This window comes from Polistes canadensis, unplaced genomic scaffold, assembly GCF_001313835.1.
Source record: "Polistes canadensis isolate GaletaPanama2010 unplaced genomic scaffold, ASM131383v1 scaffold_9, whole genome shotgun sequence".
Classification (NCBI taxonomy): Eukaryota; Metazoa; Arthropoda; class Insecta; order Hymenoptera; family Vespidae; genus Polistes; species Polistes canadensis.
This window is the reverse complement of record NW_014569556.1, coordinates 329,526-401,614: the sequence shown is the minus strand read 5'-3', so window position 1 is coordinate 401,614 and position 72,089 is coordinate 329,526. Positions and strand designations below refer to the sequence as shown.

At 35.7% G+C, this 72,089-nt stretch overlaps 2 protein-coding genes and 1 long non-coding RNA gene across 4 annotated transcripts; all 3 read left to right on the top strand.

Moving 5' to 3' along the window:
* Positions 1–32,543: 32,543 nt before the first annotated feature.
* On the top strand, positions 32,544–35,099 carry LOC106792541 (endothelial lipase-like). Its single transcript, XM_014759005.1, has 4 exons — positions 32,544–32,604; positions 33,049–33,402; positions 33,550–33,792; positions 33,925–35,099. Exons 1-4 carry the CDS (start codon positions 32,556–32,558, stop codon positions 34,344–34,346), a joined length of 1,068 nt encoding a protein of 355 aa, XP_014614491.1. The 5' UTR covers positions 32,544–32,555; the 3' UTR covers positions 34,347–35,099.
* A 17,476-nt stretch (positions 35,100–52,575) lies between these two features.
* LOC106792118 lies at positions 52,576–53,276 on the top strand. Its single transcript, XR_001382260.1, has 3 exons — positions 52,576–52,613; positions 52,744–52,844; positions 53,022–53,276. It is a non-coding gene; the product is annotated as an uncharacterized LOC106792118 (long non-coding RNA).
* Positions 53,277–55,730: 2,454 nt separating this feature from the next.
* LOC106792521 (omega-conotoxin-like protein 1) lies at positions 55,731–57,708 on the top strand. 2 transcript variants are annotated; one of them, XR_001382308.1, is made up of 3 exons: positions 55,731–55,839; positions 56,492–56,611; positions 57,353–57,582. XR_001382308.1 is itself a non-coding variant. In XM_014758980.1 (3 exons), the coding sequence occupies exons 2-3, from the start codon at positions 56,513–56,515 to the stop codon at positions 57,485–57,487; spliced, it is 234 nt and encodes a 77-aa protein (XP_014614466.1). In that variant the 5' UTR covers positions 56,175–56,193; positions 56,492–56,512; the 3' UTR covers positions 57,488–57,708. The 2 variants fall into 2 exon arrangements, 1 of the variants encoding a protein (XP_014614466.1); XM_014758980.1 differs by lacking the exon at positions 55,731–55,839 and adding an exon at positions 56,175–56,193 and having other exon boundaries at positions 57,353–57,708.
* Positions 57,709–72,089: the final 14,381 nt, after the last annotated feature.

Below are 72,089 nucleotides of genomic sequence, written 5' to 3'. Positions count from 1 at the left end.
CTTTCGTTTTTGATGCTTCCATAGAAAAGAGAAATGCGTTTTACCTGAAAACGACGAGAACGACAAGGACGCAGATGACGCTGACGACGACGCTGACGACGACGACGACGACGACGACGGTACCTGCGAATACGATGACGGGTGCAACGAATGAGTTTGAATCAGCCTGCGAACGCGAACGTCCATGTAAAAGCGGCGTACCAGCTAGCGGAAAATCTGATTTTCTTTTGGCTTGTCGCGATAAAAACGTGCGTCGACTCCGGTTTGTTTCGTCCCAACGTTCGTCCTAACTCTCTATCGCACTCTCTTTCACTAGTCTCACTGTCTTCCCTTACTGTGCGCTTCCTCTTTATGCAAATTCTATGGTTTTGATATATACTTTGTTTACAGGTGAGATCGCAAATTGAGAATGAGATATATGCGAGAAGTTCATCTTATCTTTCAAAATCTTTTTTACTTTACATCTCGCAGCGTCAATATAAGCTTCCCGATTCTCCGTGGTTTTTCTTTTATATTTTTCAGATCGTTGGATTTTTCGGATGGACCTTTCCTTGATTACGAGATAACACGGCCACGTTGATATATTTATAAATTTAACATTTATAAATAAATAACAATGGAGTTTATTCGCTGATTCGATGAAATATCGGTAAGTATATTTTCATTAGTTTTTTTTTTTTTTTACATTTACTACCTTTTTATGTTATGAATGAATTCAATAGAAACGAACTTTCCCTAGTTACCCAAGAGAAAATCGTCCAATGAAGAATTTTACAATGAATAATAAAGTCTTGTCTCTATGGAGTTCAGATAACTTCATATAAATCTCATTGGAAAGCGGACTCAGGGCTGTAATATTTTTATCTAACTCTCTTTCTTCTTAATTATTTCATTACTCCATCCACCATGGTTCAATTCCGATTTAGTTCTTTGAGATTGCAAAAACAGTAGTATCCTATTGATCTCTTTTAGTTGTACGGTTATTTTGCTTTGTCAGTCTCATATAAATGTCCAAAATGAACAATGTTTACTATTTTTTTGTTTTCATTTTACGGGGAATATGTATTTGCCATAAGCAGATTAATTATGTTATAGATTACTGATATTTTATTTGCATACGTATAGAAAAATGTTCGATTTATCGTGATTTCAATGAAGACGAGCAGTAACTAATTACTTATGAACGATAAATTGATTCACATTACTGTGCTGTAAATAAAAATGAGAGATAACACGTTAGAGTTATTCCGAAAAAGAAGAATTTACAGCGAGGAAAGATATCTCTAATAAGCCGCATTTATGCTGACTATTTTCAGGAAGGAGTGAAGGAGTAGAAAGTACGTAAAAAGTTCGACAGGTTGGCCGGTAGGAAACCACAGTGATCGGTGTTAGTTGGGTTTCCAAGAGTTGCTACGGTCGAATTTGGAAAGAGGACTACGATGAAAATGGAACGCAACTTTACAACATGGACAGACACGTACAGGCGTGACAGGGTGCTGCCCTCTGCGGGCTAAAATTAGAGGGTGCTGTCCGAAGTTCTCCGCTACACGTTTGCATTTCCTATGCACTATTTCCCACGTGTGGGTGCGTACAGTCCAGTGTGAAAGCTGGATACCTCACCGCAAACGAGATACACACGTTGCGGATTCACGGACTCGCTGATGCAATATTTCTATCAGTTTACCGTGCCGGAATATGAAACAAAAAAAAAACGGGAAGACCGGATCGCGTGGTTGAGTGACGAAAGAGCGAGAGAAAGAGAGAAAGAGAAAAAGCGATAGGGTGGGTAAGAGACGGCCGATAGAGAGGGAGAAAAAAAATGCTTTCGGCTTTCTACGCTCGCCCAAATATTTTCGTTTTGTTCTACGCGCTTCTGGCGCTTTTCAAAATCGATCTTCCATTATCGTTTGATTCTCTTGTGTAGCTCCGCTGTAACCGAAATTGAAAGTTTACGTTCTATGTCCTTTTTTTTTTTCGCTCGCGTTTATTCCTCCATATATAAACTCATTTTGTGGTCTATTACTTTTTTCCTCTTATTATTGGTAAGCTGTTTAGAAATAGCTCGATCGATCATGCACGAAATGTACGCGTGACAAATATTTATTATTGTCAATGATAAAAACAAACATCAAAGAATAATAGATTGAATTAATTGATTGTGAAAATAATCTTTACAAGGGGAATAAAACTTTGTATAAATCTCAATGAAGATTCTTCAACTCCCGTAACGATTGATCGTCACGTTAGGGAGAAATTTTGACTAACAAGATCATTCTTTTTTTTGACGACGGATAAGAAAAAGAGGATCTCGATCTACTATAAAATGACTATTAGAAGAAAAAGGAATCTCTGCTTTCTGGAGACTTTTGCGAAGGACTGTATCTCGCGTATCCGGTGTACTCTCTCCAGAGGCATTAGACGCAGTGTATCGGCGGCCGTGCTCGTGCGCGAGTATTAGACACCATGCCCACAGCTCATTTGCCAACTCCGGCAAATTTACCAAATTTAAATGCAAAATCGGCCAGTGCTCCGTCGCTTCGTGAGCGCCTGGCTGAGAGCGAGATAGAAAGAGAACGAGATAGAGATGGCGAAGGAGAAAGAGGGGAATGTAGAAGAGGTGGATGGATTGAGCAAGAGAGAAAGAGGGAATGGGAGAGTGTAGAGAAAGAGATGAAAATAGAGAGAAGAAGAGGGAGAGGGAATAGGAGCGGTAGACCGAGAGGGTAGTGGCCGCTGTTGGAATAGGATGGACGGATAGCGAACGAGCGTGAGTTTGTAAGAGAGAAAGAGAGAAATAGGAGAAAGGGTGGACAGAATATAGATGGATAGAGGCGCGATAGTGGAGCGTGCGCGGGAGAGTGAGAGGCAGAAACTCGTTGGTAGTAGGAAACTCAAATGGTCGCAATGGTGCAGTATAGTAGTCGGCTGGTTGTCAGGCGCAGCATGCGATTGGTTCACCGGGTATGCCTAGCCTTTCTGCCTTTCCTACGTCCTTCCTACCTCCTTCGTCTCACTTCCGTTTCCCTTTTTTCATTTCAGATAACTCACGCGAGTCTTTTTGGCTATTCGCTTTCCCTTCTTACTTCTCTAGATGGCTTTCTTTAATCAATTGCTTTTTCTATTTCTATTTAGAATTCTCCTGAGTACTCTCAAATCCTCAATAAAGTTTAATGAATATCGATTGTAAGATCTATATCTAGATTATGTACTTACATAGAGAGTACAATATCGTTATAGCAACTGTATAGCGAGTTTGTTAGGTTATTAAATTACGTAATATGTAAAGGGTTTAATTGAATTTTTTCTTAGTGAAAGTTAATATGCTGTTTGTATCATATTTACGTAAATTGTATCTTTTTAAAAGAAGAAGATAAATTAAGAAGACAATATTCCGATGGTGTTTATTTAAAAGATACAAAAACTAAAAGTGATTATTTATTGTTTTAGTTAATGTAATTTTGAGTATGAACAAAATGTTAGATCTGTAAAATGTAATCAGTTCTAGTTGAAGCTATCTTTTCGAAAAATGTCTCGTATCGTTTCTCCTTTTGTATAAACCACAAGCACACACTGCCAAAGGGTTAGCAATTAATATTCTCCATGCACTTCGCGCCGTTTTGTTGTTCATTGGCTCAACCGTTTATTATTCATCGCTCGTCATATAGAGGTGGATGTTACATACTGTGCGACGTAACGACGTGGCCCGGGATAGGTATATGTCGTGTGCCCCGCGTTGTTTTACACAATGTTACAACCGACTGACGTACTACCGGTACGGGGCACAGAGGCATAGAAGAGAAGGACAGAACAACGACCAGACATTCAGGGCTGCGTTAAAACGACAAACTTGCATTAGTTAATGTAGAATCGTATTACATTTCTTTTACATGTTTAATAAAAAAAAAAAAGAGTCTTAAGAGAAACGCACTGTTTCTTGTCAATTTCATGTTAGTGCACCTTTATCGTGATGTTTTAATTATATAATAGAAAAGTGTTTTAAGTAATAGAATAAGGAAAAGATATTTACGTAACGTTAAATTTAAGATGCAAAAGCTAATGAAAATGTATCTTGATAATGTGTGTAACAAGAGAGAAAAAGTCTTAAACAGGTAAAGTTTGATATTAATAGAGGAAATCCGGCGTGCCGTGTTGCGGTAAATATATCTCGGTTCTTCCTTCGTGCTTTCTCGTTCCACCGCGGTAATTTTTAATCCTAGAGAAATTTATGAAACAGTCCGTATTTTATTATACGCCGTAATAAAGATGTAGATAGATAATCGTGGAAGTCCTTAACTAAAATCATTACTTTCGCTTGGCAAAAGTTTGCGACGCGTGGGACTCTTTTGGCAATGTCACTGTTCACGTGTTTTATGATATAAATATGATATTTTTGTTCTAAATAATCATTTAAAAAAAAAAATTGATGAGAAGATAATAACAAACTATTAACGATCTTAACAAGATATATATATGTAACTATGAAGTATTATAAACACACAGTTTACAAAGAATCTCATTTTACATAATGAATTCACATTTGGTAATAGCCCTAAGCGAGAATGAAATATGTATGATTAAACGCATTTCAATATAATTATAATACATTATAATATTTGTTATAGTCTTCAATTATTCTATGCAAATTCCAAATATGTATATCTAAGAAACTTTTAAAATCGAATTAATTTCAATGTATTTCTAGATAATGTATGAAAGATTTAAAAAAAAAAACGTGTATTTAGAATATACATACGTATAAAGATATACGATCGAACGTGTAAGAATAGGGAGTGCGTTAAAGAATAGAATAGATAGAATAATACGAAAATCGAAATTGTTTACGCTTTCATAACATTGAATATTTTCGAAATTGTCAAAGCTTTTTTAATTCCCTGATAATTTTGACCGATCCGTAAGGATTCTACGTTTTATATTTCGCACGTGAAATTTCCCTTTACTGTTAACATCTAACAAAAGACTCATGATTGCATGTGACCACGTACGTTTCCATAAAATAATCGACAAAATAATGGATTGGATACGTCGATTTTATTGCATAAAGAATGTTATTATCCTTTACAATATTCATTGTGTTTTTCAGACACATACGAATTGCGTTTTTATAATTATCGCGAATGGAACCGTGCGTTAACGCGAGGTATCCGAGTGCGCGCACCCACAAACACTAATGAAACCGATGAAATATTACAATTTTAAATGCGTCGAATTCGAGTTGATGCAAAGAACACGAAATATTTTGTTTATTTGGTAGTATGGATTATTTTTAAGATTTAGATGTGTGTGAAGCATATTCGAATGCTAGTGAAAAGAAGGAATCTGCGTATCGATCGATTATGAGTGTAAGCTTATCTTAATTATAAATGACTTTTTCGTTGTTGATTTTTTTTTATATTAAAGAATGAAACTTCTGTGCATATAAAAAATGTTTGCGCTTGTATGCTTTTTATTGAATTTTCTCACTCGCTTATTTATTTAAATATATACTCGAAAGTAATGTTTAATATTCTTTAAGATGCTGTAAAAACATTGGTATAACCATTTTTGTGTTTTTAATTTCTTATTAAAAAATAATAAAAAAAAAAAATAATTAACAAATAAAAATTTGTTATTGATCCTTCGACCGACATATCGTCTACTGAAAATGACAAAGGACACGTGTCACGAAGTAACATATGCCTTTCTTCGCTAGATATACATTTCGAAAGAGCTTGAAGAATGGTGGAAAAGAGGAATTTTGTGAAAAAGGGAGACCAAGAGAGACTTGAACCATTTATATTCGACCCTCTTAAAATGCGCGGGAATGCGGGCATCATTAACGTTACCCCTTAACCGTTCCTCCCTATTCCTTTTTTCACTCTCTCTTTCTCTTTGTGTCTTATGGCTGATGCTCGCTCTCCTCGAGCTTTATTAACCAGTTGCGGTAGCCGAGCTCGCGCTATCCAATAAGCTTGTGGTTCGTCTATCGTATCTTTTTTAGTATTGTATGTAAGTAAAACAAACACACGTTCCGTGTTTTTACCTCGGTTTGAGAAAAATGTTTGTAAAGCGATAATTTTCTCACTTAGAAAATTAAGATGAACGAACGAGATACGTTGAATTTGTTAGAATAATGTAATAAATCGATTTTTATTGTACTTAAAATAAAATATAAAACGTATTATCATATCATATCTTCGTTCATTTCTTTTGTGTATTATTTTGCTATGAGTAACGGCGGAAAGAATCTTGTAACGATCTTAAAGTAAGAAACTTGTTTGAACAAACGGTTTTAAAACGAATCGACAGAGAAGATAGATATACCGGAATGATTTTATATTTTCTATTCAAACGGATGTTTCGTACAAAACGAGTTTCTTGATGGACCACCACGAAGGGGGGGTAAGACTTGTTTCGAAATAAGAAAACGGGTTTCTCGCATGAAGAAGTGAGACTGGACCACCAGGGGGGATGCTGCGTTTCGCGTTGATGCATGATAATACAGATAGAGTAAAAAGAGAGAAGAGAAAATAGAGAAACAGAGAGGGGAATGATCGTGGTGGTCCAGTTTTTCGGAAGGAGCCAGAGATGAACCAGAAGGACCGGTGCAGACCCCACCTGGACCAAAGGACCCCCAGCCGTCATTCAGGTTTCCATTCGTTACCGTTTGGATCTCTTTGATATTCAGATTCGTTCTTGTTTCATGAGATCGCAAGGATCTCCTAGTGGTATCGCCTTTGGTATGTTTTTTGAAACGTCAGTTCCGTCGCTGTCGTTTTCGCGTCTGTTTCGTCGTGTCGTGAGATAAAAGGACGAAACGATACGACTTCTGTGATAAAAGCGCGTGAAAAGCACGATATCTATACGTTCCCTTTTGACTAAACCAATGTTACATCATACTGATTCACAAAATATATTTTTAAACGCACAAAATAAAATATATAAGTCGAACGAGACTTTACTTTATTTTTATTTTTTTTTTATTTATTATTCAAATGTGATCGATATATATATCATGATATTTTTGTCTATAATATATTTTGTTAATATCATATAAGGATTAAGTTTAATATTCCATAACATCCAAGTGTCAATAAATTTTTGTATAAATATTATTCATCCATATAATTAGTATTTTGAATATGGGTTTGCTTTAATCGAAAAGATGTCTCATAAGATAAAAGTTAACGACTTGTAGTTCATATGCTCGTTAATCTCATCACTTTACGAATCTGATTATTCGGTCGTGAAAATGTTGTCTACAACTTGTATGTTATATACACGATCACATATAACGTAGGTTACCTTCGGGGAAAATCGATAGATGTTGGTCGTCAGTATCAATGCGTATAAAAAAAAGAAAACAGAAAAAAGAAAAAAGAAGAAAAAAAAAGAAAAATGATGACAAGCTCTTAGAGAACGATGGACGGGCAGCATCCCGCTAATAATCGGTAAATCGCAAGTTAATTCTATTACGTCGTTGGTGAGAGTGTCCGAACGATTCGCAGGAATAAAAAAGAAAGTAGAGGAAGAAAGGATGAAGAGGATGAGGTGAGAAAGGAAAAGCGCTCGCGCTCTACCACGTAGCACCGATGCGAGAGGAAAAAAAGAAAAGAAGATTGGAAAAAGAGGAAAACGTCACTGTTGTGCGACGGTGAAAGCAGCTTTAAAAGCGATCGCGATGAGCGGAAAAACGAAGGCAGCTGGGTTACGCGTGAAACGAAATAAAATCAAAATAAAAAGAAAAAAGGGGGATGAAATCGAAGAATTCGATAAACCTCGAAACCACCTGTCAGGCTTAAATTCGGAATGGAGACGGTCTTTCCTTTGCTCTCATCCTCCCCTCACTTCTTGTGGTTTTATCTCAACGGCATGAGTTTTTCCTTAACCTAAGTGGGAGAGTGCGATACATTGTTCTTCTGCTATAAAAAGGTGAGAATTAAGAGGATGCAAGATTTTTCTAAACTGTCATTTTTTCTTTCTTTCTTTATTTTTCTTCGTACATCGATTAAAATTAATTAAGAAGGATACTTAATAATAATAATAATCTGTAATCATTCAAACCTCTTTTATCGTTCTATTTTGCATAAATAAAAAAGATCGAGAACCATTGTTACGATAAAAAGAAAGCGTAAGTCTGGTACGACAAGTCGGTGACGATTAATAAGGTTTTTTTTCTTGTCAAAGGGTGGTAGCTAACTAGCGTGATGAAAACCGCAACAACAAAAAAATCGTGCCGAATCTCGAACGTCCGTGGTGTGATCAAATGGATGAGACGTCGGTGTATCATCGTGGTGCGTTTTTAAAACGCAGAGCAAATTCGTTGCTCGCTAGTACTCGTTCGTGCCTTTGGTGTGAATTGCAACTAAACTAAACCGCGTTTCATCTATCCCATCTACTTCCGTAGTTGACCACCCTCCTCTTCTTCCTTCACCCTCCCACTCCTCACTTTGACTCACCCCCTCAACGCTTGAAACACGTATACATTCTCTCTCGCTCCCTCTCTCTCTCTCTCTCTCTCCAGTTTTCTCTATCTTTCTCTTTCCTTTTCTCTCATTCCCTCTCACTTTCCCGCGAGAGAGCGGTTAAAACAAATGAGCGGCCTGTGTCGGCCTTAAATTAGCGCAGGCAGGGGTGGTTTTCACTTCTACCCTTAAATTAGGACTAGGCCTGGTGCCTCTAAGTTTTACGGTTGCGATCGGATGAGTTACCATTGTTAAAAGTTACACCGACAAAGATTAACGCACGATCTTATCCGATCAAAAGTAAGAAGTAGTTTAAATGACTTCGATCGTAAGTTTTTATAAAACTTTCTTATGTTTATAAACATTTAACTCGTTGCACAAGCTTGTGCCAGTGAAAGCGAAAAGAATGTTATCTTAAGCTTAAGGTTTTTTCTGAGAAATCGACTTAAGTTTTTCTACCACCGGAAGGATAAAGTTTTAACGAGCACGTAAACAACTAGATGACATTCTGTGCTGAGCTACTTTTTCCAGGGTGGAAACATTTTATGACTTTATTAAATATATATACGTGTACATTACAGAACCCGAAAGGCGTGGATAAGGAGTTTATGTTAATATCCATATGGGTTAAATATTATGAAAAAGTTTTTAATATTTAAATATGAGAAGAGATTAAAACGAAGAGAAAGTGAAATAAGAAAAAAAAAAAAAAAAGAAACATTAAATTACGCGAATATTCTTCGCAAGAGTTAATTGACTGTTTTTATTGGACAATTATTAGACGATTTGAACGATATGAGTATTTCTTTTTTTTTTTTTTGTGGTATCCTTGATAATAAATATTCATATAAATTCATAAATATCATAGTTTCTCCAAATAATTAAAACTGCTGTGACATTTCATTAGGTCGGAATATTTTACATATCTGTATATTTTTCGATATGCATCGCTGTATGGTATTTAAATCATTAACCTGGATTGACCGCGAAAAAGTGAAGTGTCTTAAATAAATAAAACCATTTGTTGATAACAATTAAATGTTTGTTTGAATCTTTCAATAATATTTTATTGAATTAACACGTTGATATTTATTTATAATAACAATCCGAAAGAATAAAAACTTTTACGATGTTATCGAAAGAAGGAGATTGTTTCTATCTCCTTGTGAAATGTTGGTTGAGCTGAGGAAAGGGAACGAGGAAAAATAAGCCGGTACTTTTCCTCTGCACCATCGCGCACGTGGTAAAGAAAGAACTCTCACACACAAACACACGTTTGCATTTCCCGCGGCGTTTTTCCTTTCTACGTTAATCCGACATCTCGAGCGAGAAATCTACGAAGGAAAGAGATAACGTTACGCACGCCCGATTTCACGCATTTCACCGCTAATCACGGACCTAATTGCCTTTCCAAAGCCTTTTCCTTTCTTTCTCTTTCTTTCTTTTTTTTTTCTCTCTCTTTCTTTTCCTTTCTCTTTCTCACCTTTTCTCCCCTTTTCGCATTTTCCGTAGAGAAAAGTTATACGCATGGATATCGGGACCGATCACGGTCGGGTCACTAAGAGAAGGGGCTGATTTTCGTGAGACCATCACGAACGAAGACATATATTCGAAAGCTTATAAGGGCAAAATAGGAGGGGGTTGAAAATCGAGGGAAATCGAGGATGGCCGAGAGGGTGGTAAAGTTGAACGTAGGTGGAGTTTGAAATCAGTCGCGGAGGTGCGCGGAATCGCGCTTAATCCAATAGTGGTCCTTAATAATCGAATAAAGCCTGCACGGAGAATCGTGTCTAAGCAGACCGGTCGGGTGGTTCCGGGGGATATGCTCGACGCTTGGAGGGTGGTAAGAGGGTGGTAGTGTGCCCGAGGAAATCCAGCTATTCCTCTCTCTCTCTCTCTTTCTCTCTCTCTCACCGTCTTTCTCTCTCTCTCTCTCTCTTTCTATCTATCTCTACTTGCTTTACTCGCGGTAACCCTTTCTCTCTCATTTCCTATCCACTCAACGTGTGCGTGTATGTACGTCGTCGCGCGGCTCGGTCGCGGCCATGTTGCCAGAATTGCCACCACCCACCCAACACCCCTTTTCTCCCTCTTAATACCCCACCGCCTAGTCATCTAGTCCTGCTGGGTCCGCTATGTAAATGCGAACCAACCAACCCTCCCTCTTCATCGCGAGCTCGCCATCTCCACCCTTTTCCTAACCACCCTAACCACCCTGGTTCTCTCTCTTGAACTCCACCAAGCTTTACCATACCACCTCCTCCTCCACCTCTGCTTCCTTTGCCACCCCTCTCCCCAGCGAACTGCTTCCAACTAGCAGCCCCTAAATCTAAGTCCACCGGGGTGGTACACTCGTTCTAGAAAGCACTATTCCTACATTATTCGATATTATCTATTCTCCCTATGGATCGTTATTTGTCTATTTATATGAAACTTATACGCAAATGGCAATATTTGTAAAATCGAGTAATCGCATATATAGCAAGACTGTTTAATTAGTAAACTCTAATAACAAGATCGTACGATTTCATGATTTTTAAATATTCCTAATATATGTTAGATATGATATAGATGTTTTATTAGAACGTAAAACAGAAATCAATTAATGTTATGGTACTCAAACAAAATTTCGTAATAATGTTCTAACGTTCTACGATTCTATTTCTATTTTAAACGAAGAAGAAAGATAACTAGAAAGGATAGAAACTATTCCCTTATTAATTCGAAGAGCATTCCCTGATGAAACTGTAGTCCGACTAATGTCCTCCGAGCGAGAAACTTTGCTCGATGGCGGAAGTCGGAGAATGGACGAGTTCGCTTTTCAGGCACGCCGTGCAGAAGGTCCTTTTTCCGTAATTTCATCATGGAGGAGGGAAAATGAAGGAGCGGCGGGGKGGGGRGGGGATGAACGACTCATTACGGGCAAAGAACTAACAGGAATTCCCAGATTACTGGGAGTTCGGGCCTCACGAGTGAGCAAGCATGCAAGCAAGCAAGCAAGCAAGTAAGCAAGCAAGCAAGCATGCAAGCAAGTACAAGCAAGCAAGTACAAGCAAGCAAGCACAAGCAAGGTAGCAAGCAAGCTGAAGGATTCGACTAAGTTCTCTCCTTCTTCGTCGTTCTGTTCTTGTCCTTTCGAGCTGGACAATTCGTCCGGTTTATGCTTCGCTTATACAGAGCTACGTAACGTAACGTAACGTAACGTAACGTATGTATGTATGTATGTTCCGTTGGCGGACGGAAGGGCGCCATTACCCCAACGGGAGCTAGTTCTAAGCACGCTAAATAATGGCCGTTAGAAATTCGCCGCGGGGGTTGAAACGGCTGTATGGGCTAACCATGGCGAAGGTACGCATACATATTTACATGTATGTACACGATTACGTGTGCCCTTTAACGTGTATCTACACCTAACTATGCGCCCATATCTGTGTAAGCTTTCCAACGTTCTTTACGACGAAGACAAGGATACGAGAGGGATGGAGTATTAATTTAGGTACGCAGTCCTTTCCTCGGTGAGCTAAGAAAAATGCCTCTACGTTTAAAGGGAGGCAACCCGTTAGAATTTAATCTCACGTCATACATGAGCCACTATGTTTAACGGTGTGCGTAAGGCTAGGACGCCTTTGTTCGTACTCTCCCTGCGTGGGTGGTGCGAGCAACGCGTGTTCTACCCTTTAGAGAAGGGTGGAAGGTCGAGAGAACGAGAATGGAGGAAAGGACCTAGACGGGGAAAGAGGAAAGTAAGAAAAATGCGGGAGAGAAGGGGCAAGACGAAAGAGAGAGAGAAACCGAGTAGGAGGATGGTGTTATATGTCCGAGGGTAGATCGAAACTCGGGGTAGGAGAGAATGGAATAGAAATGCTCTACATCCCCTTCGTCGTAAGTTTCAACGTCTCTAATAAAAGGTTTTAAGGAAATGTAAAAGTCAAGATTAGAGATTATATGGAGCTCGTTAATTAAGCTTTAGTTTTTTTTTCGATTTCTTCATTGCTTACATAATTAATGATATATAAAGAAGATGTGTATGATGTAAATAAAAAGAACGGAAAGTGATTTGCTTTTTAAGGGTTTAAACACGTCGATGTTGATAATGTTTTTATTCAAATCAATTAATTACGGTTTATGTTTAATGCTTAAAAATGTTCACATACGTACACACACACACACACATATTAAGTTTGATTAAAAGTTAATTAATCTATCTCTTGACAGATTAGAAACGTTCGATGTGAATAAAAGAGAAAGTAATGCTAGTTATATTAGGAGAAAATAACATAATGAGATTATATAAAATTGTCGGAGGTTCTAAGAGTCAAGTCATTCTCCGTTGTCTGGTAAAACAAAAGAGAAACTTTTTGAGATTCCACTATTCATCCTCCAACTCAGCTCTCGTCTTCCATTCACACCACAGAAAAGAAGAGTGGTTAAGTGGAAAAAGAGAGAAAAGAAAAGAAAAAAAAATACTATCGTTGGTTCGTGAAGAAGTAGAGAAATGTGAGGTAAAAGAAGTTTCGTCGAGATGAGCCACCGTGAAAGTTACGGCGAACGTGCATTGTCGGTGCGGCCTTTGGTCGTTACACAAACATACAATAAGTGAAAGAGTGAGAGAGAGATAGATAGATAGATAGATAGACAGAAAGGTAGATAGATAGATAGATAAAGAGATAGAGAGAGAGATAGAGATAGATAGATAGATAGATAGGTAGATAGAGAGAGAGAGACTCGGTTGAAGCTTGGGTTTAAGCAACTTGCGTGTTGGTTAGCTGCTCGTGAATCCGGTTGAACCGAGTTGCTCCAGGAGAAGGTGGTAGAGGTGTAGTAGGAAGAGAAGGCATCAGAGACGGTTAGAGGATGAGGAGGATGAAGAGGAGGGATTGAAAGAGGAAATGGTCGGGGGTTTGTCCCTTCCTAAGCCAGCGTTAAGGGTGGCCGGAGTAGCTATGTGAAGCTTACCGGACGGTAGGATAGAGACGGTTAGAGAAGAGAAGAGGAACAAGTAGGAAGAGTGAGAGAGTGACAATATGCGCGCGCGTGCTCTCTCTTCATCTCGTGTCTCAAATGTATTCGCACCTACACATCTTCCTATGAAGAGAGAAGGCGCTGATGGAGAATGTAGAGATCGAAAAGAGAGAGAGAGAGTTCGTAGCTTGGCAGTCTTACAGATCAATAATGCTAACCACCCTCGTCACCCCCTCTGACCACCTTTTCGAGCTATCCACCTGTCCGCTCGGGGGTGAACCCTCCTCCTACTAGGACCGCCTCAAGAACAAACCCCAATATGTCTGACAACAATGCCCACCCGATGGATTAGACGCTTCCGCGAGCTTACTGCTATCCCTTCTTTTATATCCACATGTACGTATGTGAGAGTCTTTTGTCGTTGTCGTTGTCGTTGTCTTCGTCGTCGTCGTTGTTTTTTTTAGTCATATCTTTTCACTTTCTTTTCCCTACTTTTAAGAATGATTGACCACCAAGCGAACGATAACATACATGCTTGGCGACAAGCCCCGTTTCGGTCCATCTATTAAATTTTCTGAATCAGATGAATATTCATGCTGGATTTTCTCCACCCATACGCTTCTCAAGCCTTTGCTTTCATCGTTGTTAATTGACACTGATTCCTTGATATGCTTTTATGGCGGACTCCGTAGCAGTTACGCTCAACATAGTCTTGCCAAATATTCTTATACGAAACGGATTGAATATGTGTTGTCATTAATAATTAAATATTTCGGCTATTTTCAACAAGGAGAAGAAATGGTCAATTCTTCAACAAACGGACAACAAAATATATTAGGTATTTTAAATGAGAAAACGATACAAGAAAAAGAGGTTTCTTATTCTTCTAAAAAAAGAAGTAAAGAGAAGAAGAAGAAGAAGAAAAAAAAAAATACGGGAAAGATCGAAAAGTACGAAAGGGAAAAGAGCAGCGGCGTTTAACAGAGAACGGTGAGCACGAAAACTCCAAAAGAAATCGTGTTTATCGACTAAAGGGTCGGAAGAGTAATTGCTCGTACAACTTTTTACCGCTCTCGGGCCTTTTTTTGTCGGAATTTTCTAAGCTCTCAGGGTCGCAGTAAAGAAAGAAAGAAAGAGAGAAAGAGAGAGAGAGTGTAAGAGAACCTTGGAATTCTCGTTGTACGCGAGTAGGATCGAATGGGAGGCGTGCTAGGGTTATGTGTGCGAATTGGAGAGTTGGGGAGAGAGACAGAGAGAAGAGATGGATAGAAGGGTGGGGAGGTAAAGTTCACGGAAACGAGGGAACACAGGGCGAAGGCGCGCGCACGGCCAGTGAGCGACCCCTTTCAGAATACTTTCTCGGTTCTTTCTTGCGGAGCCTCACCCTAAGCAGTACGACGTAGAGGGATAGAGCCTGAGGTCCTGGTAAGACCCCCCACCAACGTTGCTCCTTATTGATCGTCCACCGACCTACCTCCCAAAGGGGCGAAGAGAAAGCACACACCATAGCGGTTTGTGCTTTCTCCTTCTCCTTTATCCTCGCTTAGGTCCACCCTCGCGGGCCACCCTCCAGCCTTTGTGGCCCACCTACCAAAAAGCACTCTCTCCCTTTCGCTCCCTCTATCTATCCGCCTATCTGTCCTCTCTCTCTCTTTCTCTCTCTCTCTCTCTCTTCCTCTTTTCCTCTCACTCGCTTACTCGCTAGATCGTTCTAGCTCGTTCCTCGTCTACTACTTGCTCGTTCACCGAGTTTCATCCCCTCTACTTTACTCAATAGTAACCCTTGGAGTACAAAGGGACTGACGTGATCCCTAAGCGTCGTCTGGGCACCATCAGTTGCTGCTTCCGTTGACGACGACGACGACGACGAGGACGACGAGGACTACTTCTACGGTTGCGATATTCTGCAAACGATTCTACCTTCACTATAGCTAGTACCTTTGCTGGTGACACTACTACGGACTAACCTACTCGGACACTCGCAGCCCGAGAGCCGTCAATTTACCGGCAATTTCGTTCCGGGGGAAAATTAATTGCGGTCCACGGAAATTTATAATTAGTTGCTCGAACTTATCCCCTACTACTACTACTACTACTACTCCTAATATGCTATACCCCTTCCATACCACGAGTATAGCTCCTCGGAATCGAGTTAGCCGTACTGACGTTATGTACGGCGATTACTTCTACTTTTTCTTTTGAAAATCTTTACCCCTCGAACGTTGGAAAGTTCAATGCCGGCGAGTCGGAACTCGTGGCTTTTTATATACGATTCAATACAAAATGGATTATTAGAATTTTAACACGGCATTTTATGTTATTAATTATTAATTAAAACTTTGATTAGAATGAACAGTTCTCACAGAAGAATGATTACTGTTTTACAAATAAAATCATATTTAATATTAAACATTAATTGAAAATTTTAAATATAATATAAATTTCTCTTAAATGTTATATACTTTTAATGCGATGTAAACAAAAATCTAAATAAATTTGTAGAAATTTTGATTAATGAAGAAAGAATCGGATCACGTGTGCAAGTAACTTATATGTGTGCCGCAAAGTTTCAATAAAAAAGGAAAGTCTAACTCTGCTCGACGTTCAACGACGAGTACACGATGAGGTTGGGGGTGGTAGCAGATCCGAGAAAGGGCGGTAAAGCTGAAGAGGAGAAGCCGAAGCACGTGGTCGATCGATGGTCGGCCAGCGTGGCTCGCCTCCTTTTTTTCCAGGCGGGGTTTTTCCCGAAGAACCGCGCAGAGCCGTTTTTCATTCATATTTCCACTCACTCGTGTCCCGTTCATCGAAGGCACCGCACAACGGTGAGCGTTGCGGAATCGATTTTGAATGGCGCGACCTCCCACCATGTTACCACTTCAACCCGCCATGTACGTTCCCCTAGGTCGGGGTTACATTTATGTACTCCCGTGACAGTTTTTTCTTTTTTTTTTTTTTTTTTTTTTAGTTACTTCTCCCTCTGCTATTTTTTAGTCCGTGTATTATTCGCTCACGAACGATAAGCTCGATCGACGGGATCAAATTTTTTTTCTTTCGTTCCTGTCTCATTTGTAAATATGTTTCTTGATAGATTAACTTTGGTATCGAAAGAGTTACAACACATGTGAAAGTTCAAGAAAAGAAAAAATTAATTTGGAAAACGAACGTAGGTACGGATATAATTCATTTACAAGGAACGAATGATGCAGAATATCAAATTTATCATTCTATTATATATTTTGTTAAAATTGATGAAATATCATTCCAAAAAATTTTTACCTTGTCTTTTATTTTCATCAATTGTAAGATTATACCTTTTGGAATTATCGCATATAGTATGCGAGAGAATATTTAAGCGGTTTGTCGTACATATAAAATCTATCTGTTAATGAAAAGTGGTGTTTAAAAAATGAAACAAAGCAACAATTTTAACGCATGTGCTTGAAGGGAGACAGAGAGAGAGAGAGAGAGAGAGAGAAAGAAAAAGAAATGGATAGAGGTAAAGAGAGCCCAATTATTTGAATACGACAGTTTGTGAAGAGTAATATCTAGCTCGTGATTTTTGTTCAAAAGGCAGCATAGGATTAGACACGGAATTAGTTTTACAGCACATATATAATTTTCGTACGCTGAAATAACGTATATATATATATCACGCGTCACACATACATGTTAGATAAAAATAAAATAAATTATTAAATATATTACTCTTATATACGATCTCTAGTACCTAAAAGATCGGGGTTGCATTTGTGGTTGAAAAAAGTGTCGCTATTCTTCTGTACATTTTTTACTCTTCTTTCCTTTTTTCGTGTTTTTTTTCTTCTTCTTAAATTTCTTTTTCTCTATTTTTCTCCATAACTGACGGTTTACAATCCGTCGACTGTAAGGACAATAAAAATCGTCCAACTCGACGATATCACACTGTTGGGTAATATAACGTTGGAACATTGGCTCCCCGATGAAATTGTCCTGAACGAAAGAGGCACTAAACAATACATGTAATGAAAAACTTCCAGGAGGAAGCTGTTACTAAACTCCAACTCGTTCTAGGTACCACCAAGTTGACACGTTTTAAACATATCGTAAAAGTTACAAAAAACTTTAATTCGTCTATATATATATATAAATAGATACATATATATACATATATATGTTAGAACGAACTATTATACCAATGGAAGCTGCTAATATTTCTACTAGATGCGATATCAAAATATTATATTACACACCCAAGTAATTTTCATGTCCGCTTCATATGACTTTGTTCTATGGCAAGCGTGTGCGCAATTTTCGTCTACGTTTTCAAAGGAAATCCAGACAAGCTCGATAGAACAGTTTTTCTCTCAGTATAATGAATATTATTTTACAACCAAATTGTTATGTTTTGTATAAGTATATAAAAATATTAAAAATAACAATAATAATAATAATAAAGATATATTCTAAGAGATTTTCTAACATAAGAGAAATATGTTAATGCGATGAAAAAAAGATTCGTAAAAGAAAAAATTATTTGACTGTTGTTTGTTTCATTTTTGATAACATAGCGTAAAAGCAAAGGTTCGAAGAGAAGTCAAGATTGGCAATTGACTGAGGGGACAATTTGGAGATTGTTCGTAACGCGTATTCGCAGAGACAACTCTGGCCTATCGGAGATATCCGATCAGCGTAACAGCTGATGGTTCGCGTATCTATCGACCTATCGACCCATCGACTGCCATCGATATTGTAATAGTTTTCTAATAGTCCAATGATCGTTCGACCATTGACGCGATCTGTAAAGCGTTAGAAAAGCTGGCTTCTCACATCAGAGAGCATAACAGAAGAGGAGAAATAGAGAAATGCGCCTGCGTGTATATGTATTTGCTAAAGGGACAGAGATTCAGACAGAAGGAGAGAGAGAGAGAGAGAGAGAGAGAGAAAGAGTGAAACGAAAGATGCATAAACGTTTACGGAAAATTTAACACATTATGCGGTGGCGCGGTTAATACGGATTTGTATATCAAGTTTTCTATTCAAAGGAATATGTCTAAATTATCACTGCTTTACGAAGTTTTATTTAATCTCAAACGGGATAGTAATTGAATCTTCTAGTTTAAATAAATTTAATTTTATCTTGGGTAAGGCAGTAAAACCTAAAGATAAATTAACTAGCATTGATATAAATTTGAATGAATTCTATTTATTATTATATTTAGGGTAAAAGAAGAGTTGGGTCGTTTGGAACAAAAAAAAATATATTAAGATATTCCTTCGGATTTCCTACATTTCTTTTTTTACAAGACTTTTTATCGGTCTTAACTATCTTTGCAGGATATCTAATCGAGTGGAGGAGAATGGTGTGCTTACCGAGTTGACTTCCCATGTTCTGACCTCGCGCGCTCACAAACTCTTTGTAAACGCGGGTAAACACTTTTTACCGTAGCCATTAGCAATGACCATTCGGTTATCGTAGACTCTGAAGGCGAGCGCAAGGCGGATCGTGTGTCCTCAAACAATCGACCCTTTTTTCTTTATTTCTTCACGACTATCCCCTAATTATGTTTGCACATCTGAGTGCTGCTACACTCACTTTTTGCTCCTAATCAGTCACGCGGTTAATCGACCTTTCTGAAAGTACGTTCGGAATCCTTGTTGCTCGTCTTAACGTCCATTTTACGATCATTAAGAAAATCACCTTTCACATCGGATCTTTTTTAATATAATACTTGCTGTGTAATCATACATATCACATGTGTGTTTACTCATTAAATTTTTTCTTTTCTTATTTTATCTAATCGTTATATAAACGTCAATTATTACGGATTAAAAAACCGTACAAAGGAAATAAAACAAATGTCACGCGATCGATCGAATCGATCGATTAGATTATCTGCCGATATCAGAAGTATGCGTAAATGAAGAATCAAATGTATTATGATATACTTGACTGTTTTTACGAAATTGTATTTATTATAATCAATCATCGAGAAATCTAAATCTTGTCAATAAAAAATGTAAAAATTAAGAACATTTAATTACAAAATAAACAACTGCATCAAATTTGATACGATTAATCATTCTAAATATCTTATCCCTTAGTATCTTATATATTCATAAGCTTATTATCTTAATAGACTTAAATATACTGTTTCTGATTTGGACGATGTAAACAACATAAAAATCATTTTCAGTTTAGTTATTCTTTAAAAAATTAGATCGATAAAAAGATCGATCTAGAATGAATTTGATAACTAGTACACGTATAACAGTCAATGAGGAAAGAAGTCATAAATAGAGAAAACGCGCGAGAGAGTGAGAGAGAGAAGGAAAAAAAAGAATGTGAATACGAAATTTAATAATAATTATTCCAAAATAGTTATCTTAAAATGAATCTCAATAAAGTGTTAATGACTTAAAGAATGTAAACAAAATAAAAACACATATGATAGTTTAGTTATTCTTTAAAAAATTCGATTTATAAAATAGTCTGAATTGGAATGAATTTGATAACTGGTACACATGTAACAGTCGATAAAGAAATAAGTTCAAATAGAATAAAAGGGGTGGTAGCGGCGGCAGAGGGAGAGAAGGAAAAGAAAGAAATAAAAATAAAAAAGAAAAAAAAAAAGGTTAAAAAGAATGGATTCGAATTTGCGTTTGCGCCCCGTCGTCGTTGCGGTGGCGGCGAAGTAACAGCTGTTTCGCTATAGTAGTAGGAGGTGGAGAAAAAAGGAAGAAGTAGGCGAAGTGGGGTGAGTGTGACGCGTAGGAAGGTGGGGGGAGATGAGGAGAAAGGAATGGAAAGCAACAACACAACAATCGAAAGCGTGTCGGGCAACGGCCGTGGCCTGGCCGTCGCGACACGTCGTATTCCGTAGCGGTGCGATCATATGAAACACACGTTGTTTCAATGTCGCTGGCTCTCACTTGACTTTTTTGTAAGCAAATCGGACCGTAGACACCGAATCGAATGTGTCGATAACAGAGCTGAAAGGAAAACAACCTCTACCTATATGTATCTCTATATACGTCTGATACAATCTACGTTCTGTTTGCCATCTACCTCAGATGATACCGTATCTCACTCCACGTACTTAATTTCCAATCGATTTATTAGAAACTAATATGCTCATTCGATTACTTAAACGTGATATATTTACAAAGAGACTCATTGCGTTTTTACTTATTTGATAACGCTAGTTTATCGGAAGTTAAACTTACGTAATATTAATATGTATTTCTCTCTCTCTCTCTTTTCAAAGAATAACATAATATTTTATATTTAGATATATTTCGTAATATCGATTAAATAACTTTCATTATATAATTTATATTTGCGTATCAAATTAAATATATGATTACTTGAGAATTCTCTTTAAAAAAAGTTTCATCAAGGTGCCCAAATTAACTTTTCTTTACCACGGGTATTTGATCTTGTATAAAGTTATAATAACTGTCAATGGATAATTAATAACGTCTCTTTTCCAAACGATGTTATTGTTATTAAATAATAATAAATGATGCGCAAGTTTCAATAAAAATAATATTATCTTATCCGATAAGTGATTAAAGTGGTTTGTTTTGAATTATTTAAACGAAGATGTTTATGTTTCATCAGAAAAGTGTAATCAAGCATGTTTTTTTACAAAATAATGAAACATTAATGGATTTAGATTATTCGCAAATGAAAAAAATTGCTTATATGTTATTAATTAAATGCAGGATATATATTTTTCCGATATCACCATTATGAAATAAACTACAATTTTTCGTACATATCTCGACACGATTATGTTATAGAATTCTATTGAAGGATTGTTTATTAATTGTTTACAAGGTAAACTATTCTTATTATATATCGTATTATTTTGTGGAAAAAAGGTATTAACGGATTTGTTAAAACCACACTTTATTACAGCTCGTTCAATAATTGACGAGGATGAGAATATCACGTTAATCTATTTCCAATCGAATTAAAAAGAGTACGATAGATAGAATATCGAATTTGTACGTAATTGTTTACTGATCAACATTGAATTGTTTCGTTATGGAAAATATAAAAATTTCTTTGGGCTTATAAAAAAAAAAACTGTCATTTGAAAGATCGATATCACAGATAAGACTCAAATTAAAAACAAAATTTTAATAAACAAATACTATTAATTGGCAATGAGTGTCTGTTTGATTTATTTGAAAAATTAATCATTTCTATCCACAAAAGTAAATATAAAACGATGAGTATTTAATTATTTGGAAGATCGAATCAAGTAAGATGAAAGTTTCATCGAAAACGAACTTCGTGTACGAAAATGAAGAGAATCAAACGAGCGTGAAATAAGCAAACTTTTGGAAAACACGTGATTAAGTTCGAATGGTTTTATTATACATCGTCAATTTTCGTAATATTATATCTCCATAATAACGTGCTCGTAGCTCGAGTTCGGCCGGGGATCTCAGCCCCAGCCGAGAGAGTAGCTCGAAGCACGAGCAAAGCAGTCTTGAAGGATATACCGATAGTGGCTAGGAGGATATTTAGATTAATCTCAACATTTCGAGCGCATTTTCAGGAGGTAAGCTTCCCGGTGATCACGTAGACACGATCGAGCAACGTTAGTTTCGTACTCATACTCGTCCTCGGGTTATACAAGGCTGTTGGTGAGAAGGTCTAGTGGTGGGGTACTAGAAGGGGGTAGTTTAGGAAGAGGAGAAAATAGATAAGGGGTTAGAAGGGGGGTAAGAGTAAAACGCGCAGTGCGAGTGAAAGGGAGAGATCGACGTGGAGTAAGCGAATCAGAAAGAGAGAGAGAAAGAGAAGAAGAGAAAGAGGGAGAGATGGAGAGAGAATGAGAGTGAGAAGGGTTGGTAGTTCCTGGGGCAAGGAAGCGAGGGTCAGTGGGGCGACAGGGGGTGCGTTAAGCCACACCCGCAAAAACAGCCCCCTGCAGCTCCAGCAGCGACCGAGCGCATCGACCGACCAGTTTCCCCACCATCACCACCGCGCACAACGCAAGCGACAAGTTCGACTCGGTTTGCAAAAGCTTCTCGAGGATACTAGCTAGCCCATCTCGTGCTCCTCCTCTTGTCGATCCTCTTTTACGACGCCATATACGAGTATAGTTAGGTAGTTTCTCTATGCTTTCCCATCCTCCACTTCCACTCCCGCCTCCATCACCGTTTCCTGCTCCTCTTCGAAGCTTCTCGTTCTTCTTCTCATCGCTACATTCCATCCTATACTCACCCTACCCCTAGAACAAGCCCACCTTTTGCCTTTAAAGCTCCATTTGCACTTGCATGTTTACCTATGATGTCTCGATTACGAAAAGACGACGCGATCAAGCCAAAATAAGGAAAAATAATATAACAAAGCGCGCGATAAGGTCTCATTTAAAGATCCAAAGGAAAATTTTCGATTTCACATATATACGTAGTTTCTAGCGGCTCGTCATCATCTACCAGGGAAATTAGACGAGACGAGCTGGCTGCTGATGTATCCTTTGATGTAAACTACTAGTCATCCACCTCATTTCATCCACCCGGACGCACTACAATGGCTATGCGAGTTTTAGTTTGCGATAATATAGAGGTTATAGGTGCATGCTATACAAAGGTACTGTACATTACGTGAATTACGTATTATAAATATCTAAACGAAGAAATTTATTTTATAATACTTTTAATCACATATATGTATCTATTTTACTTATTTGATAACGCTAGTTTATCGGAAGTTAAACTTACGTAATATTAATATGTATTTCTCTCTCTCTCTCTTTTCAAAGAATAACTTAATCTAAATAATTATTTATTTATTCTTTTTTATCAATCTACCGAACGACTTAGTTTACAATCAAATAATGTCGTCCCCGAATATCAATTAATGAGATTGTACCATAAGACATCATGGTTAAACATTTATGGAAAACGATTTAAATAATAATAATAATAGATCTATTTGTAAAATAGAAAAATAATCTATATCGGTCTAAATAAATAAGATTCTTCTAACTTTGAATACTTTTCGAATAACACTGAAATTTTATATGTCTTTTTAGGAAATAATTTCGTTCACAATCGTATTATCTCAACCGTCTTCCTTTATTTCCTAGACGAGGGTAAATTTATATGGCATCCTTCAAAGTGATTACTATGCCGCCGCCAGCAAGGAAGCTACTAATGAATGAATAATTTGTACGCTTGCGAAATAATCATGACGGTCCATCTTGCCTTTCAAATCGCAATAATGTATCCTTGCTGGACGAGAAAACGCGTACCGAATCCCAAAAGGATTTCAATATTCCAGTAGAGCGATCTAGGATACCGAGAAAGGCCCCTATTTGTCGTTTTTCCCTTCTCTCTCTTTCTCTTTCTTTTGCCCACCCCCCTCCCCTCATTCTTGCTTATCTCTCTCTATCTTTCTCTATCTCTCTCTCTCTCTCTCTCTCTCTCTCTCTCTCTCTTATTCTCTTTCTTACTCATTTTCTCTTATCTGTATCCCAATCCCTTCTACTCTCGAAGTGTCCTTTACCGAGCCACCCTTGGATACCACCCTCCGAGCGTCGGCATCACTACTACTTCAAACATACGAATTCACCACCACTAACAAAACCCATCCACACGACGACTTTACCCTTCTATGAACGACGCAATGCGCACTCTTACGCGCACCCTTCCGCGCAGGCGACGAAGAAAAGTGCGAAAAGCTCGGCTTTTTGCGCGCGGAAACTTTTCAAACTATCTCAACCGTCCCTCACCACCCCTGTCAGATTCTCACCGACCAACCACCCTCCCCCTTCCCTCCCCCTACCCCGCCCCTTTCTCCTCGTCACGTCAGCGCATTCACGAAAAGAGGAAGAGAAAGAGAGAGCGTTGGAAAGTTTTACGGTGGATTTAAAGTGGGATGACGTCGATCCGCATATTAAGCCACGACTGAGAAAAAAACCTTCCCGTTGTATTTGATCGCTTTTATTCAAACGTTTTTCTTCTTTTTTCTTTTTGTTTGTCTTATTTTTTTTCTCTTTTTTTTTTTATTATTAAAGTACAGTTGAACTCGTGCGTTATCGAATAATTTTATTAACAGATTCATATCTATCATCGATATCTATATTTCCGTTTTTTATCAAATCTTCATCATATCAATCTAAAAAAAAAAATCTAAATCTTCATCAATCTAATCTAATCTTGTATTGTTCGAGTACTTTCCGAAATAGAAATAAAAGAAAGTTATTTTAATCTATGACAATGCATAAAAAGAGCTTTCGAATGTATTAACAATTACGAAAACAAAACCGATCAAATTATCCATGGATTTTGGAATGTTTAAAAAGAATTTTATTTTGACTAGTTTCGTTTGACATTTAGTAAAAAATCGCGTACCTGTCGGAGATGAAGACGTCGCATGGTTAGGATAAATGTGAGAGTAAGGCTCGATCCATAGACGTAGTCATAAGGGTAGTAAGGGAAAAGGACTTTAATTAAGGCAAGTGGAGGAAAGAAAAATCCTGAGGGAATTTATAGAGGTCGGCAGCCGTGTTGGGGGTTAAGGAACCGAGGGGAATGGAGAACAGTCCTTCGGACGGGGGTAGCTTCTAAACTCGAAGGACCGGACCCGTGGTAATTTAGACCTTCGCAACGACTCTTTGGCCCATGAAGGCTTAAATGCAAAGTGAACTATGCTACGTTAATTTCCCTTAGCGATTAAACAATGAATTGTTTTTTACGACATTTCGTTTATTCCTCAATAAAAAGTGACGGAAAGAGGAAAATGTTGGTAGTTGTTTTTTTTGACTACAATATTGATGCACTTTATCTATCTTATTTTACTTACATATTATATGTAAATTACAAAAAATTAATATTGATAATATGATACTTATTATCAATAAAATTTTGTTCAAATAATTTTATATGTATGTTTTAAAATATTATCCCTAATGTAATACATAAGAAAATATATTGTAAAAAAAAGGAAATTATATTTTTATAAACAAAACACAAAGAATTTTATATGGAGCACGAAATATTATTTTAATATTATGTTTCGTGAATGTTATTTTTCTTCGTATCTCCATTAGCGTACCGAGTAACCATGAGTTAAATATGGCGTTGTTCTGCAAGATTTTCATAACTGCCTATCCATGCTTCCAAGGTACCCTGTTTGGATTAACTCAGCCCGTAGATGAGGTGATTAAACGTTGATTAAACGCAGACTGAATTACAGTTCAAAAATATCGATTTACCACCTTATTACTCCTAGCGAAACTTGGTCTATGGTTTGCTCACTCCTTTCCTTTCTTCCGTTAATCCTTGTTTTTTACCGACTTTTTTCTTCCATTTTCTATTATTTTTTTGCTTTATTACACAATATTAGAATATTATTTCGTTTTCAAGTTAATATTTAATGATTTTTTATAAACTAGTGAATTATCCATGCTTTGGAAAAATATAGTAATTATAATTATTACTTAACGAAGAATGTTTTCATAAGCACGATGATTTTCATTAAACTACGATAAAATTATTACGTAACACAACGAAAGAATTTAAAGAAGTATAATTATTATTAACGGTTAATTAAGGTTGAAAACGCAATTGAGCGGGGTAGCTCACGCGAATATTATTTACAATGGTAGTTTTAAATAATAATATCCAAACTTCCCATACGATCTGGGGCTGAAATACGTTATACTCAAAAATTATGAGAATTATCGGTGTTCGTAAAGTTCATTTTGTTTAAAATAGCACGAGGAGCTTTTGGAACAGCAATGCATCCTGATACCTACAAAGAGCTTTCTAATTTAAGTTTAATTCACTCGAAAATGGAACAAAAAGATATTACCGATCTAAAGGACCACGTTGAAAATTTGACCGTGCAAAGTTACAGTCGATTATAACATACACACGAATATGCGCGATACATTTTAGAACTTTTCGTCAGTGTACATAAAATATTCTTGAGATTAAATCTTCTGAAATTTACAAGTAGTATATTATTATTTTGTTACTATGTTATTAGTCAAATATTCCAACTAAATTCTCGAATGGAATAATATTTTTGATTGTTATCAAAAATTGAAAGAAATATGAGCAATATATTAATGATGAATAATTTTGCTATTTAATGTACCTACGACTCCTACAATCTACCTTTACCAACAACGAAACATATGATAGTAGTAATAGTACAATTCCGTAAATAAAAGATACACTAAAAACGAACAAACGAAATGAATTTCTCCGTTAACCATCATAGAAATACTATCAAGTCTAGTTATGTATTACATTCTACTACATTAAAAATCAGTCAGAGTAAGGAAAAGTCATTTTGATTTTTGTGATATATCGTGAAAAACGTAATTCAAACTACAATGCTAGAATTCTTGTATTGATTAGACAAATAATTAACGGCTTATTAGCGTCAAATACATTGATTTTGAACGAATGTGATTTTCGTTTCTAACTATTTCTCTCTTAAGAACATTCTCATCCATACAAAATAGTAAGTATTTATTTATCATCGAATAGTATATAGAATATTACGCAAATGGAGGCACGCGTCAGCCTACCAATATCTGAGTAGTAGAAGAGAACAGATATAGAGTATAGGGTATAGAATGAAGAGAGGTTGATGGGGGTGGGCAGGGGAGGAGGTGGGTTGAGGAGGGGAAAGGGGGGCCAGCAATGGAGTCGCTGCCGGTGGACGGCGACTTTTAATCAATCCGATTATTGTCAGGAGGATTGGACTTGGCACCGTTCCTTCACTCGGAGCTCGTGTATGCCTATTAACGTTTTACCACCATTGACCCTTGGTATCCACAATGCACTATCCCTCCTCCCCCTCGCCGCCATCTCCATCGCTCTTCTCGACCTCTCTATCTGTCTCTCTCTCTCTCCCTCTCTCTCTCTCTCTCTTTCGCTCTCTCGTATTCCTGTACTCTCGTACACGCGATATCTCTCTTGTCTCTCTTTCAATAGATCCGATATGTACGTGCCTGTATATACGTCTGTATGCTCGTACGTTTGACTATGTACGCGTGTGTAGACGTTTCCGCGCGTCGTGCATACGTGGAAAAGAGGATGCTTCCTCGATCGACCTTAATTGACTCGTTCGACCGACTGCTATCCTTTTTTTTTGCACCCCTCTCGACGTCGTATTCTTTTTTTTTTTTTTCCGGCGCCTCTTTCTCTTTTCAATATCGCCGATAAAAGCAAAGACCTTGCGGTACTTAACGAGGTAATTCCGTAGTGAGTACGCGAGATAGGGGAAAGGGTAGAATGCGGATGAGAATATTTGTGCTAACTTTTGATAAGAGAAAATAATAAAATTGAAAAAAAAAAAGAAGTATCGAACTAAAATAAGAATCGTCGATATAAGTTTTTTTTACATTCGATTAAACGTATTTTATCTTCTATTTGATAAAAATAAAAGAAAAGATTATTTCTCAATGATAATAAATGTAATTAAGGGTATTGATGTTTATGGTTGAGTGAAAAAAATGTTCAATTATAAATGATAAATCGAATAGGAAAGAGTAAAAGGCGAACGAGATTATCAAGATTTTAATCATGGTTATTCTTTTCGATCGTAATTTTTGTAAGAAAATCAAATCGAAGAAAAATCTTTCGTCAATCGTTTAAAAAAAAAAAAAAAAAAGGAAAATCTTCGATCGTACGATCAACGATGAAGCTTACGTCGAGAGATAACGTGCGCGCTGGCAAGCACGAACGCGACCACACACACACACGTTTGCAAAGAAGTGGACAGCCTGGCCCTGACACTCAGAAGCACCATCAGTTATACAGAAGCCGCCAACCGAACCAACAGCAGCGGCACCGACAATCCACCCTCTCTCTCACCCCCGTTCTCACCCTTCGTTTTCACCCCCATCCCCGTAACACATGGCGGTGGAAACCGAAGAGAGGAAAGTGGTGAGAGGGAAAGAGGGAGAGAGAGAGGGTGAGAGAGGGAGGAAGGTTGGGAGTCGTGGAGGGACAGTTTTTTAAATCTAGTCATCAAGGATCCATCCTGCCCTGGCTGAATGCCCGCACGCCACACATCGAAAGCGATCTAACGCGACCGTTCTCTCGCTGTATTTGTCGCTCGGCCATTATCGTCCTCGAAATTCAATTACCACATCCGCTCGGTAATACTATTTTTGCGAGGATCCGTACACACCCGGTCGGCTTCTTGCACACGCCGGATGCTCGATCTTAGCAAGCTTTCTCCCCTCCCCCACACATTCATTTTCTCCTTTCCCCACTTCTTCCATGAATTTCTCATACAAAGCTTGTACCAACTCGTTTTCAACCCTTCTTATTTTGGTCTTCTGTTACGACTACTTTCCTTACCGGTTGAACAAGAGACTAGGTCGCGACGTATTTATGCTAATCTCGCTTAATCCTATTAATTCGTATATTAGCCTCTTTTATTTTTATTTTTTTCCCTGTATATTTATCTTCTTTTTTTTTTTATATCTTAGTACGGTTATTTATGTTATATTTATTTTCATACAAATGGATTGAAATATATTTAAATGAATTAATATTAAATTATTCGTATATTATTTTTCTCAGTTTTATGATCGTCATTATATTTACGGTAAAATTGTTATCGGTAAAAGGAAATAAATGATGATCTCCATCTCTATATTTCTTTCTTTTGATAATTACCCACGTAATTTGACGATATTGAATATAAAACATCGAAGATTAAAATCCGTATGAATACCGTTTGCTTTTTTAACGTAATCGCATGTTCCCTTTCAATCGACTACTGGTTTTCGTATTCCATCGCAAAGAATATAGCGACGGCACGTATCGCAATCCAGAATCCCGTTGCTTTTAGCTGTGGCCTTTTTACGAGCAGCAGAGATATTTTTTAGGTTAATCGAGAGCCAATCAACTGCACGACGAAGTCCAAGCGGGTAGGTTTTGTTCGTCCCTCGATTGGTATAACGTCGATTGAAATCATTCTACCGCATACTTTCATTCCTTCCATTTTTCTTTCGTGCTTTTTATTTTCCATAGTTATTGGCATTACGAGTATTAAACTAACCTCCCATCTTTCACGTGAAATAAGATTTAATCAACGAGTTGTGTGAAAATATTTATAATCTTCGTTCCGTATAGAAATGCGGTTTGTAAGAATGCGTGGTTCGATGATTTGGAAAATGAAAAAGAAAAAAATATAATACTGAAACAGAAATACACACACATAGAGGAAAGATATAATAATTTTTCTAGTCTGTTGTATTTATTAATAATAATTAAAAACGATCGAGATATTAATTCGTTCTGTAACTTTCACGATTACGCAACGTAAATTCAGTACGTGTAAAAATCGGAGTAAGGGCCACCCCCTGAAGCGGAACGTTTATCGCACGTCGAAAGATAAGTGTAATATCGCATGGACGGATCGTCGAGTCAGGTGTATCGTAGTTACTATAAATCCTCCTGCTAACGACGATTTCATTCGGAATAAATTAAAGTGAAATGAGGTAACGAGCGTCGCTTCCGTCGATATTCTATCCGAGAATAGTAATAACGAACCGAGAAAACGAAACAGCCCCTGCGACAAATGTTTAAATCGATTAAATTTCATTTGACTTATCCGTTAATAAAATCAATTGTACGCAAGACGTGATAGACGACAAAATCAATTTTAAGAGCGCATTAAAACTATCTAATTGCCTATTACAAATAACAAATGTTCCAGGTATGTGTACTACGATCAATATGATTATACGTAAGACACAGTTGTTTAGAAAAAAAAAAAAAAGGAATAGATATTTCTATAAACGTAAGAAAAAAATCAATCACCAATTGTAATGTAATTGCTTAAATTAATTGAGAAAAATATATCCAAAAAAAAAGGTTCAACTATTAATATACTGTGATAGACCGATCGTTTAGCACGGCTCATTGTTTCCTTTTCTCCGACTAAGTATTCATTTTTCCCTGTAATCTTTTTTTTTTCCTTTATTTGATACGCTAACGTATCTAAAGGGAGGAAGGGTCCCAAAGAGGAAAAAAAAAAGAAACGAGAGGGTGAGTTTGCTAAAGCGTAGCGACCCACCACTGGACAAAAACAAGAGAGGATACGTTGATGACTTTCGGAATCATTTTTCAAAATGTCTGCCTCTACCGTTGCCTCGAGGGGGGTAACTCGATGGTGAGGCAGTATGGTGGGAGGGGGAGGTGGTTGTGTGGAGGAAAAGGGGTGGTCAACCCCTATGGCGTAGGGTGGCAAGATGGCGGCGCACGGTAAATCGATGGAGGCTAGTCACTGCAGGCGCCCTCGCTTTCACAACCCCCAAACGCACCCCCCTTCCCACCGACGTCCAACGCGCGAGCCTCATTTTCGAGCTTCACGCAAGCGCCCGCACCCTGTTCGCTTCTGTAGATTCTTCGCTTCGGTCATCTAAGCATGATTTTGGCATCGCCCGGAACGATGACCTGCGCCGTCGCAAAAAAAACTATCGACTTTTTGTTCTTTCTCTCTTCTTCCTTTTTTTTTTTACCCCCCTTTTTTTCTTTCTTTCTTTTCTTTTCTTTTCTTTTTTCTTTTTTTTTTTTTTAGAAAACAATAAACATCGGGTCGTTTCTTTCTTTCTTTCTTTTTTTTTTTTTACTTTCTATTTTTGAGTTAATTTAATGTTTCTTTTATTTTTATTTTTTTATCAGCGATCTTAAGAATACATTCAACGTTAAAGGGTTAGTAAGTCTTTTATACTCCCGAAAGCAGGTTTCTGACCCTTGACATTACAGAATAACCTGTTTGATTTTGTTTGGAATTTTAACTCGAAACAAGTTTTTACGGAAAAGGGTATAAACAGTAGAGACATGTTTTTTTGTTTGGTATATGTTTATAATTTAAATATGACAATTGAATTTAAGATTAAATCGATGAATAATTTTAGTTTCATTTTTTCATTACCAGGTTGTTGTGACACATTTGGTATTATTGATAATATCTATTTTATTGAATTGATTTCTTGAAAATTATTTCTTAAAATAAAGGAAAGATCAACCCGATGACGAAGATTTAGAGTTTATTCTGATAGTTTTGTGTTGTGTAATTCTCGATTATTTCGGCAACGTTGCTTTCAAAACAAAAAGCAGTCTAATCAATCAAATAGCCAATCATTGATTTTGGGAAAACAAAATGTGTCTATTATCGTATGTCGTTTAATATTATTTCAAAGAAAAACAACAAATATGATTTAAAAAATTGTTCGACTTGAATGTTAATTAAAAATTTCGATGTAATATTTGTTCCCTGAGTTTAGTTAAGATCTTTCCATTTATTAGAATTTTTCGAATCGTAATATTTCCTTAAATTAAATAGTTTACCAGTGCAAAAGATTAGCACGCAGAGATAAAGTTCTACAAAAATTCTATAAGCTAATGATCACATGACAGTATTAAGTATCAATCTTGACATTAATTAATTGTTCATCGATTGCTTCATTTTTATCTCTTTTCTTTCTTTTAGTCTTCTTACTTCTTTATGGCGCGTATTACTTTATCATTTATATCTTATTAATGTATATCTGATACAAGATTATCTGATACAAGAAGTACATACCTTCTAGAACATTATCAAGTATAGAATGTAAGATTGCAAGCTGTAAAAAATCGATTGATATTTTATAATAATTTCTTATAACAATTAATATTGATAATAAAAACAATTACCGTTGGAGTCATAATAAATACTTTAAAAATATCATCAATTGTTGCGAGGCACGATTAACTAAATATATTAATTAGATTAATTATTGGATTATAATTAAAATGCATATACATGTATTTTTAAAAAGGGTCGTATCACTATTAAAATATTTCTAACATTTGTTAGGTTCACTAATGATCTACATCTTAGCGATTTCAAGGTTAATCAAATCGAAAAAGAGTATTCTTTGTATAAAGTAAACAATGATTTTTTATCGTCAAATTATTGATTCTTAAGAAATAATTTATTTGTTGATATCCCAGTGATAAGAACTACTGCTAATCGAAGATCTCATTATTGATATGTATGAAAACAAATACTTTATCTAATCAATACGAGCGATGTATTATGGGTTAGATCATCAATTTCTTTATAAATGAGGAATAGCACAGAATTATAATCAAAATACGGCAATCATGCAGTCGTACATCCTGACTGGCTTTGCGTTCTTTTGCGTCGTTACTGGTAAAGAATTCATTTCACAATTACATGTTATCATACAAGAGACTTTTCTAAGAAAATTATTGCAATTGTCTTAGATTGTTTCGAATTTTCGTAAATAGAAAAACATATAGCGTATATTATATTCAATATTATTATATTGATACATCTATATACAGGTGTAACAATTAAGTCGATATTTTTGTTTTCACTAATTTAGTATCTATTTATAAATGAATCATACATTTGTTAGTTTTCGAAATAGATTTTATTATATTTGATAATTTTAGTCATCGAAATGACGGTCATAAAATAGCAGACAATTATTTACATTCAAATTATAGTAATAAATAATTGAATATGAAGACGTCAAATTAATTGTTGCACTTAATATAAATGTTTAATATCAATATATAAATTATTTGTTTATATTGTAATAAAATATAAACTTGAAATTTGATTGCGTAGGTCTTTCAATACCAGAGAATACTGGAAATGAAGTTCAATTTAAACCGGAGGATATACAACTTTTGAGCGAATTACATGTTTTCGATGATGATCTTAATTTGGTATCCCTTGCATCGAAAATGTCTCTCGAGGACGAAGACGAAGAATCGGAAGAAGAAACTTTAAAGGATTTGCATAATCGCGTTTTTTTCTATCTTTACACTAGGAATAATTATAAACATCCCGATGGAATTTCCATTAACAATCAGGAATCACTGAAGAAAAGTGACATCAATTTCGATAGACCAACTCGTATAATTACTCATGGATGGATAAATTCTCGTAATAGCAGGGCATGCACATTGGTTCGAGATGGTGAGTCATCTAAATTCACGAAATATTCAAATGCAATTATTTTTCTGACCAAAATCGTGCTGATCCTATTAGGATAATTTTCATTATTATTTAATATATTGATTTTATTTTTCAATTGTATATAATATTGTTCGTTTATATTGGCAGCATATTTAAATCATGACGATTACAACATTATTGTAATCGATTGGAGCAAGATCTCTGCTAGGGGATATGTCTGGGCTAGTAACCGTGTGAAGATGGTTGGTCAATATGTCGCCACTATGTTGGATTTTCTTGAAAAAGAAGGTTTGAATTTGTCAACGACTACTCTTATTGGTCACTCTCTTGGAGCTCACGTAGTTGGCTTGGCTGCTTATTATGCAAAGAACACTGTTAATAGTGTCATTGGTAAGTCAGATAGATTTCATTTATTCGCCTAATTTATACAATTACTTATACTAAAGTCGAACATTCCATCGAATTTTTATTAAAAATGTTCGTATAATTTATTTATTATATTTTATAAATTTCTATTTATAGGTTTGGACCCGGCACTACCAGGGTTCACTTCAGCTAATCCAGGCTCTCGTATCTCACAAAGTGATGCTGATTATGTCGAGATTATTCACACAAATGGAGGTTTACTTGGTTATTTGAGGCCCATTGGAGATGCTGATTTCTTTCCAAACGGGGGTATGAGACAAGCAGGCTGCATAATTGACGTAATTGGCGCATGTTCGCATTCACGTGCTTTTGAATTTTTTGCCGAATCAATCAACAGCAAAATAGGATTTCATGCGAAGGAATGTGATTCCTACTTTAACTACAAACTTGGAATTTGTAACACAAAACTATCGACGATCATGGGAGAACATAAGAAATTTTTGAAAACAAGAGGAAAGTTTTTCCTTGATACTCGTTCGTCTCCACCATACGCTATAGGTGAAATATTCAAACCGTAAAATTATCATCTTATTACACGATTGAAATTTTTTATCGACTCTTAAATAATAAGAACATTTAATTTATTGAGAAAAAGTAGAAAGAATGACACGAGGTTGTTCGAAAAAAATTCATTATTCTAGTTGGCAGAATATCTAATTCTACATTAAAAGTAATTAGGATAGATCGAAAATAAGAAAATAAGATTTACCAAAGAAAAAGAATAATCTAAAAAATGATTTATCGAAATATTTTATAATTTTTTGTTAAGAAAAAATCGTGTATGTTTAGGTCAAATTGTTTTTCAGTGATTAGTGCATATTTTTGCTTATTGTCGATGATTATAATCCATATCGTGTTGTCGTGTTACCACGTCATCTTGTTTATATGATTTATTTGCATTATTAATTATCTTCGGAGGATATATCAAACGAATGAGAGATTTATAACGTAACGTGAAGCTAACGATTGAAAAAAATGCAACTTCGATAAGAATTTTTTAATTTAATAGGTGTATTTCCTATGTGGTACGATAAAAATCTCTGTTTCTTAATAATTTATTTAGTAGAATACATCTCGATTAATATCAGTGAAAATTGGATACAAATATCGCACTGATATTCGTTTATTTTGTGTTTTATAAATTTGTGATAAATCAATGATAATGGAAAATTCTTTGTTTCGCGTTACGATTTAATGTGACACTAGTTAATAAGATTCGTATTTTGTATATATAGGAGCATCGTTGTACAAATAAAATTTATATTTTTTTTCAAAGAAATGTCACACTTTCGTTTGCACTTTACCCTTATTTCATTTTACATATTCATTAATACTCTAATTAATTTGACAATATTTTACATTCGCAGTTGCACATATATTAACAATCATATGATTTTCAAAATTAGAAAAATTCTGTTTTTCTAATATCTTATTATTTCTCTCAGAGCAAAAAAGTGGTGGAAAGTGGTGTGAGTGAAAGGATGGATACGGTTAAATATACACGTAAAATCGTGGCTCTCATCGGCATGACAAATATTTGGCGTTAATTGTGATTAACCTCTACTGCGGGAATAAATATTACGCCGGCCGGCATGGCTTCGGATTTATTCAATTGTTGCCACACCGTCATACTTTATCGTTTCAATGTAAATGCTGAGGATATTACCTACCGGCTCGCTATTACGTTTTTCATCGTGGTAAAGTAGTCACCCGCATATTAGATTAGTCCTGTAATCGTATTGATATTAAATCCAAAGATGGTACCGTATTGGCACGATGTTTTTCTTCAGATAGACAATATCTAATATAAAATGAAACAAATGAGATTTTAGGTCATTTTTGATATTGAATCTACGGACCTATTGATTTTATCCGAATTTAAAAAATATATATTTCCCGTTATGACGACCGATTTGGGCGTTTCGCACGAAACAATTAATGTTGCTTCAGGATTGGAAGCTGCCAATCACCAACAGCTGGTTTTTCAATTGATCGACTCGGAGATAATTGACGTGCCGATATCTCGACCATCGTGGAGGCTACCAACGCGATTATACTTCTCGATGAGTCGCGTTCATCTCGCGCAGACTCATCTAACGAATAATCGGTACTAATTTTCTTCAATTGCAATGAAAAATCATCATAATGAGCGGAGCGATCCACTATGGACGTGTTCTTCATTAGGAACCACAGTATTTTCAAAATGACCTTTTCAGCGACATTTCGACGAGCTTTGTCCACTTGGACGGGTGAGAGTGGGTCTCTGGTCAAAATTAAAGGTCGACATTGACGCGCATGGGAAAAAAGTTCTGCCTGTAAAGTTTCTGTTATCTATCAACGAGAGACGGCTCCATACATCAGCGAATACAGCCTCCGTTTCCTACGTATTCAAAGGAAAAACTATTGTCCGCTGGCAGATCTTCGTTTATACGTTGAAAAAATAGAATAAACTTTTTCTGTTCAACGGCCGACTCACGCGCCATTTATTTTTCTGAGAGAATCGATGCCCGAACGAGATCGCTCTTCTATTCTCTCTTTCTCTCTCTCTCTCTCTCTCTCTCTCTCTTTCACTTCCTACCTCTATTTTCTCTTTCTCCCTTTCGCGTGTGTTGCATCGGCCTTCTCGTTTCGTGCACGTTTAACCGTGACCAGTAGTACGGTATTGTTCGTAAATTAAAATTCCTCGTTGGGAGCTATTCAGATGTTTTTCGTTCGGCACCCTTCACGTGCGATCGCCTATTTTTTTTGTTCCTATTACTCTTGGAAATCGGTTACGATTGAGATTAGATCGGATTTTTGAGACAGAAGTATTCGCGAAATTATTTCTTATTGCGTTTCCATATATTTTTCAACTAATTAATATAATAAGTAAATTAAGGTACGCAAATAACATTCTTTGTAACATTGTTTAATTGAATAATTATTCATAAGAAATATTAAACGAGAAAATCGTTTATTTATGTGCTTCGTATTATGTATCAAATCTGAATAAAACTTGGCTCGAATAAAAAAAAAAAGTATCCACGAGTTTACTTTTTACTCGTAGATAGAAAAGTACTTAAAAACGTAATTAAACGACCGACGTTGAATATCTTTAGAAAGCGTGACTTTCTTTAAATAGGACACACGGTGTCTAGAGAAGCGAGAGATGAGAAACATGACGACGTAACTTACACGTTCGTTCTTGTCACTTTTCGTGGTAGGTATATTTAATAACCACTTCTTGTTTCCATTTCTCGGTCTTCTTTTTATTTTTATATGACTTCGCGGAAACTCGTTTGCCGGCCATTCGTGGTCGTGGGAAAACCGCAGGAAAAAGGGTCGAAAGAATATACGTCTCGGAAGACGTGGCTTGAGCATGACTAAACAGAAATGGTTAGTTATATGTACGAATTCACAACACACATACGTATATATAAGTACGTCTAATAGGAGGTAGCACACTTCCATTCATTCATCTAATCCGACAGAATCGAAATTCGCGCTTTTCTCGTGAAAAGCAAAAGTGTATCGTTGACCGTGGCTATTATCCCTCGCCACCCCGCGAGCAATCGTTCGTGAAATGCCGAAAATCGAATATAAATCGGTCATTATCTACGGTCACCGTTCATTTTCAGAATTTTCCGCATTATCGTGTCGGCATAGTACGTATGCCTGTGTGGGTTTACGTTGAAGGGTTAGAGTACACGATACCGGGGCCGTACGCACACAAAATAAAATGATTGCTAAATGAATCGCGCATCGTTGTTCTCGGTGTAATTATTAAGCGAACGTTTCAATTAACGCGACAATTAATCACCAAGGTCACGCGCAGGAAAACGATGAGCTCGATTTTCCCGTACGCTCGAGTTAACCCCCCCGAGAGTTATTATCAACCGTCTATGCTTCTACGAATTCTTTAATGTTTCTTAAAAGAACTATTATGTTGTATATACATTAACAATCAAATATTATTTCTTACAAATTAAATTTAATGTGAAGTCGTGAAATCATAAGACTCATAATGGATGCGAGAACGTGCTTCGAGAAGGCATAATTTTAGATCGTAAATACGTAACTTGAACCAGGACGGTCAGGCACTTAGGTTTAATTGGTCCTTACCGGCGGTCATCTTAATTGACCGTACTGACTATTATCGGATTCGGTTACCGTCTATTTATACGGTACCTTATGGCGTGTCGTCATGGCCGACTTCAAACGAAAGAAGTCACGTTCCTGTCCGCTCATCATCCTAACCTATTTATTAATTCTTACTATTATTATATCGACTCGTTCTACATTTTCTTGGAAGAGAAGATCAATCTAATAATCTCTTTCTTAATAAATTCTCTGTCATCGTGTTCATTTATGATTCCTCTTTGTTTTTTTCTCTTTACATTGCACATTTAATTACATTACGGTCATTGTTAATTATGTCAAATAAAATGAAATTCAAAAAGGAAAACAAAGTGAAAATAAATAGTAAACCGGTGGCCGTGTGACCCTGATAAATACATCCGTAGTTTCACGATCGACGGATAATTTCAAGGGTGTGCGATTTCAATCGTACCGATTACCAGCGCTTAATTTTATAAATGATACATAATAAACACGGGTAACGACCGCGGCGATATTGGTAGAGCAATAAAAATACTTAATTGAATGATTATTTTCAGGCGAGATACGATATCCGTGTTAGAATTGTTACGCAACAGGTAAAATTAATATTCCATTTATATTAATTTCTCTCGCATATTGAAAGAGAGAAAGAGGGAGGGAGAGAGTGTGAGAGAGAGAGAGAGAGAGAAAAAGCACAGTTGTCGAACGTGTGCGTAAAGTAATTAAATATTTATATTTATTTTTCCACGCGAGAGAAAATATAAAATAGAAAAGATGATGATTTGAGGTTTCCTTCTAGTTATATTTAGTTGAGAGAAACTCGAAAAGGACATTAACGCGTATCCCGTACTTCTACTAACCGTCAGATTTTCTAAAAAGCGTTCAAGGTAGCTGTTCAATACGAGAGAACGTGTGGTCTAAGGGGTAGACGGCTCGTTAATAAACCTTGAAGAAAGAACATTAATCATCGGCTATCTCGGAGTCCTGCTGCTCTCTGCACACAGTAAATAGCACATACAGGCAAAATATTTCGTGGACTATCGTGGACGTTTTCGTAGAGTTAGTGGTAAATAATTAAATGATTCATCCTCTTATGCGAACGAAGAAAGGATTTAAAGAAGTCGAAGATAGATAGGAGAAGGAGAAGACTGATAACGAACGAACGGAGGATGAAAGAGGGCAAATTGAAGGAACAGTGGAGGGAAAGGGAACGTCCCCGATTCAAATATTGACCGTTCATTTATTACGCCTGGGAAACTTTGATCGACGCTAATTAGCTTTCCTCCACGTTCTTTCTCGAATTCCGTTTCCGTATCGTAAATACGTAGCGAGTCGAACTCGTCGTGCCTCTTCATCGCTTATTTGATCTCTCGCGTTTTGCATCTGCGAATTTGAAAGAGAAAGAGAGAAGGAGAGAGAAAGATAGATAGAGAGAGAGAGAGAGAGAGAGAGAGAGAGAGAGAAAATTGACAGAGACACGAAAGGAACGAGTATTTCGAACTAATCTTTACTCTTGCTGAAATATTAATAATATTGTCGAATATGATTTAACGATAAATTAATATCATTTAAAATAAAAGATTATACAAACTAGAATAGAACGAAACCAATATGGCTGACTACGAACCTGTAATCGCAGGAGCTTTTACACGAAGAGCTTGATGTGTGTGGGTGGTATCTGTTACGAACAAAAAAGATAGAGCGAAGGAGAGGGGAGGTGAAAGAAGAGAGACACACGTATAAACGTACTCACATAGAAACGTCACGAGTGAAAGCACGCAAAGTTAGATGAATACCAGCACGGCAAATTGAAGAGTTTACACGATTGGAGTATCACCTCGAAGGAAGGTGGAAGGAAAGTTAAAATGTCAAGGATAAGAAGAGAAAAACGGGCCGTGGACGGCCGTAGGAGTTTGATACACGTCCGACTGGCTGGTGATGCAACATAAATTAAACTGCATAGCTCGTCTGCACACCCCAATCAGTCCCGTGTCCCATGGTCATGGTGCTGTGGTATCATCGGACGTATGTATCCGGCTGGTGCGTGTGTGTGGGTGGGAAAGAGCGGCAGGGCGCCGGCACGCGGCTCGTGTTTCCTGCCTCTGCAAAAATTGGCATTGCGAGAGGGCTAACTCTGTACACAGAGTGAGACCGAGAGAGATAGATTGTATCATGTGCCGATAGCAACCAGAGAGGACGGACCTGCCTCGCCAAAAATACCACCCCTTCTCTGCGATTATCTCCACCCTCTCCCTCTCCTCTTCTCTCCTCACTACTCCTCTCCTCTCCTCTCTATTCGCTACATGCCCATGTTACGGTATGAGACTAGCCACGTGAGAGAAAGTATTCGTACCTACCCTTCTCATTAAAATAATACGACGCTCTACATTCTTATTAATAAATTCTTATATATTATATTTTTTTGTCATTGTCACCAATATCAAATCAAATTTGTTAGTATCTACAAAAGAAATACAGATTAAAATCCAATACCAATATCGTATTGAAGAGTAGAAAATAAATGGGATAAAGAGTGTATCGAAATTTTTAAATTCCTATACCGGACAGAATATTAGTAAATCGTTGGAACGGTGTAACGAAGCAACACAAACAATTTCTCGAATATTGTTCTACAAAGGATCCTAGTATGCGCATGAGTTAGTATACAGGATGTCGCGTGTATTTCAAACATGCGTTCGAAGAGTGACGGAAGGATAGATAAAGCAAATCGTATAGAACCGATGAGCGGAAGAGAAGCACTCTTCTAGGATCTATCGTACGAAATTGCATTTAATGTTACGATTCGATCAGTAGGACGAAATAAAACAAGGGAAAGAGACCCTGTGAAGGAGCGAAAGACGACGCGATGAATGAATGCGAGTGAGAAGAATATATCGTATGGACCAACTGAGAAAGATAGAAATAGAGATAAAGTCAGATGGAAAGAGAGAGAAAGGGATACGCGAAGAAAAGAAAAAAAATAGAATCGAAGGGAAACAGAGAGCGATAGAGAAGCATCGGTTCCCTTTTAATTGAAAACTCAAGTGCTCTCGCTATCTTAATTAAGGGTCGGAAATTTTCAGCTCGATCGATTGGCCAAACGAGAAAGACTGGACCCTATCGGTTGCTCGCTATCACTTCCACCCCCACTAACTCCCTGTCGTTCAAGCAACCTTTGACCAATAGTCATACGAATCTTCCGCATACTTTACACCGATATTTTTCTACCTTCGTAATTATATATTATAGTCTTCATCTTTTTAATAGTTTTTCTTTCTTTACCTGATTATGATTTTTCACGAAACAGTCTTGAAAAGTACGATATCGAATAAGTACAGAATACGAACCGAGCTTGATCTATGAAAGAGAACGGTAAAAACGTGTGCGCTTGTCAGGAATGTTGTTTTTCCCACAGGCTATAAGCCTTTCCCGTTGCTTCTCTTTATTGCTCTTTCTCTCTCTCTCTCTCTCTGTTTCTCTTTTTCTCTCTTTTTTTATTCTCTTTTTCCGTGCGTGGGTGATTTTCCTGATCGATACCCGATATCCAGTGCGAGCCGGTCCTATGGCCGTACATCATTTTGCCGACAGTTGTACGAATTCTGCAACCCAGGCGATGTTAAAATTTGAATGTAAAGCGAGACGGACTAACGGAATATCAATAACATTAACGGTAAAATTTCAATTTGAATCCGTGGTCGCATTGGAGAATCGGTGGGTAGGAGTGGAAAAGGGTGAACGCTCATGGTTAGATCGTTATACCAACAGATCTTTGTTTCGCACCTACTTGCAGTATAATTTTAATTAATGTACACGAGGCAACGCAAGCAACACTCAATATGTTCGGTTTCATGTTGGTGGAAGAAGGAGAGAGAAATGTTACGAATTCACATAAATTAGTTGACACAATGCTAGCTCGATAGTTGTATAATTGATCCGAAGCTTTTCCGTATATAAGTTTAATAGTAAAAATTCTTACTCTAATTTCATAATCAGGAAACACCCCTGCCAAACGCAACCCTGCAAACAAACAAGCACCGAGGGAAGATCGTGCTGATGCACCAGTTTTTTTTTTCTACGATCGAAACTCACTTTTTATCGACAATTTTTTTTATTTTTTTTTTTTTTTTTTACGATCTTTCGAATTTTTCTCATTTTTCCATAGTTTTTATATTTTTTTTCTTATTTTTTTATTTTTTACATTTTTTTTTATCCTCAAGGTCATAAAATTTAATGAAGTTTTACTGCATTTCTATCATTTTACGGATTCTTTTAGGGATCCTCTTTACCGACTAGTATACTTTGTATTTTACGCAAGATTGCGCATGCGCTTTCAAATAGTGGTTCGTATACTTAACGACAGGTGGCACCAGCGATCTGCTTATTGCACAGTTAAAGTTTTGTCCACCGATTTGCCGCGAGTCTAAGCTCACGGCAAATTTTCTGTCTATTTTAAGATCCTTACACAGCATCCCCAAAAAAATAAATATTTTGGAATAACAAAAAATTATTAAAAATCGGTTTTTTTATCATTACCGCACTAATGGTAATCCAAAAATTAATTTATCGATTAGCTTTTGACAATACTCTTAACATAAATCTTTTCACATTCAAGGATACATAATTTAATATCAGAATAAGACATTTTTGATTTTTCTTAATACGCTACAAAACGATAACGAAAAAGAAAAAATCGCATTAAAAGAAAAATGTGTATTCAATAATGTATTCAATATATGCGTGCATTTCTTCAAATGTGTAAGAAATGTCTTTTTTCTATGATACAATGAATAACGAGTAAGTATCGTGTAGTTAAGATCAGATCATCGAATGATTCGAAACATCTTCTCTGATAGCCCTAAACGAGTAGATACTGCAAGGGCAAGACCTGGCAGCAACCCTTCAATGAGGGTGCATTGATCTGAAAAGTGCTACCCTCCGACCTTCAAGGGCCAATGAATTCCGCGTACCAATGGTCACGTGTGCCTATGTACATGCATTATACTACACGTACACTTATACACGTATGCACATGAATAAGGTTGACCACCCTCCTTGACTTAGCAGCGTCGATCGATTTTTAGTCTTTCAAAAACGGCGAAAGCGTCGTTTACCTATTACAAGTAATGAAGACTAATTCACTTTTCGTCAATAACTTTTGTTTGTAGAAATAAGAAATGGAAGAATTATTGGCTTTATAAATTGGAGATAAATGCAATATTCTATATTTAAAAATGTTTGCATGTTTATAGTTTAATTGTCATTAATTAAAAATCGTCAACTATGTAATAATATATGAATAATTAAATGAACGTAAAAATCTGTAATAGTGACGCGATAAATAAACGTTGGGAAAACTCACGCAATTATTTCAATCAATGATCGGTTATTTGTCAGGTGCGAATATCAAGTGCAAACAAATATAAAAGCGATATACACGAAATGTTATATAGCCAATCTTGTAAAGACTAAAGAGAGGAGTCAATAAAGGGAGAAGAGTACGAACCAATCCCGATTACAAATGTGCGCGTCACATTAGCGTATGTCGACTACGGAAATAATTAATTTACATTATTTGTTATTTATTTATTAGCCGCAGAGGTAACGGCCTGTAATCATTATTTCTATTTGTTGCAATTAATTTATATATTTTATAATTAAAAAAGTTATTAATTAGTTTTCAACTCTGTGTAAACAAAGCAATCTTTAATTACCGTTACGATGTTTTATTAAAATTACTAAAACGTAATCACGAAAAAGAAGTACATTTTATGTTGCTACGTATAAAACTTTGTTGTTTGCTGTTATATCGATTAGAAATTTTAACATAAGTGTTTATAACACGAATATCAAACCTTCCATTATCTTTCATATCTATCAAAGGCTTGTTTCGAACTATACTTTACAAATAATACAATCTATGAAAAAAACAAAAAGAAATATTTTAAAACATAATTATAAATATTCTGTCGAACTTTTTTTCTTTTGAAATAAAAAGCACCCGATGTGAAATATAAAATATTTAAAGACATTTCGCGCGACGTTACAAATGTGATCAAAATCTGTGACAACTATATTCCATCATTAATTAATTCTTCATCCATACTTCTTCATTAGAACGTGAGTTCGTTAATAATTAGCCATGGGATAGGATAAAGGGAGAAAAAGTATAATTAATAATCGATATATATTTAACATCGGTGTTCACAAATGGCAAAGCTTTCGTAGTTCATTGCGGTAAATAATCGCAGATATTACATCGTAAAATTATGTATAAATAGTGATAAAATAAGCTAAAATAGTGATAATTTATGTAACACGACTGCGTGTAACTTTGTGATCGAAGTTATAATTCCTATTTCGTATGAAAATAAATGTATACGTGTAATGTACTGATGAATTTACGAAAAATATTCTACGTAATATGCATTTGCAATCATTTAAATAATTGTATACAGAATCTTCTAACATTCTTATATATATATATATATACATATTTATCTACATATGTTATATAATTTTTGTTTCCGACTGAAAGATCGTTTATCTCAAAAACTGACATTCTCGCGTGAATGTCGAGGAACGTTCAAGAGAGGCATTAAGGATACCAGCCACATCTGTGCAATCCGCAAAAGCCGACTATATTTTCGTATGGCCATTTATAACTGACCAGTTTCACTAGCCATGACTACTTAGTGGATATTTTATAGTGGAAAAGTGGTTGGTAGGCTGGACACAAGGAATGGTCATAGAGAAGTAGGTAGAAGGAGATGATAGCGGGGAGAGGAGGTGAGGACGAGTTCAAAAGTTCACATGAAAAACAGCGTCAGGAAATTGCTAGGAAATGGCTGGGAACGAATGGTCACCCTTTCGGCGCTCCTCATTCCATTTCTCGTCCTTATAATAATCTAAATAGCTCGAAGAGAATCCTTTAAAAGAGCTGAGTCGGTTGTTAGATTTAAAAAATGTCGACGGCTACTCACCAACGCAAGCTTGATGTCGGGGCAGGAAATTAAGACCACTCCCTTTCTCGCCCACGTCCTACTACGAATTTATTTTCTTCTAATCGTTCCTTCTTATCCGTTCGTTCATATTTATATATGTACATGTGTATATATTTAAGTTGGTGTCAATTTCTTAACTTTCCCCCAAAATTACAACTTTAACGTTAAATCGTTCTGTTTATTTTAAAACGTACCTATGAGAAATCTTTTTTTTCTTCTTATATTTCTTCTCTTCGTTTAACAAATTTGTTATACTTGTTTTCTTTTATATTATTTTTCTTTGATAAAGTAAACGCATAAGAAAATTATTCTTGCAAATATTAGTGTAATTTAAGAAATTCGAAACTAATCTGATTTATCTCGATATTTTGCAGACTGTATGCATGAAAACCAGGGGTCGTAAGATTTTCGTAAGACGGTAAAGTTAACATTACAGTAGGAAGTATATAATAAAGCATCAATCGTTGTTTGCTATAATGAAAAAATAGTCAAATAATATCAATGACAAAGTAATTAATTAAGAGTCAAAGCCAAAATACATACACAAATAAAATATTAGTTCCAACAAAAAGTGAGAAAAAAAAATTTAATTAATGTATCGTAATAATTAATAGCCCCAACAATTGATTGTATGACATTTGCACATTCACCTTATTCGTAATTCTGAATAGTTGGACTTTAAATTCTCACCACGTCGAAGTCTTTCCTCTTGTTGACGTCAGCACGCTCATCCCTCTGTCTTATTTCCTCGTGCGAGAAAAAAGACACGAGATTGCTAAGGGAGATCAATTTACAGTAAAAAATAAAAAGAAAGATAGAGTAAGAGGGTGAAATAGAAAGAGAAAAAGAAAGAAAGAAAGAGAGAGAGGGAGAGAGAGAGAGAGAAAGAGAAAGAAAGAAAAAAAAAAAGAAGAAGGCCTGTAAAAGCGAGGACCAACACCGCAGCTGTGAAACAACTCAAACGTATAAAGAAACGACAGTGGATATAACGCGAAAACGCGTTTTCTGGCGGAAATAATGTGAGTAAAGCGAAACTTTATCCTTCCTTGTGCTCGCTTCTCTTTCCTCTTACTGTCCCTTTTCTCACTTTCTCTCTTACTCTTTCTCTTTCTGTCCCTCATCCAATCTCCCCTAGCACGATTTTCCTTCTTTTGCTTACTACAACCGAGGTAGTCTTTTGCCTCTCGTCGTTTCCTTTTTTCTTAATAACCCACGTTACGCTGTTCTCCTAGGAGAGAATGAGATAGAAAGAAAAAGTCATACGTAGAACATACCAACGTTGGAATAAGAAACAAAATAATCCACTCTACCTGAACTTTTATTACTGAAAACGATCTTACACACATAATCGTATACAACTTTCATATATCCAATATTATAGTATCCGATAAGAGCATTTTTTATTATTCTTAACATACTACTAATAAATTTATCTTTTTTATCACATTAAAATGTACAAATTGATCTCCTTCTTCTTCTTCTTCTTTTTTTTCATAATTTTTCCGATACAAGTTGAAATTCATTAACAATAATGACACTTCTTTAATACTAACAATAAGTATATTTCAAAACTTTATAAAATTCATTAGATTAGATCGATCGTTTATTATTCATTTGGTCAATCAAGTTACATAATCCCGTAATTGGCAAGCGATATCCTAAAACAGTGTCTAGTCAGTGGTCCACGATAGTTTCAGCTAGTTCGTTGTAGCAAAGACGCTCGAGCCACTTTCTGCTAGTGGAAATGGTGGTCTACGAAAGCGTAGTTTCCACTAGCAGTTGCTTCTAGGTTGCCAGTCTCTCATTCTCTCTCTCTATCTCTCATACGCATACACGTACACTTATATACATACATGTTTCTCTCTCTCTCTCTCTCTCTCACTCTCTCTAGTCGTGTTCAGAATGGTCAGCTGGACCCTCGTACACGTAAATCACGATGCTGCCACAGATCCAATTATCAAATTGTCCGGCACTTCAGCCTAGTCAAGAGAACCATCGAGATGGCGTAAAACGACTGAGGAAAAGGGAGGAAAGGAATAGAGAGAGAGAGAGAGAGAGAGAGAGAGAGAGAGAGAGAGAGAGAGAGAGAATTGAAGGAGATGCAACGATGTGCTTCGAAGAAGAACGTACGTTGCCTGCTGCCGTTGAGGTGGTAAGTCCAAGTACCACAGAAGCACTAACTAAAGGAGCAATAGATCCTGCGAAGCAAAACCACGAAAGACAGGACGACGTTAGCGGCTAAGATTTATCACTTAAGCGACTACGTCTAAGGGGAACGATATCCCTAAGGACGAACTGTCTCTCTTTCTCTCTCTCTCTCTCTCTCTCTCTGTCATTTTCCCCCTTGTTCTTTAACTCACTCTGGGTGTGATATATACGTCCATGTAAGAGAATTCTGATTTTCTCTTTAGATAATCCAATCAATCGATAAAGTCATTCTAGAAACATTTCTCCTTGATAAATATCAAGATATAAACAGTGTCACGATTAAATCTATAATATTTGTGTTCACCTTCAAAGAATGATCTATTTTGCGAAATAATGTCAAGTCTTTTCTAAATATGATTAAATTCATTGTTACTGAATAGAAAAATTGTGCTTCACTCTCTAATCGAGAACTAAGCAATAATACTAGTTTTAATTTGAAGAATTTTCATTCCGATAAAACAACGAACACGCGCATTTAGACGTATATACAATTAATAGGGAACATTAATTTCTTAGCATACGATAAGCCATGAATGGTAAACCTCGTGACGATGATTGTCGACAAAGCATATTTCTTCTCCCCTAAAAGGCGTTTATGCTAATGTTATTATACGTAACACGTAATAGTTTCTTACGGTTAACGGAAAGGAACTATTAGCTAGGAAATTTAAAGCGGAAGTGCGTGCCGAAGGAACACCGTGTTACGGTTAAGGATATACGTATAAATACTTCTAGCACGCGATCCTGATTCAAATGTTACCTTTAGACATACTTGAATTTCATTTAATACTTATTACACGTGATCAAGGTCAGTTTTCTATTTCCATCCGTGAAATATAATTTAATTTAAAAAAAAAAAATAAAAAAGAAATATTTGTGTACTTATAATAGATTCAACTGAAGAAATAAATTTCTTATGACGGTGATTATATAACGTAACTCATGTTTACGGATGAAGAAGCATTTCTTAAAGCGCATACAGTCAATAAAAGATGTTTCTTTTATCTATTCCTCGAAAGCGACCCTGAAATACGCTATGACTCAAATGAAACGTTATGAGAGAATGAACGATCTATTAAGTTTATATACAATACGTACATACATAATAATTCTTTACATTGTTCGCGATAAACTTCAATTATTCTCACTAATTATATATTTTTAATATTTCCATATAATTAACTACCTGTCAACATGGGTACTTTTGTCATAAACATATACACATGGATGAATTCTTAAACATAATACAATAATTATATGATATTAAATATACCTGTATGTATGACACACACTTAAAATAATGATCAGCATTATTATAAATAAAAGAAAATAATAAGCATTTCCTTCAAGATAAAGTATATTTTCAGTTATGTTTAAATTATTAATAATATGTATATCAAAGATATTTCCGATGATGCAAAGCGAGTGTGGTATTTCCACTTCTTATCTTTTATTTAGAATAAAAATATTGTTTTTTTTTAACAATAGGTCATAGAAAATATCGTATTCTCGGTAAACTTATCTTCTCGGATAAAGGTTAGGGTAAAATGTAATTGTAAAGTTGTTCTAGGGCAACGAACAGAGATGATGATGAAATGATTCGATTTCTCGAGGAAAGATCGGAAACAAGTTAACGAAAAAAGATAAATTTTCAACCGCGGTCGATGGTTTCATCGGACGACCGAAAATATCCGAACGAGGAGGTTTCTCTCTCGGGCAACGACAATTGAGTCAATTTAGAGAGCGGTTTTGATAGGTCGCCTGACATGAGAGCGCGTTACACGGCAGGTGTTCTGAAATATTACGCCCGCGTGCTACGCCAATTATCCTTGACGTCCCACCCGAAAGACGTAATGGACGATTACCACCAACACCAAATCGCGAAGTTTTTTTTTTATTTTTTCCTATTTTAAACAAAGTTCTGGAAAAACAATGCAAAGACCATAACCGATGTATTTTCTAATCCAGGAATGTGAATTTCTTTAGCCACGTCAGACGACTTAAGAAAATCTACAACTAATAATATTATACACACATATAGTTACAAGACTAAAACGGTTTTCCAAATATGTAATAAAGAGTTATAATGATATTAATTTACTTACGAATCTTTCTTTTACTAAATTAGACAAGATGATGATCATTCGGTGTTTGATCTGATACTGGTACTTTATCGTATTCGGCGATACTTATCAATAAACAGACGGGGCGACCCTAATGTTTAGAACGACGTACACAAACAAAATATATTTATATCATATTTTACGATCTTTGAGTGTATTAAATTTATATGTATTTTGGGTCTTCCCCGATAATAAAAAGTTAAACACATACTTATTAAGAATACAAAAAATACCCTGGCAGGTTTCTTAAAATATTTTCGTTGTTATGATTATTTGTGTTTGTGATTGTATCAGTTTCATAAAATCGTATTTTGCGGGTAATATATATATCGGAGTAGGTGTTGAAATTGAACATAAGTTTACAAAACAAAACGATAGAAGCAGTAAGTATTTCAGAAACAGTTTTTTATTTTTGTACTCTAAATTTATTCATATTTATTCATATAATATATACATATATTATTATATATGTATTGAAAATCTCTCTCTTTTTAATAAAATTAAATTTTATTCTAATATTGATCGTATATTTTGATGTAGAATCCTATCAAGATGTCAAAGATCACCCTTCTCTTATTCGTCGTCGCATTAACATTATGCATCGCAGTTCAATTTATCTCGGCTGCACCAACCTTGCAAGAGAATGAAGAAGGACAATTGGCTGGATGTGGTCATCAGGCTGCTCCGGTAATTATTTTCATTAATAATTTCATTACTAATGTACATTTTGAACGTTTTTTACCATGATAGAAAATTTGTATTCCATTCATCACTCTTCGCGGTCAATTTATTTTAAAATCGAACACAAGCGAGATCGTGCCGTTTTTTTTTTTAATTTCGTAAATATTTGAACAAACTCGTATTTATTCAATTACACTTTATTTCCTCGATCGAGTCACCGCTGTTTACGAGGTAAACGTTGGAACAAATAGGAAGTAATGAATATGTTCTCTGAAATCAGTAAAGCTACAAATAGTGATAAGAAAATTCGTCTAAAATTATTGTTATTTTGAACGTTATAGTGTAACAAGAATTCAGACTGCTGCTTCTACTTGAAGTGTGACAAATACGCAAAATTGTGCTACCCTTAAAATGGACAAATCGAAAAAAAAGTACTTGGTATATAGATTAACTTAATACTATTACTAATACATTATTAATATCGTTATAGATTTATTTAAGTTTATAGATGCTACATTTATTATTATAAAAATGTAAAATAAAGTTATATATATGAAATTAATTACGAGCTTGTTTCATTTAATCTTATAATTATTTTCATTTTTAAAAAATTAATTATTTCGTGATATTTTTATATCATTATGCTAATACAGTGTATAGAAATATATACTTTTGATTCCGCCTGCTAATATTAATTACGAACTCGCTTCATTTAACTTTACAATTATTTCGTTCTTTTTATTTTGTTAATATTTATTTCTCTATATTAATATAGTATATCAAATTATACGCTTTTGATTCAGCTTGTTTAAACCTCGCCGAAAGAATTTTAACAAAGCTGATCAAATTAGGAATAACAATATTAAATCACAATGAAAAGATTTTTAAAATGATGATTGGCTCATCTAAGTAGGTCAATATCCCATTTACCAATGTACGAGTCACGATTAAAATCTTATCTCATACGATATGTTTACCGATGATATCAATACTTGTAATTGTGCTTTATATTTTTTCGTTAAAATACGTTAACATTATAAACGTCCGAATTAGGTTTAATATAAGATTTGTTAATATTTTCAATTTAGATGAAAGTTTAAAAAAACAATAAAATACACGATGAAAGAGCCACAAAATGAAAATTATCTCATTAACACAATGAAATGAATTTAAGAGACTTTTACTATATTATCCCTATTTATCTGATCGACGATGTATAATTCTGACTATTACGACGTAAATGAAAATAAATAGCACAAATATCATTAAACACGTTTAAATAATCAATCGGAATATCTGTGTTTCATGTAATCCGACAATCGCAAGAGTCACATTTAAATCAATGCAATAATATTTACTTGGTATATGTGTATGCATTCGATAGAATAAATTTTCATTTAAATGTATAAATTAGAACATCATCATACTAATCATTTATACGTATCATTAAATATAATTAATGACGTTTTAAATATGTAATACTTATATCGATCAACAATGAGATATATACAATTATTATATATTGATATTCGAATGTATTATTGTAGAATACTTCGGCGAATGTATGAACAACGTAAAAAAATTGTTATTATTCTTCAATCCAAAATAACATTGCTTCACGATACGAGGAACGCAATCTCAATAATACCATTTATGATTCAACATTACCCATTTATTTTTTTTTCGCACAATATGTGAAAATATTTTCGATTCCATGCTATCATCGAGTAAAGTAAATGAACAAATACTCTATAAGCCCAAGATCTTATCTAATCGAAAGATATAAATAAGATTAAATTATTCTATTTTTTTCTTTTAATAAAATTACTTATTCGAAATATATATATATAATTATAATAACCCATATATATCACATTGATTACATCGAAATTACTTAAAATATGGAGAAAATAATGTTCTATTGAGTTAACGTAAATACAAAGCAAGTTTATTATTCCATTTAACTGATAATAAATTAGATAGAAATAGTACGAGATATCGTCTATTTACTTCGCAATCACGTTTATTTTAATTTTTGAATATATGTACATATATCTGCACAGCTGGAAAAATTCGCCGATCAATAATCTCTTTGGATATTTTATTATTTTCTTTCTTTTGTTTGAATACATATATTCACATAACATACTATATATATATCAAATAATGTCCACTAACCAACTGAAATATTTGCATTTCCTATAAAAAAAAAAATGGAAGTAATCTTTGGAAATAACGTCATCATTTTTTATTTAATAATCAGATCATCGACGAACAAACATCGCACAAATCTTATCAAATTATCAAGATGAATGGAATTTCAAGATTAGTCTTGTTATTTCTGCGAGTGAAACGCAACAGGGGGTAATTTACGTGAAAAAATGAGCGCTCTGTTTATAAAGCTTTATATAATATGTTGATACTACAAGTGTATGATATTTTACGATCGATGAACCTTGATATGGACGATAATACTGTAAAAATAATAGTACAGAAAATAAGATTTTTTTCTTTTCTATTAAAGATTTCCAGGTAATGCCGCGTGTCAGTGAATAAAAAATATTTTATCTTATTGTTAGATTGTTTACATGAACACACTTTCCTATAAATATGCCATTCTAACGCTAAATGAAATCAGAAATCTTTTGACATACTTCCAAGTAAAATCTTAAAGGTAAGATAAAGTATAACATATATTATTACACATTACTTATACTAATTATTTATCTAATGTAAGACAATATTCCAAGTTTTTGATCATTTTTTTTTAAGTTTCTTTTTCTTTTTGTTTCATTTTTTTACAGAAAATCGTCTAAAAAATAAAATGGCTAAGCTTTTATTGTTTCTTTCCCTAACTCTTTTGGCGTTTACTTATGTCATGGCTTGTTCACCACCAGGTATGCCTGTAAGTATCGTTTTATTCATGAAATAAAATTGTAATAATAAGTTATATATTAAAGAGAAAGGAACGTCAATTGATCAGTTAACGAAACTGTAAAATATTCTATAATATACGACTGTTATAAAACCACCATTGATTTTAGTTGTTTTATTAATAAACTTTTCGTTTCACTTTTTACAGTGTACCGATAATAGTCAATGTTGTGCCCCATACGTATGCAATCCTTGGGCTAATCGTTGCACAAAAGGTGGAAGCTGGCCACCACCAGGGGCTAACACTGAGCCCAGCGAATGATTAACATGAGCTATTTGGCATATTTACATTATTTCGTAGGCCTACGATCAAATGTACACTTTTTCCTAATTCATCGTATATGATGATTTCTGTAACTTCTTATTATTTGCTTCAAAAATACATATGCATTATTAAAATTAACTTCTTTAGTTTTATTTTTTTAATCAACCTATTCACACACACACATACATCGTACACTTCGTCGATATATAATCCAATATAAAATATTTATTTCTTTAGATAAATCCAAGGTTTTCGATTAGCACGTCTGATCGATTTTAAGAACAAGTATTGTCTTTGCTCTAAGTACAAATTTTATCATCGTATAAATGTTTCTATTTTATTCATTTTTCATTTTACCGATAACTATGTTTAATAGAAATGTTATTAATATATAACATATAAATGTTCTTCGTTTTGCTCAAACAAAATGATAAGAAATATGGTTTCTTTGAAAACTTATATTTTCTACAATGGATTCATAATGGGATTAATGCATGAGCAAAATAAATTTATTACCCTAAGGTCTACATAAGCAGCCAGTAATTAACAAACTTAGTAGACAACAATCTTTATCAACATATCGTTCTATTTTTTAAGGTACATTTGTTTATGATATACATATATGTAATTATGTCTACATGTATAAAGATAAATGACAGTTTTTAAACAAAAAAAAATGCATATGCTCAGGTGGATATTCATTCCACTTCGTGTTCGTTTTATCAATTTACACCGAGAAATCGTATAAATATTAGATACCGTTACATGGAAGTTAGTAGGTCATCACATTCTTAAGCAACATCAGTAAGTAACTGGTGCTTTAGGAAGCAGGTTAGCTTGCCATACTATTCTTACATTTAATACACGAGAAGTATATTAACAATTTATTCTTTTCAACATCAAATTTCATTTTGAAGTTTTGAACAAAAATTGTGTTATTTCCAACACGCGTGTGTATATGGTTCAAATTGTTAAAACTTCACTATTGCAATTTTAAATTTTTATAGGAATTTGTGGAATCAAAAAAAATCTTAATCGCCATGCAGAAATTCGTCTTTCTTACTTTCCTCGCGGTTATTGCAATTGTTCTTGCAGCACCTCAGCCTGAAGAACCAACTGCTACCTGCAGCCCATGGCTGGGACTCGTAAGTTTGCTATAATAATTAAGCTTTAATAGTGATATTTGTGCATTACGATCTTTTTGTTAAAAAATAAAATAAGCATGGTTTTAAAACAAAAAGTACTGAGAGAAATCTAATTTCTCGAACGAGTCCATTAAACAGCATTTTTTGTCTTCAGTGTCATACTTCTTCAGACTGCTGCCGTAACCTTGTTTGTCTGGGTTACTCAGCTAAGTGCGTTCCAAAATCAGGACTGATAATTCCTGGAGCAGATACCAGACCTATTGGTCCACCACCATACCCACCAGCTCAATAGAATGTTGTCGCTCAATAATAAAACCATATTTTATGTTTTAATTTTCTGCAAGCCAAATGTATTATTATGATTTGTTCATATCTAAAATATATATTAATCATCAAGTGTAGTCGTATGACGTTATGAAAAACTTTAAAATAAATAAGCTTTAAAGAGAAGAAAGTTTTTATTCATTAAAGTATCTTTTAAAATCACAATATGTTTAAACAAAATAAATAATACTCGTTAAATATATGATTACAAATTATAAAATATTTAAAATATTGTGTACGAACTTATATTTCATTTTCTGTAAATATGCAAATACACCCAAATAACCGAATTTTCCATCGATATTTAGAATATTACTCCTATCGAATCTTTCAGGTATATTTTTATATGACAAAAAACTAGCCAGTTAATTATATAAAACCGTTAAGACGATGAAACATAAACGCTTACTCATCAAGCAACACAATAACAATACGATATAGTCTAATACATGATGATAAATAAAAATGATAGTGTTATTTCTTTCTACGTCTCTCTTTCTCTCTTTCTCTCTCTCTTTTCTCCGATTATCGTCACGAAATAAAAGAGCAATAACAGTGTGTGACTCGATTTCTTCCTTTGTTATTTCCTGTCAAGCGAATTAAAGAACAAGAGGGCTTTGTGGAGAGATCAATGGAATGTACGAAGCGTGCAATATGCACTCGATAGAATATCGGTGCAAAAGGCAAAAGGCACTTGCCTGTTTCATACCGTACCGGTGCAGAAAGTGAAGATTTACAGTCGATATAAAAATCTCGAGGAAAAATACAATTTTCATCCTAGTACCCCGATGATCTATAGCGATCGACAGATAACGGTCTACAACCTAATCGTTCTCTTTTCTAATTTCATTATACTAAAAAAAAAAAACTGTACATTATTATATGTAGATAGAATAACAAGCTAATGAAAACGACAACGTGAAAATTTTTGTATAAATGAACACGATAAAAGAAATAAGATAATATAGTCGATTTGGAATTGAAATGACGCAAGAGTTCAAACTCGCTTATAAATGACTCACATATGTATATATGTTTCAAGGAAGCCGTTAAAAATTCGTAAAGTCGCCGTTTCTCCTACTTCTACTGTGTATGTATATATATATACTTCATATATAGTATGAACAGAACGAACGAAGTAACGTAGTCGAGGTCGAACTCTCGAGAAGACATCTCTGTGATAGAATCAGTGCGTAGTTTACATTTGTTTTTATAGAAGACATAAACCCTTTGTAAGTATCAAGTTAAAGAAATTAAACTGTCTAATTAATTTCGCGTATTGAAACTAGTTACTATATTTATTGTACATCAATTGTTTCGTTAAATAGAAGTGAAGATTTTTATTAAAAGAGAAAATCTTTCGTGTTATATTATATTTTGTTGAAAGAATCGAGATGCCGTAGTGACATACTTTCTCTTTACATACTCGCACGTATACATATCCGAATAATCACCTTTGCTTATTCCAATAGCTACGTAACGACGAATAAACGTTTTAAAGTGGATTAAATGGTATACACGATCGACCGTGAGTATATAGTCTTTAGTCGTTGGATCCTTTATTCAAGAACGAATCAGCCCGACCGGTAATGATTCATTTACTTACACACTTTTATATTCGTTAATATGGATCTTATGTATTTTCCTTTTATATGGAAGTGTATGTATACGTTGCGTACGCCTGATTGTTCGGTGTTTTCAATGAATATTTCTTTTGATCTTTGAACCTTGAATAAAATTCCTTGTAAAAAAGATTAATGTCATAAGTACCTAAACAATATTGCGACTATTTCATTAGCGAAATAAATAACATTGCATAATAATAATAATAAAAAAAGAAATGAATTTTCAGATATTAATTACGTTTTATAATATTTGTTATAGAATTCCGAGGAAACAGCAAAGATGTCGAAGTTCATCCTCTTGGTTTTTGTAACTCTTCTTGCCAGCACACTTATCGTAGCTGCTCCCGATAAATCAGTCTGCGGTCGACACGGTGACCCCGTCAGTAGACATTTACATACTGCTTGTTTTCTTGCTATGTGATCGTTTCTCGTGATATTCCTCCTTTTCTTTAATCTTATGATACTTTTTCGTTTATTTCAAATCATACATTTTATATTTATATATATATATCAATATTTTTTTCATGTAATGCCCTTGAATTTGTATTTCTATGTTTATATTAAGAGAAACGTTTCAATTGAAATAACATACAATTAATTATTAATTGAAATATAGATAGTGTTCTCCTTTGTTGATCATTTGACTCGTATTATCGACATTTTACTGTATATACGTACGTACTATGTACTCAAAGCTAAGTCACGAATTAGAAATTCTAATCGTGAGAACTAACCACATTCGTATGTTTTAATAAGGTTTAGACTTTTGTATTTGATGATAATCGTATATTGTACTTTTGTCATGTAAATGTTCGTTGAATTATTTTATCGCTACGAATGAAATTCGATTCTGTTATTATACGTTTATTGTGCAAAAAGACGCGATAAGAAAAACATTTAATTCTTTCTTTCTTGTGTAAATGACAATAAAAAAAAAAGATTTTTTAATTATGAAACGAGAGCAGAATATATAAATTTTATTGAAATTATACAGTATATATATCACTAGATGTTGAAGATCACAAGTAAGAAAGTAATATATTTTAAATGACCCTGATTCTTTTTACATAATTTAGTAATAATTATAATTGCGTTTAAATTAATATTTCATTGTTTACAGTGCGTAGTTGATCGTGAGTGTTGCCAAAACATGAGGTGCCATGGATATGCGCATAGATGTCAAGTTATTATCACCTCCGAAGAACTAATGGCGCAAAGAGAAAAGATTTTAGGCAAAAAAGGAAAATCTTATTGATCAACTTTTTATCTTCTTCTGATCGCTCACTGATGATGACGGTCGAAAAGAAAAATAACTTTTTTTTTTTTTTAATATATATTTACATAGATAAAGACAATTACTGAAACAATATTAAGTTACAGCATGATTAAAATGTAAAATTAAATTATTTTTGGAAATAATGAAATGGAAATAACTATAGAAATGTATAACCTGAAAAATAAATATTTTTGATCGTACGTATTTGAAAGATCTGCACATTAAAATAATTCATTAACAAGTATCGATAATGCAATGGAAAATTATATGAAAGGATAATAGAAAAATGACTGACACGAGTCATATCGATCTAAATTTTTGTACGAAATGATAAATACGTATTCGTGTATTTCCTCACAAGAAGTTGGAAATGAAGAAAGGAAAAAAATGAAAAAAGGAAACAAAAAAAAGGGAAAACAAAAAAGAAAGAAAGAAAAAGAGTAGGAAGCAGACAGATTTATCGCTAGAAAAAATTCGCCGGATTTTCTCGAATCACGTAACTCTTCCCAACGTTTCTCGTCATTCGCCCTAACTATAGTTATGCTACGGTGAGCATTCAAATCCGCTATCTCCTATCTCGGTTTACCGTACGCTCGTTAAAAGGCGTACCTTCGTCCGATAAAAAGACTTAGGTGCTATATAGCGAGCCGCCACACGGACTAAAAATCCCAATGAGCTCGACATGTTGCCTACGTGCGAAAGACAGGTAGACAGTCGATGTATATATGTGTGTGTGTGTATGCGTGTGTTGTATACGTGTTTATATGTATGAGAAAGAGAAGGAGAAAGAGAGAGAAAGAGAGTCGCTTTAATTGCATCGACTTATCTCTTGATAAGCTTCAACGTAGAACCTTACCATATGGTAGATTCGAAATCATCGCTTTCGTTGACGATTTCCTTCATCTACAACTATCTATGCTTATGTATTTACTATACATATATATATATGTATACTATATGTGATATATATCTTTGAATCTAAATACGACGAAAACACAACGTATGTTAACGACAACACGATTGCCACGGCGTATTACTGGTTTTCGTTCCAAGATTGTGAAAAGAAGATTCGAATTTAACGAAACACGTCGATCGAATATATTCTATTTCTTTATTATATCATTTTTTCTTCTTCTTTTGTTTAAATATAATTTATCACACATATGTTAGATTTTTGTTTTCCACGCAAATTAGATATAAAAGATATATCGTTAATATTGTATTAAATAGTACGTATTTATGAATAATTAATAACGAGATGAAATAAGTTTTATAATTATTAGCTTTTAAGAAGATAAAAAGAAATAAATTTTCGCGACTTGGATTATTGCGATCGTATAATAATAAGTTCGTTCATTTTATATCCTCTTGGGTAGTGCATATAATCGACGGAAAGACGAGAGAGAGATCTTTCTCGTTTGATTAAAAATTTCCTCGGAAAAATGTTGAACGTTGGTGAGCGAGCGTCTAACAGCAGCACTTCGAACGGTCGAGGAGCTTTTCAGAGATTTTGGAAAGTAGCTGGACTTTGATTCAAAGACCAAAAGCTTCTTCCACTCGTTATACGACATTTTCATTGTGTTTCAATCTCATTAGCGCCGGCTTAAAGTTAAGCACCCCGACTCTTTTACTTTTGGCTTGTCCGCTGTTCGTTGACCGCCATGAACTTTTTAACGGACGTTCGTTCGTCTTTTCTTCTGAAGGTATGTAGCTTATAGAAAGAATATGAAATATACGTAATGTAAAATAGAAGGAATATAATATATATATATAATGCAGTAGAAAAAAAAAAATAAAAGACGAAATCGTGGAAGGGTTTGTTCAAAGAAGTTCGCTAGAAAAAAAGAGGCCAACTTTTCTGAGAGAGTCATTAATTAAATCGATCGTTCCGTCCGCCCTTAATATTCGTAAAGAGAATATAAATATAGAAATTCAATCGCGTTTTTTCTTTTAACTAGATCTTAGGATATTCCAGAATAACTTTTTTTTTTTATCGATCTTTTATAAAGGAAGTAATTATAAACGAAAAATTGGTAATAACGATAATGTGATTTAACTATTTTCTTATGAATTATGTTGGTGCAATAATGTTCACGAACAAAAGAACATATAGAACAGTTACATTAATTTTTTCATTCATCTCTTAAAACGAAGGACTGTTCGGATACATTGTTTCTAAGCACAACAAATAAACGTGTACGTAGTTTATAAACTACGGCAATAAATCGGCCACAAAAAAAAGGTATTTTTCGGGGTCGGTACTCTTTGTAAGCTGATTGCTTTTCTCCACATTTTTCTTTTCATTTTTTTTTTTTCTTTTTTTTCGTTTGTACTTATTTTAACGAGGCAAAAGTAATATTATTATACATAAGGAATCGTTTTCGTTTTGAATGGGATAAATAAAAATGAGATTCTTCTCCTAACAATAATATCGACGTTATTTCACATCAATTATACTAACTATCACGATTACAATATTTGAAAACGTCGATAACACGAAAAGAGTCCTATCTACTAGCGCTCAAGTAAAGGCGTCACCCTGCAAATATTTGCTCCGTGTCCCTTATCTCCCTCCAGCTTAATTGCCATATGGTATCCCCAGGCACGACATAAGGTACCTTTCTGTCTTACGTGGATGTTACAAACACACCTACTTTTTTAAGATATAATAATAATGATGATGATAGTCGATATGTTAAATCAATGCTTACGATTTTAACATACTAACTACATATGTCTTACCTTTTTGTTACTTACATATATGCTTTTTTTCTATAATTAATCATTTTTATTTGATAGGTAATCATTTATAACATAAAATAATAAATACTTATTATTTGACACACGAATAAATCGAATTTTGCAATTTAAACAGATGAAGCAATTAAAAAGAAATTTGATTAAATTTTATCTATTTGACAATCATATTTGAAGATAACAAGAAAGAAAATAAGAATAATAAAAAGTAGAACGGCAAAACGAGAATGAAAAAGAAAATAGCCAAAAGGTTTGTCTTCTAAGCGTCGACTTGCGTCACACTTCTTCCAAGCGACACGGTGTCGCTTCTTTTATCGCGAAGCGCGAAGGTGTGCACACAGTATAAGAAGAAGAAGAAGAGAAAAAAAAAGAAAAAGAAAGAAAAAAAAATAGAAAGAGGAAAAAGAAAGTAAAAAGAGAATAACGAAACGGGTGGACCGAATCGCATTCAGAGGAAATAAACGGGCGCCATCGACGCACTTGAACCGGCACACCAGTCGTCCTCGTGCGAACAGGTACGAACTCGAAGAGCTATACGATGTTGAGACTCGGGCCTGGATTTGGGTAGGTTCGAAAAAAAAAAAAAAGGAAAATATACCAGGAAGAAGGAGAGGAAGAGCAGGTTAAAGGACAGAGAACGAGAACGAGAACGAGAAAGGAAGAGAGAGAGAAGCGGAGACAAACGGTAAGCCGAGGGAAGCACTCGAGCTGAGTCGAGTATCTCTCTTGGAGGTTCCTTTCAAGTTCTTCAGCGATGAGGCGGTGAGGCAGGTCCCGCGAGTCCTTCAGCGCTTTTAAGCTCGTTCTCGTAAGAGAACAAGAAGGTAAAGCTGAAAACCAAGAGACACGTTGATTCTTGCTGCAACGAGAGAGAGAAAGAGAGAAAGATAGTGAGATATTGGGAAAAAAATAAAGATACGAAGAGAGAGAGAGAGAGAGAGAGAGAGGGTGGGATAGATTGCAGAAACGGATGGATGGTATAGGAGTCAGGCCAAGAAGAGAGTAAAAGAGACGAGAAGAGAGAAGAAGCGGAGAAAAGCGAACAAAATGCTGGCCAAGTAGGCGGCCCGTGCCCATAAACAGGCGCGCGGCACAATATGAAAACATTGTCGAGGGTAAAGCCGCTAGGCATACAGCAATGTGCTGAGCTTAGCTGAGCGCGTCCAAGCGCGGAAGTGTAAGTGGAAACGCGGCGGGCACTCGTAAGCCCGATCTCGCGCTCGATCTCTCGCACTGCCACGTCAGGACGTCAGGATTTCAGCTTGCCAGCTCTCTATATAGCTCTTTCCCTCTTTCCCTCTTTTTCTCTTTCTCTCTTTCTCTCTTTTTCCTGCTTATTCACTCGCTCGCTCGCTCGCTCGCTTGTTCGTTGGGATTCGCACGGCCCCGAAAAGTGCCTCTTCGCGGCCCTCCGTAGAGAAAGGGGAAAAAGGACACCCCGAACAACTCGGAATCCGAAGGAATAGGCAGATTTTTTCAGCCCAAATCCCCCCTCGGCCTCGCTCCCACCCCATTGCTTTTTCTACTCGGTTTGGCGTTAATAAACCAGTTGGTACTCGCTATCTTCTCTTGTCTTATTGGAACTCTAGTTTTTGATTTAACAAACGTATATACAATGTTTTAGAAAGAATTGTAATTATTATTTTTTTTTTCTTTTTTTCTCCATCGAATTTAATTCGAATTTAGATCGTCGAAGAACACGAGAAACTATGAGCGACGCATGCGCGATAACATTCAAACTTCGGAGTCGATTATTATCGATGTAACTTTTTATCGGCTTTATCAGTTGGAGAGAAGAAACAAGATAAGCGTGTGAGATATTAAAGGTAACATAAGATATGAGAAAATGAAAGAGCTATCTCACATGACGTATCATGGTTTTCTATTGTACGTATGCTAGCTAGAGCTTCAGGGGGTGACGAAAACGCAACCTGTAATGCGGAAAGACAGGATGGATGAAAAAGAAAAGGGCGTAACGTAGTCGCAAGTAACGATGGAATACACGTAGAAACGTTGGCTACTTATAAAAGAGGGAAATGGGACTAGCCATTTGGGGCAAACTACCCCCGAGTAGACTCACGCGAATGATCTTATCAGATTCGAGCTCCCTGGCTCTTAGTTTAACATAGAAAGTACGTGAACTCGCGCGCACGCTCTCTCACATTGCGGGAAGAGACGAAGACTATCTCGGCTAGCACAATTGATTTCTTGCATTCGTTATTTCCCTGAGAGCGGACACACCGCTGCCGTTCGATGACTTTCCGCAAGCTCCCTAGTTGATATCGCGTCAATTAAGTTTATCATAAAATATTAATGAGTCAGCGTACAACCTATCTAGATCCGCTCGACGCGTTTACAAAAAAGAAGACGATTTTGAAATCAAGACAGGTCCCTTAGGACGCGTAGCGATCGCGATAATGTCAAAACCTGCGTGTTCTATGTATATATCTACCTAGTAGGTACGCGTACCAACAACGTAGCGCTATTTTTTTCCGTGTCTTTACGGCTACTTCGAACAACGTCGATTTTATCCAGACAATGTGGATGTTTCCAATTAAAGTATTTATCATGCCCTACGGCCTAGATCTATATCGCTCGTTTGATTCTTTTACAAAGTCATCTAGGAGGTTCGAGTAAGTAATCGTTTAAACACGTCAAATGACACTATTTTACTCTAGATAAGAGAAGGAGAGAGATAGAGAGTAACTTTTATTCTTTGTATAGTTAAGTTTCTTCACATTCTACTCCATGAATTTAGAATTGTCCGGGGACAAGGACCTACGCTTAGACGTTTACGCCGAAGCATTTCCGAGGATCCGTTGGATTACACGGGCTCGGTCTTGCGAGTAACTCGAGTCGAACTTAACAGTCGGTTAAGTCCAAGGATAGTTCGGACCGTTTGACTAGTCTAGTTAGTCCAGAGGGCACGAAGTCCAAACGGTAAGCCACTTTGCAAGCTGCGCTATACGCCGATGGCTGAGACTCGTGCAACCGAGGTCACGGAGATCTGCCAGTCTTATCTCGATTTGCATAAATTCATAGTTGCCAGCTTTGGGTATCCTTCGACCTAAGGATACCGCGAGAACTCGGCTCTTCTCCCTTCGAGGACGAAACTTTCTGGCTTCTAGCCATTATGGATCCGCGCGTGACCGTGTTTCTCAATAGCTCGCAGACACGAATGCCGAAGACCGATCTTTCTGAGGAATTTCTGCGGTTAACAAGAAAATTGTTCGAAGTATCGAAGAAGCTTAACTCTCATTGCTGAAGTATCGAACGTTAAAGATATCAAATTGTGAAAATGAGAATAGTTGCTTAGTGCATCCACATTGACATCGTTTCCGTCTCTAACGTTAAATTATCAGCTATCCAGTGATCGTTTCGTGCCAAACGAGAGGCACCTCCATCGACGTTGGTGGAGAAACGAGAATGAAAGCAAGAGAAATGAGGAAAGAGAAAGAGAGAGAAAGACAGAGAGAGAGAGAGAGAGAGAAAGTCCAGCGTACGGGCTTTATGGAATTAATAAAATATTCACTCGGCAGACAGACGGCAAAGTAAGGCATATAATAATTTTCTGGCACGCCACCTTGTGTGTTGTCTCCGTCGCCACGGGTTGTACGTGACCACTATCGCGGAATCAGATCAGAAAATGGCGCAAACCTCCGATAAATAAGATAAATATTGTAATGCGCCTTCCCATATAGGAGCAGTATTAGAACCGCTTGCTAGTAGAGTCGCGCTAACGTCGTACCCCCGCGAAAAACTTTCAAAGTCGCGTGCACGTCCATCAGGCAACCGAGGCGAACCCTAATGTCGTGTTTCGCACAAAACGCCGACGATTGGCCTGGTTCAAGGAGATTCGCTGAGTCGACCGAGTCGAATGAGTCGACCGTTATCGCGACTCGCTCTTATCGCAGAGCAGAAGTCATTATTTGTCTATCGTTCGATCGTTCTCTTCTATTCTCACCACATGAGACTCCTACGCTACCTTACTATCTTCTCCCTACAACCACCTTGTCAGCGGTCTAGTTTTCTCTATCTTCCTTAACGTTTACCTTTATCACCGATTATATTTAATAACCCGAACAATTTCGTCGTTCGATTCTCACAACTCGACGATATTTTCCTCGAAGGAAGATCGATCGATCGAATCTGGCTATGAGCGTGTCTCTCATCGAGTATTTTATCGAAAATACCTTTCTTCTCCTAACACCTCTCTCTCTCTCTCTCTCTTCCAACCTTTTTTCCTCGTCATTATTATCACGCAATAGAACAAGATTCATCTATCGATAAAATGTATAAAATCGTTATTTTATCGTACGAGACGAACGACGACATCATAGAATTTTTGCCTCGCGCAGTGTTACTCTTCTTTAGTTTCTACTTATCTTTTATTTTTTTTCTGTTCCTTTCCTTTTTAACCAAAATTTCATTAAAAATATATCCGATTTTTAAATTACAAACGAACGCAAAATACAACTACATACTTTGTAAAAATTTACGAATTTAACGCGGTATCTGTAATACGTTTTCATATTTTCATATTCCTGAAATAAATACGTCATTGAATAGAAAATATTTAATATGGAATAGAATCTCATTATTTTTTCCAGAAAAGAACGAAAATATTAAATGAATAAATATGATCTTATAAAAAATATTTCCAAACAAAATATACTTTATTTTCGTATAATATAAAATTAATCCGGTTTTTTGTCTTCTTTCTTTTTTTTTTTTGTTTCTTTATCAGAATATTTTAATTCATAATCGGTGTGTTAGTATTTTATATTAAAAAAAAAAGAAAAAAAGAAAAAAAAAAGAAAGAAAGAAAAAATAATTATTATAGTTAGTTCGGTAATATCATTAAAAGGAGATTTTTAAATAGAACGAGCTCAAGCGAGGAAACGGCAGCGGCTACACGCGAACGGCCCCGAGAAGGCAACGATAATCATTAGACATAGATTCGCGTAGGGGTGACTGTCCGTTCCTCCCTTTTCCCGGCGGGCCACCCTTTACCCCGCACGGCTCCGTACTTATCCACCGAAATTCAGAGTTCCCTCGTCCGCAGGATGCAGTTCCGCTCGCAAACTCGAACTGCAGCCATGGGGGATGCACGGGGTGATGAGGTGGTGCAGTCGGTTGCCATGACAACCCATCGTCACTGGACACCCCTCAGCCCTCGTTTCACCTCCGCTTCTACCCCCATACACGGAGATCCAGCGACTGGACAACATCGTCCCATGCAGCGTACAAGAGAGAAAGCGAAAGAAAGAGAGATGGATAGACAGAGAAAGAGAGAATGAAAGAGTAAGAGAGAGAGAGAGAGATAGATAGAAAGAGAAAGAGAGAGAGAGAAGGGAGCCGAAAGCACCGCTCTCTTATTACATGCCTCTAGCTTCGTCGATTGCTCTCTCTCTCCCTACTATCACCCTTTACCCCAGCCTTCCCTTGAAACTCGTCCTGTCGGGATACTCTCGGAAAACGGACCTCTTGGACACCGAAAGCCGTACAAGAAACTCAGCTTTTCCGTTTTTTGATTTTAATTAGTTATCTTGTTCTATTACAATATTTCATTTTCAATAAACCCAATCGATTTTTCTCATTTTCTTCACTGATTTTTGATAATATAAATCAAAATTCATATTATTCTCAATAGAATTTTTATGAAGATTAAAAATATTATCAGATAAGTTTGATATAATTATGATATATATATATATATGTTTGAACATTTAACATGTAAATAAAAGATATAACTTAGAATAAAGGTTTCACCGTAACTATTAAGATCGTAATGTCTTAATATTTCGCAGATGAGAATGCTGAGAAATGAAAGGACGAAGGACTGCGGCACACCCTCGAGTTTCTGGTCACGCGAGAGACGACTTTGTGAACTCACCTCGAACGGGAATAATTAATGAGCATCGAGGGAATGGAAGTATGCGTGTGAAAGAATAGTATTTTTACATTTTCCAACACCTCCTAGTTCAGTAAAAGCATTTTGGTAGTTCGCGTTGCGACGAAATTGAACGAGCATGCGAATGGAAGAGTCGATATCGCATAGATAAGCCGACCAGGACTGTGACCATCACCCAACTGAGATAGTCAAAATAGGAACGGATAGCGTAACTTTCGAACTACCTTATAAAAAGCGCAGTTTAACGGAAGTGCGATTTACGAGGTTGTAAAAAGGAGACGCGAATACGTATATATGTTTGTATATATATATATATATTCTATGTATATATCTTTTTCTCTCTTTCTGTACGGTTCGGAATTATTGGACTTCGCAACCCCGTGTTCGGTATATAAAACTTTTAACCCGTAATTCTCCGAGACCAACGTATACAACAAAAAGATGAGTTTATGATACAAAAGAATCAAATATTTGTTATTAGAATCTCTTATTTCGATTTTGTTTTTAAGTCTACACGAATCAGGATACATTGTTAATACCTTCAACATTATCAGTACCAAAATTCTTCTTCTTCTCCAAAAAAAAAAAAGAAACATTACAAATATAATAGCTATTCGCTCAATGAACAAAGAAAAAAAACAATAAAATATAACAATTAGATTGAAAATCGTATATTTAAATAATCACGTGGATTATCAATGAAATTCTCGCGTTTAAAATAATTGTTAGGTATTAAGTTTCTTGAATGTATTTCGTCAAGTTCTTGTCAAAGTTGATTTAGACTTCAGTTTACCGTAACGATAATCCATTTGTTTGTCTATGACCGAAGTCATGCTCCTTTGTATTTGCAAATGTTTCGAGTAGGTGTAAGCGAATTCGATCGGTCGGATCGATTGGATCGATGAGAGAAACTTGTTGTGTAAACGATCGGGTGAGAGGGTAACGAGAAGGGGGTAACAACCCCCTTTCATGTGTCCCGTTGGCACGCTGACCCTATTACCCATTTACACGAGCAACTGGCAGCACACAACACACACACACACACACACAAACACACATTAACACATATATATACATGCACGCACACATATCGAGACACGTTCCCTATACCATTTGATAGAGGCGCGTGGACAACGTGAGCGCGTACCTTCGACGCGCCTCTTCGCGTTCGATACGCACGTATTGGCCCCCATCGATACCGATCAAATACCAAAGATTCTGAGGCAGCCCGAGTGCACGTGCTCTTGAATCGAGGTGCCTGTTGCTCGTCACGTTTCTCCTACGAGAAATATTCCTGGCGTTTGTATCTCGAAACACCTTTCCTAAGTCTATCTATGTTTGTTTGTTCTTTTTTCTTTTTATTTCCCCATCTTTTCATTATATTTTTCTAAGTACATTACGCGCGTAGGATCGCGTAAAATGTACGACATATATGTTAATTTTAATAAAATTAGTTATAATATTGTGCACACAGAAATAATTGATTTCATAATCAAAGGATTAATTAATAAATTAATCTGAAATGTCGAGTTAACTGTTCATGAAAATTTCGCTTCTCTCTCTCTCCATAAAAGAATAAATCAATCATTTGTTTTTCACTCCGATAAAGAAATCATTGTTTATCACAATTATTTATCCTAACTTACTTATCCCCATTTATACTATTTTATTTTTTATTCAAATCAATTTCATACCTTTACGTTTATCGATTGATAGCCTTTTCCGGATAACACGTTAAATAATGCAAAATAAAGATCAATTGAATAAATATAGTAGATAGAAAAATGTCGCCTGTTGTATGTCTTCATGCTGTACGTCCACGCGTGGAAATTCCTAAAATCCGTTTTACCGTCGTACAAGCTTGTATACTACTTTCTAAGTTAGTTCCAGAACGTATCGTAGAAAGACGTCTTGATATTTTTTAACTTTGCTTACAATGATTACACCATAATAATCTCTATTAATATTGAAAGTTTTGGTGAACAATTAGTAGACAAATTTTTTAAATTTTCGGGAGGAATTATCTTATGATCGGCTTGTTGTACATTAAATCGTAGTACGATTGTATTGAGTGACGGTTCGATCGTTTCACGACATGCTCTCTCTCTCTTTCCCTCTCCCTTTCCCTCTTCCTTTCCCTCTCCCTCCCATGATCCCATCGATTGACCGAGGACGCGTATTTATTGTCGCGTTGCATTTAAACGGCCTAATGAACCGCGCCGAGGCAACGCGTTCGCGCCGATGCGTGTAGGCGTTTATACATATATATCTATATGCACGTACACGTCTCACCCCATACGATCCGATCCCGTGTTTATTTCCACAATCAGGCGAGTCATAATGCTATTATCAGAGGGTGCACCACGGGGGTGAACCACTGTATCCCACTACACCAATGTAGACGACCTACTGATACGGTAACCCTATTGAGAGTGTCCGTACACAGAGCTAACGTTTGGGAAGAGTTACGGCTAGGCATCGAATTCCATTGACTTTTATCTTTTCTACAAAAGTGATTTGTTCTCTTGATTTTCTCTAACAAGAGAAAAAGCGATTATCTTATGGTTTGTATTAGTATGAATGAAATATACATAGTGCAGTTACTGAATTAGTTATACAATTGTGTTGAGATCACCAAAGGGCGATTCTACTTGTCAAAATAAATCGAAGAAATAGAATAACATATTTTCGTTTGATGCCTTGTTTTTGAGAAAATCCTACATAGACAAATATTTGGAGTACGCGTAAAAAACTGAACTATATATTTTTCCAATAACTCATCAGTTACTAAAGTTTTCTTTCTCTTATGTTCTCGTATTCACTGCTTTCTGTTATATTTATATTTTATTTTTAGCAAAACAATTTGTTTCCTATACGTTCTGTTTCTATAGTCGAATTGTAACAAGAATGCAACAGTAGAAGCTGAATACTACAAACAACTAGTTTCAAATAATCGCGATTCAGATAGAAAGGTGATACAGATAAAAGAGTAGAGATTAATTGAGTAAGGTTTTATTGCCGATCATGTGTTATTAGTTGCACGTATTAATCAAGCTTACGCGTTATGTGGTTTATATAATCATAGTAATAACACAACTTTTTTTAATAATAATATTGATTATATTATTGATTTGAAATTGAAGGAAATGCAGTCCTTTGTATAAGAAGATCTCATTTCATTCAACTGAAAAAAGATATTTCAAGGATAAAAGCCAAATAATTCTTAGCTGGTTTCGTCTAGGAGTCTAACTCTCTTGCTTATTTATTGCTTATTTGACAGAATCTAAAAAGCATAATAATGACAATAGAGGTAATATTTTTGTTCATTCCTTAACAAAAGTCCAACACATCCTGAAGGTAAAATGCTTTGTATAGTAGTACGTATCTAGATAAAAAAGGTATTACATAATACATAATATGAGCACGCGTGTTTTAATATGTTTCTTCCATAATTATCATAAATTTGGTGATAGCAGATGTTTAAATTTAGAATTGTTAGCATACAATTTTTTCGGAAACGAAACGTTAAACAAAAAAATGTTCTTTTTACATGTAGAATCACCATCCTCTCGGATACACCTCGTAAGCATGCGCTAAAAAAGCATATAAGATTAAAATGATCTCTCTGTAGTAATAAATAATGAAAAAATATAAAAGAATGTGATTATTTAAAGAAAGTATAAAAAACAAAAATGAATATTAAGAAGTTGCACAGTTTTATTGGGATATATAACGAGAAAAATAAATAGAAAAAGAATGAAAATACCGAACGCGATAGGAAACAAAATTTGAAGGCCCAATTCTCAATCGGCCTCGGCATAATTGCTTGGATTTCATTTGATACGATATCGATAGCAGTATGGAGTTGATTTATAGTGACACTGTACCGTTGTTGCCGGTAATTTTATCTCCATCAAACGTTTTTCCAGGAAATCGAAGCCAAATGGGAATATTAATACCTCATTGTACTCTCGCGTGTTGCCGACACTTTTCCCGTTGCGCGCCGATGCTTCCCATCGATTTATTTACCAACACCCCTCCTTTTTTGTTCATAGATTAAAGTGAGTACTTCGAACGGTGCGCTTGCTCTCGTATAAACCTACACACGCATGTATACACGCACTCTCACGTATTCACGCATCCATACATTCGCATTCATGAATTTCGGAAACTGCGAGTTAGCACGGAAAAGAGGTCCTCCACTTAGCTACGCTTGGCGGAAGCTTTTCGTCGAATCCTTTAAACGGTCGAATTCCAAACAAAAATAATTTTCATGAGAACGAAATTTCGCTTATTCCGTGCTCCAATGTTGGTACAAAACAAAACAAAAAAATCAATGTAAAGTCTCGATGAATACGAGCACTTTTAAATTCGATAATGTTTTTTTATGCTCCTCGTAAATTGGTTCCGTTATTCCTTAAAAAACATTAATTAATCTACGTATTAGATGTGTCTTATGGACTACTACTGGTTGCACCATAAGATGGTCCCTCCTGGATAAAGGTCTCCCTAAGATAATGCTTGTTCGGAGTTGGCTACCATATCTTGATTGAAATCTTTGTCCCATGTACCGACCCATCTCTACTGCTAGTATAATGAACAGCACGAGAGTACGTAAGTATAACAGTGGAGATATTGTGCTCTTGCAAGACGTTCACTTCGTTATATACATACATTTATACTGTAATATTATTTGGTAAAAAAAGAGAAGGAAAGTTGAAGTGATAATAAAACAAGGAAATAATCGCGTAGACTATAAAAGTATCTCGATTATGGTATAATAGTTATACATATACTGATTCACAGACGCACGTAGGCACTCACCCTTTTTCTTTCCGCCCTTTATCCCTTTAATCAGTCGGCTTTTTCACGATCTCGAATATACCACGGTTTATTTTAAAGACCTCCGCGCAAGTGGCATATAATCCTCGAGCAAGATAATTACACGTATACTGTGCGGTAAGAAATTATTCGCACGATCCCGTAATGCCAGCTTATAAACAAGAGCGGCTCGCGAGCGCGTGGTACTTCATATTTTGATGCGTCAACGAAAGATAATATGATTTTACGTCTGTCAGTAGGAGCCTTCGAAATGAGTGGATTAACGCCGGGTGAAGGTGAAGAACGACGATGAGAGAACGTGGAAGAGACGGAGAACGAGAGAACGAGAACGAGAGAGAAAGAAAAAAAGAGAAAAAAGAGAGATAGATAGAGAGGGTGGTGGGAGGACGAGGAGAGAAAGCAAAGCCTTTTACGATACGAATATAAAGAGGCGAGGCAACGCAGGAATTGAATTGAAAACAAAATAGGAATACGATGAGGTTTGGATTTTCAATTCAACACGCAAGAAAAAGTGTCGAGATTCTACAAAGGTGTTTACGAGAGAAGAGGGGCACCCTTTCGTAGCCTTTTCCTCCCTTGTTTTTCCTTTATCCCGCAAAAGGGGCTCTTCGCCCCGAGTAGTGGTCGATTCGCGCGACGTAATGCGATGCGTGCGTGCATTAGCGAACACGCGTTTATATCTTAGCTCTCGCCAGTCACGCCCTTTAATTATCGCGTCCACCATCGAGCCATTACACTTCCGCATACAATTACTTAGTCATATTTCGCGAGTGAGATCTTTTTTTTCCGCGACCTTGTGTATGCGTAGGTACATACATACTTGTGCGTACGGATATACGGAATATATGTATGTATTATAAACTCGTAACCGTTTACTATGTGTCTTATCGCTTTCCTTTCTCCCTTTTGTAACTTCTATTCCATTTTGTTTCGTTCTTCGAAAAAGATGAGTCTAATAATAATCCCGTTCGGCTTTAAAACGAGTATCGGTGTGAAGTAATCAATTGCTAATTGTTATTCATTTTCTCTTTTCACAATATGTATTTTATTTAATTTTGTAATGAGTAA

Bases quoted from the DNA above. Each gene is read 5' to 3' on its own strand.
- LOC106792541 (XM_014759005.1), top strand. From the start codon at position 32,556: ATGCAGTCGTACATCCTGACTGGCTTTGCGTTCTTTTGCGTCGTTACT. The intron at 33,403-33,549 runs GTGAGTCATCTA...TTATATTGGCAG, and splicing joins ATGCACATTGGTTCGAGATG to CATATTTAAATCATGACGAT. The intron at 33,793-33,924 runs GTAAGTCAGATA...TTCTATTTATAG, and splicing joins CACTGTTAATAGTGTCATTG to GTTTGGACCCGGCACTACCA.
- LOC106792521 (XM_014758980.1), top strand. From the start codon at position 56,513: ATGTCGAAGTTCATCCTCTTGGTTTTTGTAACTCTTCTTGCCAGCACA. The intron at 56,612-57,352 runs GTCAGTAGACAT...CATTGTTTACAG, and splicing joins GCGGTCGACACGGTGACCCC to TGCGTAGTTGATCGTGAGTG.